Here is a 56,609-nt window from a genome sequence, read left to right as displayed (position 1 = left end):
TTGACTAAACAATAAGTTAGTAATTATTCATTTTTTTTATGAACATAATAATCAGGAAATTATTATTTTTATTTGCATATTATATTTTCTTGTATTATTGGCACCCATAAACTTTATGCTTAGCGCATCGCTTTTGCAACGCGTAGGTACTGAAGATTTGGACAGAGAGCCCAGTAGACCACAGACTGGGTAAGGCTGTTCACAGTTCTGCATAGTGTCCATGTCACTTCACAGGCTACAGTGCATTGGTAGGACACTAGGTCCCATTTTGTATTTTGTGATTTTTGTAAGTTTTGTAATTAAACTCTTATTTTGTCATGTATATTTGAAACCTATGTAATATAATTTTGTATTAATGTAAGTATTTGTAACTTTGTATTTATAAATAACATATGAGAATTTATTTATGATTTGAGCATGATGATGATGTGAAATGAATGGATGACAAATGGAGGAATTGTTAAGAAATTATTGTAAATTGATGTGATGCAAATGGAGTTTGGGAATGATTGAAAACGTATTGGAAGTGTTTTTTTTTTTCACAGGTTCCGAAGAACTCTTTTCTCCATTTTTAGTCGGCACTCTGCCGGATTTTCTGTAAAATTTTTGGAACCTCAAATTAATTCATAATTTCAATAAATAAATTAAATGACATAAATTTCACTTAGTGACTAATAAATGAATAAATAAATAAATCAAGAAAGAGTAAATTGTAATGAAATAAGATATGGTGCTCCAGCACACTGTGTGGCATATCTTGCTCGGCTACACTGTAGACGGGTAAGGGTGTCACAGGTATACCATAAATAGTGGGAGAACATTTCTCCTTTTTTCCAAATTAGCTCGTGTTTCGATTCTAAGAGATTATGTTAAGAAGAGAGGTCATATCAAAGTGACCCAATTAATTAAAAATTTGATGGGCGTTAGCACATATCCAATCTTTTGAGGTGAAAATGACAATAATGGTGTACCGAATGTTAAGTATGAAAGAATGATCAAAGAGGTGACAGGAGTTAAATCGAGCTAGTTACTAGGGCTTACAACCCTTTTGAACTATAAGCTGGAGGAAGTGCTATTTGCTAATGAGTTTCGATAGATGAAATTGTTGCTAATGGGAAAAGTTGAGGCTGAAGTTTGGGAAGCTATGGGCAGTATATATGATTATATTAAGGAGAATGAACAAGTGAAGTATCTTATTTGGAATTAAGGCATGGCACACATTTCCCACAGCCGTGTTAGTTTAGATGGAACTTATAGTTTCTGGGGCTCCTATCCATCCAGGATGAACAATTTTCTACTAAGGCTGGTAGGGAATGATAATGTTCTGATAGTTAAAGTTGGGAAAGGGGATATAAAAAGAATTTTCTATGGCTAATTCCAAGTGTTACATAATGTGAAGAATGTGCTGATAGGAGTCAATCGTAAGGTTAGAATTCTCCAAGTAATGGAACTAGTAATCAAGATAAGACTAAAAAATAAAAAGAAAGTTAAAGTTGATGATGGGATGGACATCCTTGAAGGAAAAGGTGTAAGGGTGAGATAGGACTAAGATTAAGGAATAAGTACAGCATGTTGAAAAGATATCAACGATAGTAGAAATAGGAAAAGAAAGTGGATAAGATCCAAAGAACAGGAAGAAAGCTCAATAGAGCTAGTTATAATGATGAGGATAAGAAGGAATAGGTATGATAGGAACACACTAAGAGATGTTTGAAACAAGTTATTATGAGATGATAGATTAAAGGAGTAGTAGAGCCTCGATCTGAGTGCCAATGTGTCAGAAGTAGGCCACATACTAAGAAGCTTTAGGAAGAAGTCTTGATATTTCCATTCCATAGAAGGAGTGGAAAACGATAAAGTTGTATTAATTAGGTTGTCAGGGAGTACAAATACATTTGCCCTATAAGAGAAGAGACCCAGTTCACTTTCCAATATTGATAAGTAGTATAGGGTACGCTTGACACTTGGATGGAGCTCTACATAGCTAGTTACATAAGATGGACAAGAGCTGGTCTAAGGACCTTAGTAATAACACAAAAGAGATTGAAAATTTGAAGTATCATGGGAGTGAGAAGATTAATAGGTATTGACCATTGAGGTCATAGGACAAGTAAAGGTTTCGAACGAGATGTATATGATAGGTGCTACAGGAAAGCATTTCATAGGATACTATAGGGTAAGGAACATAATTCATGTTTTTGGAAAACAGAGATTATTAAAACAAAGGAATGAGGACTAAAATCACCAAGAGACACGTTAGGGCATAATAAAAGTGAGGTAAGTGACAAAGTTGATTAAAGTTATCAGATATCAAGTCGAGAGTAGTGGAGTTATAATGAGTACTAGAGATGACAAAAAAAAAAAAGGGTAAACGAGTAGTCAGATGTAATGGTTTAGACTCAGAAGAAGGATGGTAGCTGACATACTACGACAGGGGCAGATAGACATAAAAATTTTTAACCATCCATGCAGATCCAAGGCTTAGATGTAAAATTTGTAATGGGTGACCGTGTTCTTGAAGGTTTCTCCTATGAAAAGGGTTATGAGATTTGGAGAGAAAAGACAAATTGACACTCCATTATATAGGACCTTTTAAGATCATGGACAGAGTGAGAGCAGTTGCCTATCAGTTAGAGTTGCTACCAAACCTTTCTCATGTCCATCCAGTATTCCACATTTTCATGCTTAGAAAGTATGTTCTCGATCATTCTCATGTGCTGCAAACTGACACAGTGAAGTTAAATGAGAATTTGATCTTTGAGGAGTAACTAATAGCCATAGTAGACTCTCAGATGAGACAACTTTGATCAAGGCAAATCCCTATGGTTAGTCCTGTGGAGGAGTTAATCTATGGAGGAATGCACTTGAAAGTTAGAGCGGGATATGCGCAGCAAGTACTCGTAAGTTTGATGTGCAATTATGTGTCATTGTTCTGCCTCGTGTAAAATTCGAGGACGAATTTTCTATAAGAGGGGAAGAATGTAACATCCCTAACTTTTAAATAATTATTATATATATATATATATATATATATATATATATATATATATATATATATATATATATATATATATATTCTAACCCTGGTATTGTGGACTCCGCGTATGTACTTTCATTTCGTGGAAATTCAATCGTCGCCTGGATCTGTAATTTCGGGCCGAGCAGATAAGTTACTGGAACCATTTTAGAACCAGGTCAAGATTATAGGCTACCCCACCGTTTTCAGACGTTCTGGACGCATTCTAGTTGTCAGATTTGGCATAGGTAAACTCAAACTTTACATTACTCAATTTTTGCCTTGTACTAGGTTAGAATAAAATTTATAAAATATTCGTGGATGATAAGAAAATTACGATTCCTATTACAATAGCCTTATAATATTGTTAAGGACTGCGAGACAGGTTTATAGAATTTTTAAAGTTAGTTTGGATAGTTTTTGAAAAATATTAGTATTGAAGTTTATAATTGAGTTATCTGATGTTGTGATTATTGCTTGGTTTGGAGGGCCCAGGAGGGGCCATATAATGATGATGAGATATGGGTAGAGTTTAGAAGTATTATTTGAACCATTTTGTAGGTTGGGTAAGTCATAAGTATAGGGAAGACTCTGCCGGATTTTCAGCACAACTTAGGGTGTCTTTGGTCTTTTCTAAACTTGTATTGAGTCAAATATATTAAATAATTATAATGAATTTGTCAGATAAGCCGGGATAGCCTTCCTCCTCCGCCTAGCCTCCGCAGTGATCTCGATTCAAGTTTGTGAGTAAAATATTAATTTTAATTATAATTTCGATATTATTATATATTCAAGCATGCCCATGCATCACTTATAAATATGTATCTATGTAGTTAAATACTAGGCACGTTTTATATTGCATTCATAATTGTTGAAGTGCCATGGATGTTGTTTGTGGTAATTTGGAGCAGTGTGTGTGGGTGGCGTGCGTGTGGTATGGTATTGGATATGGACAGGACGGGTAGACACGGCTTGAGAGACACTCGCTGGGACCCAGTCTTTCGGGATAGACATAGCTTGAGAGACACTCGTTGGGACCTCGCATTTGATTTATTAAGCGAAAGTCCGGCTTGAAAGACACTCGCTAGCAAAGGTTGGATTAAGAGGGCTGTATATGGGATCAGCTCCCATATTTGTATTGCTTGACAGTGTTGGGTGTGTGAGTGCTCCAAATTGCCTTTTTGCTGTTATGATATGAAAATTAGGACAATGTTGCATTTCACTCTATAAGGTGCATTAGCTTTAGATAGTTATAGAGATTATGATTAGAATTTGTATTTTACTCTCTGAGTTGAACGCTCACTCCTGTTCATTTATTTTTCCAGGTTACAGGAGGATTATTTGTTGTGGCTAACCTACTCTTCTTCTTCGCAAGTCCATTAATAGTATTTAATATATTTTTTATAATTGAGTTAAATTTTAGACTCCGCATGTGTTAGAAGCACTTATTTTTATTTTGGACCTGTATTATAGAAGTTATGTTAGACTTGTAAAATTATTAACTGTATACATGATGAGATTGGATGCAGAAGCTGAGCTCCTATTTGAGTTATGACATTTTGATTATATGGAGGGTGAGCTGAGCTCCCCAATTTATTATATATTGTGTTTAAAGGTCGGACGAGTAAAATACTTTCCGTTGAATGGTCTATTTTATGGTCGGATTCTGTCCAGTTGAATTCTTAAAATTGGGCCCAAATGGGCCTTAGAGTTGGGTTGAGTAATAGTTAGACTTACTACGGGCCTAGGGGGCTGTAGGCTGGCCCAGGTCCTAGTGCCGATCTGGCCCATAGGTTGGATTGTGACAGGTGATTTTCCCTTTATGATTTTCCCTTTATGATTTTATCTGCTCGTCCCTCCAAGTTTGCTCTTTGACAAATGAAAATAATAGCTCAACTGATCCTAATGATAAAAACCAAAAATTCTTCAGTTATTTTTGTATGTAAATCCCTTAGGTGACTTGTTTTCTGTCATCTTCTTCAGTTTCTGGTAAACTTGTCATCTCTTCTCAGACAATGCAGCATTCAGGACTCTTCAGTTCCTTCAACAAGATTGGTATGCAAAAGAATAGGTTCTCAAATTTTGAGATTCTTTATTAATTTATTTCTATTTCTACATTTATCATATTGAATCAATAACAACAATTTTCTTCTAATTAAAATCACTGAACTAAATTTAAAAAGTCATATTCTGGCATCCTGCTCATATTTGAAGCTGTTCAAACTTCAAATTTCTACCTCAAACTTAGCTCTTTGGTCTGAGATTTCTTGCTGTTGAAGTATGAAGAAAAGGGCTTGAACTCTTTGGTCTGAGATCACTAGAAGACACAGAACCAGGATTTCTAAGTTCTAGCAGTCGAAGGAAATGCAGCTGTAGATATGGTACAAAGACTGGCAAATCCAGGAGAACCATTCGCTAGAATATTTTGTGGTCTAACACAAGGCTTCAAGTGGATCAGATTGTGTGGGTTTTCTTTGGCCTCATCAGCGCTGATTCCTCTGGGTCTAAATCTATCATCTGAGAGTCTGAGCAAAAACCAGTAATGCAGGGACATACTTGTCGTTATTTTCTTTTTCATTTCCCTGCAGCTTCTGTAGCATCCTCTGTTCAGAATGATTATTTAGAGAAACCAGAGAACTACAAACTTACACAGGAGAAAGACCAGATGCATTTGATGAGAGCTCAGTTTTCCAACAATCAGAATCTCCCTCACCATTAAGCCACTCCTTGAGAAGTTACTAACTTGTTCGTGCACAGGATGGCTTTCCCCTCTCATAACTCAATTGTTAGTGCACATTTTGGCATTACACTTTTTTTAATTATTTATTATCAAAGATATTTTCAAATTAATTTTCACCTATTAAAATTAAATTTCCTTCTCGATGATTTTATTCACATACTTTTCCACGTCGATATATACACATACACACACGTATATGTGTAATAAACAAATATAACTTATAATTTAACCAAACAGAAGGAACTGAAAATACACAAGTTTACAAAATTAAGCAATATAAACAAGATCTCAAGCCATGCACCATACACACAAAACTACATAGAAGATCCAACACTTCTCACAACAATTGGGGTGGCAACAAATGCTTAAAGATTTTAGACTTTGTGAACAAATTAAGCTTTACTCACGGATTCTACTGTGAAGGGAGAAGACTGAAAGCATGATAAGCAGAACTAGAAGAACCGAAGCGAACAATGCTATTGCTATGGAGCTTCCTACATGTCTACAGAATTCATCATAAACATTGCAAACCTTCGTCCATCGTGTGTGGCTGTTCCCCTTCAACCCAATATATGCTACTCCACCGGCTGCACCGGTTGCTGCCGCTACTATTCCCAGAATCAACTGCACCATTATAACATCGTTCAAGTTCATGGTATCCATATCCCTGAATATATATATATCTTAAAGAACGCAACAGAGCAATAATCTCAAGTAATAGTATTAGATGATAATAAGAAGAAAAAAAAAAAAAAAAAAGATTACCACATCCCAAAATGCATAGTGAAGCAAGAATTTTGTTGCATAAATTGGCTTAGCGATGACCCCAAGGGATGCAAGCGCTGTGATGATACTGTACAAGCAAGCAACTGATAATGCTGCTACAAAGTATCTGCACAATGATTGAGCTACCATTAATAGAGGAATTATTGCATGAGACTTCAACACTTTTTATTTTGAACATTAATTTGAAATTGATTTAATATATTGTCAGAATAAACTTAAGCGATATGCTTTTTAATATAAAAAATTTAGAACGTATGAAATTTTTAAATGCAGAAGACAATGGCAATTAAATTTTAATTTCTAATCATCATAAATGTGGAAATCTTTTGGCCAAGCCCCTCTCATTTAAGCAAGGCCATTATCAGAGAAAGCTAGATTTTTCTTTTTTTTTATTTGGTATCTATTATAATTCGAATTTGAGACTTAGTGTGTTTGGTTTGGATATTTATTTTTAATTTTTGATTTAAAATATATTTTTTAATTTATGAGTCAAATTAAAATTAAGTAATTAATTGTTTAGTAAAATTACTTTAAAATAACTTTTAAGTAATTTAAATGTTTGATTAAAAAATACTTAAAAATAGGTTAATTTATTAAAATTATAAAAAATATATCTAATCAGGTATTGTAGTTATTAAAATAGGATAATATTGATATTTTAAAAAATTATTAAAATAATATAGTCTTTTATTTAATTAAAAAATTTCATAACTTTGTATATTAATTTAAACTATTTATTTTGACTAAATATATACACTATATCATCAATTATAAAAAAAAACATAAAGTCAAATATGGGATGGATTTTTTATTTTTTTATTTTTTTATTTTTTACTGATAAGGTTCTTTAAAAATGATTTTCAAAGTAGTTCTTCAAACATTAGTTAATAAAAATTCAAATTAAATAATTCGGCGTATTAATTAGGTTGTTCACCAATCATTTTCTTTTTTTTTTATAAAGAATTTCAGTATCCTGGCCATAAATAATTCTCAGAGGTCTTTATCAAAGTGCAGCAAAATTCCTCACATAAGAGAATGACATACATTTTATGTATAAAATATATAAAAGTTAATTTATTTGGTATTTTATTAATTTTTTTTATTTAATATTGCTTGTCCACAAAACTCTTCTACTTAAGTTCTATGCTACCTCATTTTTCACTAAAATTCAACCACATATCCTAATAATAATCCTTAAATCTCACCAATTACTATTAATTAATGATAATTTTGACAAGTTTTTAGTTGAAAAAATTCAAATTTTAATGGTGAATAAGTGAATACTAACATATGTTAATTAATTAAGAGATTGAAAACTTAATGTAGATTATTAACGCTAAACTTATACGAACTTTCATAAGAATCATTATTTCCTCTAGTTATTAATTGCATGCACACGTATATTAATTTACTCACATGAAGGCAGGTGAGTGATTAAATTTGGCCGCGATAGGAACTCTGACAGGCGCTCCCGGCACAAAAACTGGCTCTGTTTGCTTGGCAGTGGACATGACCACAACAGCAGTTAGGGTGGCTGCAAAAAGTAAAACCCTAAGACCAACATCAACGGCAAAGTAGTCGATGCCCTTAGGAGGAGGATGTGGCACCTCCGACTTGGTAGCGGCTTCTGGGTCGGGCTTATCTGTACCGGTGGACGCCATGAGCTAGGAGGCAGCAGACAAGCAAGCAGATATGGTTGGGATAGTGTTCGAGAGTGGTTTAATAGTCTATTTATATTGGATATGATTCACATCTAATTAAGCCAAAACAAAACTTGCAAGAAATAGAAATTTGCTTGGAGTTCCCTGCACGTCATATGGATTTGAATATTCTTTTTAGCAGAGAAAATGAGATTTGAAAATTTTAATATGAATTTATTAAATGAATGATATATTTTCAGAAAAAAAATCTTGCTGAAAATTTGAAAATTCTTCTACATAGAGCTGAGAACTAGATAAAAATAAATTAAGGGTTCCAAATTTGTTTGATTGTGAACAAGAAAGATTTTCCACCTAATTTGTAGCTTAATAATTGTGATCATGATTGTGGCAATTTGCCAGTATATATATATATATATATATATATATATATATATATATATATATATATATATATATATATATATATATATATATATATATATATATTTTGATAAAAGTTGTCGCTATTAATTTAATTAACATCTTTATATACAGTATGCTTGAGCACCAATTAAACTATGCTATCACATCCATGTGTATGGCTTGATTTCTGCCGTTGAATTTGCTCTCTGGAAGATATTTTACATAGACTTTATCAATCCCATTATCTTTCCAATATCTTTTATATTCCAATTCAATCATCTTCCTCCCTCTAGTATGAAGAGACGTGTAATAATTAGAGCTTCATTGGCTAGATTAATTAATTTAAATCTTTCCATATTTGTATGAATTATATTATCTATCGTGTTTGAACAATTTCATGTTTTATATTTAAAATGAATTATTAAAATTTTATTTTTTCATATATAACTATTTATTTCTTGAAAATTAAACTTTATTTTTTAATGAAATCTTAATTATTTGTTTCAAAATTAAATATTAAAATTGCATAAAAATATAAATCGTGTTTGAAAAGTATGAATTGCGATCAAAATAAAAAATAAATAGTTAAGTTGGGAATTCAAATTTTATCAATATTTTTTTTAATAGACAATTTGTAAATTTTGTTACAATCCCTGAAAAGAGGTTTGTGATATATTTTGGTCCCTGCGAGTCTCTCCTCACCTAATTTTTTTTTTTAATCTTAAAGTGCTTATTATTTAAAAATTAGTTTATTAATAATAAAATCATATTGAAAATAATAATTTCTTTTATTTCAATCAAAATTAAATAAATAAATAATATTTAATTATTTTTATTATTGAGATATTTTATTTTTTTATAAGATTACCCTATGAGCCATAGATCTTTCACTTAATATAAAATTTAAATTCGAAAGTTATTTGACAGGGCTAAGAAAAAGATTATGTATTTAGAAGGTGAAATACATAATCTACCTATAAATCAATTTATATATTCTATTAATATTAATTATTTAAAATTTTTTATATTATTTTTTATACGAGTGGATAATTTCATTTAAAAAAAATATAATACATTAAATTTATACTTATCTTTTTTATTTTATTTTTAATTAATAAAAAAAACCTACAATATATGGTTTTCCTAAAAATTTTGAAAGATTTCTACTATTCAATGATAGCATGAGTCCACAAGCTTATCCCATAAATATACACACGTCATAGTGAGGGGAGCTTATCCTACTATTGACTAACTATAGATACGAGACTAATTGAATATATTTAAAAAAAAAAAAAAGAAAAGGAAATAATTTTCATTCATACGGATAGGATAATTATAATAAAATTTTGTTTTTAAAAGTATAAAATTATGATAAAAATATTTTTTATATCAATTTAATCAATTCTAAAATTATATTATTATCTCTTTATCAAGAAAATTTTTCCATGGAAGTAATTTTTTTTTTCTATTGATTGGAGATCGCACAATTTTTAGTATTTTGAGAGTTCAAATTTATATGATATAATATATAAGTAAATGTTAAAAAATTTATGAATATTACAATCAATTTATTTCTCAACGATAAAAAAATTTTATAATAAAGAGAAAGAAAACTCTTATCTAAGATGACAAAAACTCTCAATAAAAAGAAGATAATAAAAAAAGAAATTTGTAAAAAAATAGAGAATAATGAAAAAAATCAAATAAAAATATCTTACTTTATTAAAAATAAAAAAGGAAATAGATTTACCATCCATATAAATGAACAATAGTAGCCTTAAAAAATTTTTAAATGAAAAAAAAAAAGGAGAAAGGAGGGCTATAATTTTGACCAAATTAATTGAAGGTAAAATCTATAATATATAGTTTATTAATTTCATTATCATCATTATTAAGGTCAAAATTTAAATTTGTATATAATAATTTTTTACATTATAAAAGAAATTAATTATGAATACAAATAGATTTTATTACAAATCTAATTTGTATGGATAGGAATCTCTGGCCTGGGTAATTTTTATAGCTTGTTGTTAAATTTTATTCTCTATTTAATTTCTATCTTTTAATCTTAATTTATTACTAAAAAATTTTTAAATTTTAATTTTGTTTTATGAAAAATTCCTATAATTCCACAAAAAATTTCTCTAACTTATAATAATAATAATTTTATATATTACAAAAATTCTCTAAATTAGATGTGACATTTATAAATATAGTTTTAATACTTTTTAATGGAGTATAAATTCTTTTCTTTTACAAGAAATGATATTAATAATTAATATTTTTTTATTATAAGAGTAAATGAGATAAAAAGATAATTTTATTATTTTTCTAATTTAAAAACCCACTATAACAATTAAAAAAAATTTATGAAATAAATTAACATTTAAATTTTTTTAATAATAAATTAAAATTAAAAAATAAAATATAAAATAAAATTTAGAAATGATCTATAAAATAGCGTCTCTGACCCTGCAAATTTATTATCGCCTAAATACTCGCAACTTTATGTGAAATGCCAGATAGACGAATAAGACGGCCAACCCCTTCCTTTTGCTAATTTAATTGACATTTGCGATTGGAGTGCACCAATTGGTCTAATTGCCAACGTGTCACTAAAAGTCAACTCTCGATTTCAATAAAAAAAAAATAAATATATATATATATATTATTTGAAAATAAAATGAATTAGATATTTTAATAATTAATAATTAATAATTAATTTATTGTTGATAATTTTAAAAATTATTATTTAAAAATAAACAATATTATAAAAATTTAAATTTCTTTTTGAAAGACATATTGTTAACATCAAAGACATAATTTATCCACTGTTTTTACTATTTTCACTAAATGTTTCACTGCCTTTTAACTTTCTTTAATATTGTATTTTCGAAAGAATATTTTAATTATGTTAAAATTAATAAATCGTAATTTTTATAGTAGTAATTAACATTTTAATTTAAAATAGTAAAATTATTATAAAATTTGTAAATTAAAATCTCACATTTTAATTTAAAATAGTAAAATTATTATAAAATTTGTAAATTAAAATCTCAATCAAAATTAAATTAATAAATTAAAAAAAAACTTAATTAAATCTAACCCAATTTATGAGGAGGCCAATTTCTTCGGTGCCAAGGATTGTTCATCAACAATGTAGACCTTAATAATAATAATAATAATAATAAATGCTGCCTTCTATGCCAACAACTTACACTATTGATTTGACTCTATATTAATGTAGTTGATAATAGTAATACTAATTTAATTTTCGTGTACTATACATATATATATATATATATATATAGAATTTTTTTTTTTTTTTACAAATTTTTCTTCACCATATTAATAAATTGCAATGAATCACAAAAGGTAAAAGAAAAGAACAAAGTTGTTTCAGTAATTCAAGAAAATAAGTACAAATTGGTCAATTTAAAATTAATTTAAATTTTAATTTTTTAAAAATTCTTTTTAATCGATAAATAATCGTTAATTATCAATTAATATTATACATTTATTAACTTTTATAATTATCTTTTTTTAATTTCTTATAGTGTTATATGAAAAGATTACATATTTATTTTCTTAAAATGTAATTTAAAAAATTAGAATTAATCATTTTTAAGAAAAATACTTTCTCAATCATTTTTCTAACTTTAACAATTATATTAAAATATAATATTTATATATATATATAATATAAATATATATTATTAATTTAATATTATAACTAAATAATAAAAATATTTATTTTTTATAAAAAAATAAATATTTTTTATATATAAATTATTTTTCCGAAATAGATGAAGTTTTAAATAGAAAAAAAAAAAAGCTTTGATACAGAGAAAAAACGTAGAAAGAGGGATTAATTAAGGACTCAACTGTCAACCTCTTTCCTTCTACTGGCTTCATTGATGAAGGGAACTGCCCAAAATATACTACAGTATAAAGAGGGTGCCACCCTGAAAGCCACATATAATTTAATACATGTGTAGAGGTATAAATTAAAAAAAAAAAAAAAAAAAAAAAAAAAAAAAAAAAAGCAGTGTAAAACAGGAACGTAAAGAAAAGAATCCCACAGAATGTTGTACGCTCCTACTTCGACTAATTAGAAAAAAACAAACAAGGTTATCACAGGCAGGGAGATTTTTACAGATCAAAGCAAAGAAAGGAGCCCCTGCCTCTTCTAGATAATCTCCGAGCCAGTTTCCTTTGAACAATCCAAAGGCACCAGAGGTCACTAATGGGCACATGACTTTACTTACTCCTCATGCACACTTAATTATCTTCTTTACTCATTTGCCATATTTGGCTTGTATTTCCCATATGCTCCAAATGATTTTAAACCAATCCATGGGAGACTAATATGGGAAAATTAAAGACTTAAGTTCATCCATTGTGCCCGAATACCCTAGAGAGTTTTAAATAATATTAAATTAAAACTTTAATATTTTTGTGATAGAAATTGCCGAGACATAAATCAGAATGGTCCTACATATCACATGCGTTCTTATAATAGAATAGGTGGCAAAAAATTTGATAGGTTTACGCATTTCTGCTCTTGGCAAGTGGCAAGTGCCTCAGAAAAATGGATGGCTTTTGTATTATTATCACGCAACATCAAACTTCAATGCCTTTCTCTCAACATCATTCACACTGCTCGCCTCCTTTGCTTTAAAAGTTTCAGAGTTTTGACGCAATTTATTATAGTCATAGCAAGAAAAATTTAATTACCTTTCACATTTTCTTGCTTGAACATTGTTCTTGCCTCTCTATTTAAGGCCACTCCTTTTCTCTCAACTCTCTATTCCTCCATCTCTTCCATACCCCTCTCTCTCTCTCTCTGTTCTCAAGACTTGGTTTTTTGGGTTTCTGTGATCATGGATAGCCAAAACTACGTCAGTCATGGAGGCATGGATGGTGTAAAGGACAAAGAGGCAAAGGAAGGAGGAGGGGGGACCAGTTTCTTTCTACTAAGAGTTATGGCTTTGCTTCTAACTTTAGTTGCTGCAATAGTTCTTGGGGTTGATAAGCAGAACAAAGTTATTCCAATTAAGATTGTGGATTCCTTGCCACCTTTAAATATTCCTGTTGTTGCTAAGTGGCATTATCTGTCTGCCTTTGTGTAAGTTAATTGCCTGCTCTTACCACTTTCTTCATGTTATGGTTTCTTCTTTTATATATATATTTAAAAAAAGAAAAGAATTTTGAAGAGCATACAAATTTTAATTATGTATCCAACAAGAAAATATGATATTAGGTTAAGAGCTTCTGTAGAATAATTATTTGGGTCTGATATGATCTCACATTGATATTAGCTTAGCAATGCTAAGTAATAATTTTGACGAGAGCTTAATAAGTTCCTAACTGCCCTCTTCTTACAAGCCTACCTTGGTGACTTCTTCTCAACCTATTGATTTGTGGTGTTCAATGATTTATATCTAATAACATTAGAGTCAGCCCCATCTTGCGAGTCTTCCGTAAAAGTTATGGCCAATGAAGTAGCAATAGAGTGGTCTAGTCTAGTTAGTTAGGTGACTTGTTTCTCACTTGATTTAACCTCAAAAAAAGTCTCCACAAATTAACAAAGATAAAGTTTTCTTTTTTTTTTTTTTAATTACTAACTATTTAATTAATTCTATTTTTATTCTGTTAAACTATGTAATTTTTTTATAAATTAACGAATTTTAATCGAATTAAATTGCTATTTAATCTAAATTAATTATTTAATCATTATATTTTGAAAAATATTATTATTTAATATATTTATTTTAGCGAAATTAATTAGTTAGTCTCTATATTTTGAAAAATATATTTCTAAATAAAAAATAAAAATTTTATTTTGTAGAGACTAAATTTAAATTTAATATTTTAAAATAAAGGGACTAAATATTTTTAAAAAATATATATATAAATTAATTAATTAGTTTTATTAAAATAAAATTAAATAATTTAATAGTGAGAGCAAAATATATGAATAAATATTGTATTTTTTAAATTATAGAGAATAAGTGATTAATTTTATTAAAAATACAGATATTAAATAATAATTTTTATTTATTTCTGTAATATTAAATGTTTTTAAAGAAGATGAGTTGGGGGACTGATGGCTTTTATTATACAATTAATTTTATAATATTTTATAATTTTAGTTATTATTATGTCATATTTTAATAGCAGAAAGTTGATTACCGATTAACCCTTATCAACTTTTACTAATAACATCTAGTTAAATTTAATTATATATTAATACAGAATTATTGATCACTTGCCAGGTTCTTTGTGGTATCAAATGCCATAGCATGCACATATGCAGCACTCTCTCTACTACTTTCATTTAACAGAAAGAAAAGTTTGGTGCTTGTTACCTTAATTCTTGACCTATTGATGGTGCCTTTGCTATTTTCCGGCATCGGAGCAACGGGAGCTATTGGACTTATGGGTTACGAAGGGAATTCACGGTTGAGATGGGGCAAAGCGTGCAACGTGTTTGGGAAATTCTGCGATCAAGTAGCAGTTGCCATTGTCCTCTCTTTGCTTGGTTCAATAGCTTTTATCTTGCTGGTTATGCTTGCTGCTCTTCGTCTTCATAACAAATCTAAATGAAATGGGCATTGTATTTGGATTTGACCCTTCAATAGAGGTCCTTTGTAATTTCTATCCATGTATCTGAAGCTTTTGTCTTTTTTTTTTTAACCTGAAATTGCAAGTTTATCATCAAAACTGTTATTGTGGGAGTTTGCAGCTGTAAATCGTACGCTTTGGTCCATAGCATAAGATCAACTACTTTCAGTGTCCTGTCACTTGCCAGGATTTAAATTGCAACTGCAAATCAGAAGGGCTATTTTGTCAATGCACTGTAATTGAGATTCCAATCTTTTCCACTTGCTTTTAAGATCGTAACGCCTCAAATTCAAATTTTTATTAAAATTAAATCTAAATAAAACAAACACATGAATCAACTTTAATGTGGTTGGACGATCATATAATGCGCCGAAAAAACTCATTTATTATTACATAGAGGATGGAAGGATGCTGTGCTAGGGCACTTAGGAATGACAAAGATTTAAATTTTTATGTATATTAAATTTTAATAGGATGAATTTAAATAATATATAATCAAATTTAGAATGAATTTAAATTTTACATGTTTAATATTTTTTATTTTAATTGTTTATATAAATATTTAATTAAATATAAAATATATATTTTTATAATAAAATTTAAATATTTTATTCAATTAATAAATTTTTAAATATAAATAATTAATAAAAAATAATTTTTTATGTAGATTATTAATTAAAATTTATAAAATTAAACTAATTCGTATATTTTCGAGTAATAATAATCGGGTTTGAAATTGATCCGGGTAGTTGAAAATAAATCTTAACTGTATTTGAGTAAGGTGATTTTCGCGAATACCTTTCTATCCGTTGCTATCTCTAAATACAACCCCACCATGGGATCGACAGAGAACCAAGATTTAATGAGAAAGTGAAGGAACAAATTAATCTTGAGATAGAAGACAGCCCAACCAGTTAATCAAATACAATCATTGAAAACACAATCATTAAGAATTCATAGCAAGCAAATAACATTCCTGTAGATTGCTGTATATGTAATGTTTACATAAAACCACCCAGAGAATTAGATAGCTGGATTTTAATTCTGTAAATTGAAGGAAGAATATTCAAATGCTATTGAATCATACTGTAATGGTACAGAATTCATTTTAATCAGCAATAATCATTGAAATTGCTTAAGCTGGAATTAAGTGTATCCCATATGTTTTATGGTCAGGATGCAAGCTCTCAATGCTCTTATATGCCTGGATATTTTCCCATAACCATAACTCAAGTCATTGAGGAAGAACAGGAGGTGCAATTGTGCGGGTGTTGTATGATTTGCAGTGCCTGCATTTCTGCCCAATTATGTGGAAGTATACTTCTGCTGTGTCATTGCAGTCATTACATAGGATCCAAACCTGCAAATGGCCCTTGCTTTTCAGACGTCCTTCAGTAAATATTACTTCAAAAGACTAATAATGCAGGTCTCAATTCAAACACAGGAGACAGATTGTTATTTACATGCTTAACTTTCATCTATTTTCTGCGTGAAGTTTTCCTTTTTTACTTTTTGCTAACTCATATGATGTGATATAAATTCAATATACCTAAAATCTTCACATGAAATCTTGGCAGCACATCGTATATTATATCCAATGAAACACAATAGTTCACTAGTGGACTCTTAGATCAGGACTGTAGCATTAATTAAAGCAATATATAGAGGGCAACAAGATAGTAGATTCATAAACTGGGTAAACAGATGTTAAGAAGGATGAAAATGTGTACCTTCTTGTAGCGGTAATCCTCAGGCATGATGGTTGCTTCTATCTAAGAATTATTGATAACAAATCAGTGTTCTGTTATCATTTAATGTTGGAAATGTCTTGTTCATGATCCAACCAACATAATAATTTTTACGAACGTGCAAAGTATTGAAAGGTTGACTGTGGCAAGCAACCAGGATTCAGTGAGCTTAAATTAATAAGCCTACCTCCTCATCTATTCTCTTCCACGTTTTAGACATGTCAATCACTGATTTGGAGCATATGGGACAACAGTATCTGGATAACGATGCCGATTCAAGTTAAAATCAAGTGCTGACTTGAGAATCACAAAAACAAAACTAAAGAACAACTTCCAGAGAGCTTACTTATCGCGCTTTATCATCTCGCAATAACATTCAAAATGCATTGTGTGCCCGCATTTCATTACTCTAGTGTCTTTTAGTGAGTCAAACAAGTACTGCAGAAGCACATTATGGGAATTGGGAGGTGTCCGAAGACTCATTATATTAACAAAAAAAATTCACTGCACAAAGTTTAAGCAGTCACATGACAGACCTCATAACATATGGGGCAGTGGTGGCGCATGGAGTTCTCCACACATGAATGATTACCACGCAGGCTAATTGAGTAGCAAGAATCTGCATATACATGAAACATCGACACTTGTCAGCACACAGAAGATTCTGGCAAAGGAACTAAAAGCATATCATGTGGGAATGGAATATATAGTTTTTTTTTTTTTTGATATCAAGAATCTATAGTTAAATAACTAAAAGCATAAGAAGAGCTCCAAATGCTTCCAAAAAGGAAGAAAACATAAAATCATATCGTAATTAATTGCAAGGTGGACATCAACAGCAAAGCGATGAGGTAGATAGTGCATACCACACTTCTTGCAGTGAAAATAATTTTCACAGCCACCAACTCTGTTTTGATCACAGGCAAAGAAATTAATTTCATGAATTCATTGGCAATAAAAATGGGAAGAGAATTAAAACAAATGAATCAAAATTATGCTCACTCACCTACAGATCCCACAATCATCACAATGGAACTGCCCTTTCTCTGTCTGCAGCATAGATTACCAAAAGCTAGCATCAGCTACTAATATCAACTAAAGATAAAAAAGTACCACACTCAAGTGATCCCAATATAAGAGAGATTCATAAGTATCTACCAGCAACATCATAAATATTAGAAACAGCAAAGTAGAAGTTTTCAATAAATCAATATTGATTATTCAAGTTCAGAAGGTAAGATTACATCATCGTCATAGAATTTGCAGACTCCACAGAAATATTCCCCCATATTGACGCCACAGTTAGTACAAACTTGAGCAACCTGGAATTCACGTGAATTTGATTTGAGATACCATAGAAAACTTAAAAAAAAAAAAAGGAAAAATCAGAACAATTAAGTTCTACATTACAAATCTAGAAGGATACACACCGGCTGCTCTGTGTCACAAACTGAACATATTACCTGAAACACAAATACAAACCCCATGGATCTCATCATTTCCGTTTCATAACCCAGTAATTTTAGGAAAGTTGATACGTATGTATACATATTCAAGAATAATTAAATACTGAGAGAGAGAGAGAGAGAGAGAGAGAGAGAGAGAGAGACAGACAGACAGACTTAGATTAACATACTTGCTTGACATCGAATCGATTGAGCTCATGCGGATCACAGGGGTTCTTCAACACGCTCTTGTGAATCAAAACAAAGGAAAGAGAACAAATCATCCATATCAGAACAAGGCTCACTCACAGATGTGTAAGGCAGAAAGACAATAAGTGCCAAGGAATATTGCCTGACGTGATCTAGTAATTAAGGGAAAGGAATAACAATTAACAAAAACCAAGACCAGCTTAAGCATCCATCCATAAATGTTTCGGAACAACAGATTAAGCAAAACATAAGAAACGGAGCTCAACATCCTCCAATTAAGAAGAACAAAGGAAAATAAAGATCACCCATATCAATACAAGGTATAAAGGAAAATCAATACAAGGTATTAAGGAAAAGGATTTTAGCTAAATGAAGAAAAGCAGAAGGGAAATCAAAGAGAAATTATACCGCGGCCTCGTTGTGACAATGGCGACAAGGAAAGACCTCGTTGCAGCATGGAGCTCGAATCTTGCACCTTCTCCTGTAATGCTCGCATCTATCAAAGAAAAGAAACATAAAGGAAAATATGAAACCAAACATTGAAGAAGGGAAAAAGAAAACAGAGGAAGCAGAAGATGAGACAGAAAACCAAAAGAAGGAAGAAAAAGAAACATTACCCATAGCCCATCTTCCCAAAATCAAGACGTCCATTAGATGGGATGATGCCTTCCATTAGTTCTGGAGAGAAATGGGTAATAGATAGATTTGCGGAGAGAGCGCAGAACAAGGAAGGTAAGGCCAAAAAGGCAGTTTCCTGATTTGGGAAGGGATTGGGCTTTCCTTCCTTCGCTTTGTCCCAATCCTCCACAGAAAGCAACCCATCATTAAAATACATTATCTTTATATAGAAATCAATTCCTTTTATGATAAAAAAAAAATCAATTCCTTTCTCATGAATTTTTATTTATTAAAGCGAATTCTCATGCATACATTACAGTGCTGCATAGTAATGCTTTGATTGGATTGAGGGAACGTTGAGAAGATAAAAGAAAAGAAGTTTGATTTTTTTTTCAATCTCTTATTTCAACATTAAATAAAAAGAAGAAAGAGAGAAATAAAAATGAATGAAAAGAAATTAAATTTTTTTCTTTTTTTGTTAATTAACTCACTCCATTTCACTTTAAATTGATAGAAAATAAAAAGAAATAAAGAGAAATTTATAATAATATATTAAAATATTTTTATATAATATAATAAACATAAAAAATTTTTCTCTAATTATAATAATTTATTTAAATAATAAAAAGTAAATTAATTTTTTTCTTATTTGATTTCTCTTCAAGTACAATTAACACTATGTTTGGATATTTTGAAGGGGAGGAAGGAAATGAGAAAGGGAAAATAATTTTTATTTTTCCTCTTTTATTTTCTTTTCTCATGTTTGAATAAATAAAAAATAAAAGAGGAATGAAAGGAAAATAAATTTATTTTTTCTTGTTTGGAAAGAGAATAAATGGAAAGAAAATAATATAAATTACCATTTTACCCTTTTTATACATTGTATTTTTACTATATACTAGTAAATTCATAAATAATAATAAAATCAAACTACTTAAATAATAACAATATCTCCCTCCTACTTTCTACTTTTACATGTAACATAGTTAGAGACAAGATTAACACAAATAATATAATAATAATAATAATAATAATTCTTTCCTAAATAAAAAATAACAGAATAGATTTTACAGATCACATAGTATAATTAATTTTCTTACAATACTTGGATGCTTGGCATTCGTACAGCCATAATTAGCGTTGCCTATTACTATTATTATTTCAAGCAAAATCTAATTCCAATATTGATGGTATGTCCTAGTAACCATTAAAATTAATATATATAAATCAAAATACTAACTAGCATTTATGCATAATATTACATATAAAATCAGTTCATATAACACTATATATCATTAGTCAAACAACATGCAGTCGATTAGCCTTCATCTTTATATCACTGTAATTCACAACCCTCGTCAACCATTCCAAACGCCATCACATGGAACATCAAAAAATGACCTTGTTGCTGATGTATTTTTTGAAAGGTAACAATAAGTTGTCATCACGAAATCCGGATGGACCCCATTAATTTCAACTCTATAAATAACTCCCCAGCTCACAGCATTCAACACCCCATGAATCTGGCAAGAAAATCATCAAATGACCATAATTTGGCAACATCCTACAATAAATTCCTACATATCTGGTCTATAATTTTATTTCCTATATGTAATCCAAATGCTTTCTTTTTTATTACCTTCAGTTAGTATTATCGACTGATTTTTTAGGAGGCATCTTGTTAATTTTAATTTCATTTTCTCGATCAACAAAAGATCAAAAACTGTGAAATTCCCCATGTTCAATTTCAGCAAGAAACAAGCATGAAACTTGGTGTGCTCAGGTTTCCCAAAATAATTAAACATAAAAAACTTTGATTTTTAAGGAAAATTTCTATTAATATAAATTTCCTTGTTTAAAAAAAAAATCATACAAGAAAACAGTAAATATAAAGGGCAGCGAGCTTTGAGGTGCTAAGGAAAAACATGCTTACCAAATGTATCGATTTTAAGTTGGCATAGATTGGAGAGAAAAATCCATCAACAAAATGAATAAACCACCATGTTATGTAGAAGGTGACAGAATGGAGAACAAGATTACATTGCAAAAAAAATGAAAGAAAAAATAAAATAAAATATATAATTAAGCAACATCTATTACGGCATTGAGCACAACAAGCAGGACAATATACAAATTCAATTATCAGCATTACATATTTTAGAGGAAGGAAAGGATATGCAAGGATATGTCATTGGCTCACTATGGTAAAAATCAGAAACAAAAATCAAGTTAATAATAATAATAATAATAATTAGAAAAAAGCCTACTTTAGCCCTCGTCTTCTCTCAAGAACAGAGATCTAATAGATGGAAATGGAAATGGGTTGTTGAGAAAAATCATCACAATGCTGCGGTCATCTTTACTGCACTTGTTAAAAACAGGTCCGTAGAAGAATTTGAAGCCAAATGTTAAGGCTTAAGTGAAAAAAAAAATTAATGGACATTCACCATTACAATATCAAACTGGGCTCCATATAGGAAAACAATACAGAGCTCCCATTAAATACCTATTTATCCTCCATTTGTAGAGCTACAAAAGCAAAACCCCTAAAAAATAAGATGAGGTATAATTGATAAAGAATTAAAGATTTGGTGTTTAGCAACCCTTTTTGATTTTCGATGTTTCAAATCTTCCTTTCGTCGTGAAGGAACAACCCAACAAAGATAAATCAATGCTTGAGGAAGGAGCTTCAATTATTTTTGCAGCTGTAGATGGGATTGAAAATTTTGGTAGATGGTTAGAGTTGGCCAATGAACCCTACCGTCTGTGAAAAACGAAAAAAAAAATGATGCAAAAGAGGACAATGAACTCAGAAAGATAATTATGTAATTTTACTAGTTAAAAGGCAGATTACACATTTGATTCTTTCTTTTCTCTCCAATTTGGAGAGAAAATTTTCTGATGAAAATAAATGCTATTTTTCTTTCCATCTTTATTTTCCTTTGTCTATCCAAACAAATAACAAAAATATCCAATCAATCCTATTTTCCCTCGGTTTATTTTCTTTTCCCTCCTCTTTTCACCTGTCCAAACAAGCTGTAAGTATCCAAATATAGGGTAAAATTAAATTTCTGGGATAACGGCATGAAATGGTGGGGCGGCCGTGGTTGTCAGTGAGTGGTGACTTGGCTGGAGGAGCCGTAATCTTGGGGAATTGGAAATCGCAACATCAGCAAAGCCAAATGTAGAAAAACTATAGCTTTTTGGGCATTTCCACAAACAGTTAGTCATTGAATTGCTGGAAAATTATAAAATAGTCTCAATAAAATTAATTTATGTTTTCTTAAATACCCTTAGAGAGATGGAAAAAGTATATAATAAGGGAAAAAAAATAAAAATTTGAATTTTTAAATTCATAAAATTTAACACCATAAAATTTAACCCAATACAATGCCTAAAAATAAACCATTTATCCCAATGTGTCCTTCTGAGCCTCCAAAGCACAACAGAAAAACTGTTCACGACACCAAATTCCACCTCATGCAGGGTGCCTCTGCCTCCCTTTTGCAAACCAGAATTAACAAAAAAGCACACAGGCAAGAATCTGTCTCCCTTGATAAGAAATGGGAGTGAATTCTGCTTTCTCCAACTAATCTTTTTCCTTTTCAAGATTCGTAGAAATGGGTTGTGGAGAATCAAAACATGCTGTTGCCACAGGAAACACCATAACTCGTAAGAAATCTGAAGCAGGAAGCAGCAGGAAAAGCAAAGATATAAAAACTGTTAACGAAACAACACAGAAAGAAGAAATCCAAAATGTGAAAAAATGCTTAGGAGCTGTTGCGGAAGTGAAGGACATAACTGATGAGGACAAAGAATCGAAAGAAGAAGCACAAGAAATGAACAAGGAACATGGTTTTGCTTTCGAAGACCAAGAACCAGGGAGATTGATTTCAAAAGAGTCGCCAAATCGATTCTTTTCGTCGAGGAAAGATGAGGATATTGAGGGGTTTGCATTTGAGGGAAGGTCTGAAAAGTCTGAATATTTCTCTCCACGCCTTGTATACGAAAAGGAGAGCTTGTTCAGTGATTGTGCTAAATTTGTGGAAGAGACATTGGTTTAAGAAACAGAAAATGGTTTGTAAACTTACAAAACCCTCAAAAATTTCTTCAGCCACACATATATTGCAGTTACAAAGGAGATAGCTTTTTTCTTTTTCTTGCTGGTTACAATATAGCAATTTCTTGCAGCGTATTCTGAACTTGCATCAGTTTATACATGTACACAGGAGAGACTGCAATTGTGAAGGAAGAGCATGTGGGAAAGGAAGAGAAGTTGGCAGTTCCACCAAGCAAGGATCTAAAGGAAACCTGAAGGAAATATTAGTACTTCCACTAGTTATTGGCATTTCATTCAGGGGGGTTTGGAATCTACAATGGGGTTAATAGCATGAGCAATAAAAGAATGAAAGCTATGTTCCATATAAATAAGAGTTCCATTCAACTTGGGAATACGTCAATGCTATGTTTAGATTGAGGGTTTGGCTCTATAGATTTGGTTTTTAGGTCAAATACGTTCTTCCGATATTAATTTATAAACGCTTAAAAATTACCTGCCTTCATCTCATTATTTTAAATTCATCTTACTACAATCAGTTCCATGACGATGTCCAACTTTCAGACACATTCATGGATATGTCCAATTCTAATAATATATATATATAATTTTTTAAGTCAGTAACTCCATTTTCTTAATTAATCATGATTAATTAGATGAGTCTTGTATTATTTTTTTGTTTAGCATTTACGCTTAATTTAATTCATCAAATAAAACATTGCTTCCTTTAATTTGCTTGATTTCTTTAATTTTTAGATATAGAATTACTTTTTGTTAAAATTTAAAATATATCTAATTATATATATATATATATATATATATATATATATATATATATATATATATATATATATATATATATAACTTTTTTTTAAAAATTTATGAAATAAAAAATTTCAAATTAAGATTTGAAAATCTTTTTATTAGCTAAATAAAATAATTTAAAAAAATTATTTTTTAGTCACTGTATTTTAATAAAATTAACTGTTTAGTATCATTATTTTAAAAAAGTATACTAGTTAACCTCTTATTTTTGGCATGTTAAATTTTTTAATCATTTTGTCAATTTTTTTGATAGTTAACAAATTTTAATACCAATCAAATTATTATTTAGTCTCTCTATATTAATTAGTTAATCCCTATATTTTAAAAAATATAATAGCTGGTCCTTATAATTTGGCTTCATTAACTCTCTAGTCCATTCGATTATCTTTTCTTTTATATCAAAACTTTACTCTCTCCCCTTTATTTCTCTCTCATCCTCTCTCATTTTTCTTTTGGTATGTTTCTTCTTTTCTATATCCACTTTTTTCCTCCTCATCCTCTAATTATTTAGGAAAACTATTTCACGATAAATAAAACACAAAAATAATACTCAGGGAATTAAATGAAAAAACTTGAATAATTTTAAAAAAAGTAGTCTCTATATAACAAAATTTTCATTTTTATCTAAGAATATATTTTTTAAAATATTGTGTATTTCAAATATGGAGACAAACTAATCATTTCACTAAAATAAATAGACTAAATAATTTTTTTAAAATATAAAGACTAATTAATTAGTTTCTTTAAAATATATGAATTAAATAGTAATTTTATTGATATTAAAAATTTAAAATTCATTGATTAATAAAAAATTTGACAAATGAACTAAAGAGTTTAACAACAGCAAAATATAGAAACTAAATGATATATTTTTAAAATATATGTCTAAGAAATTAATTTCATTACAATATAAAAATTAAATAATAATTTTTTCAAAATTTTTAAATTTATAAATTTTAAATCTAACATTTAAAATATAAATTTCAAATTTAAATCCCATCATTCAAACATAACCAAGATTATTTAAAAATTATTAATATGCTAACTGAGATGAGAGAATGCAATTTTAAAATCATTGAAAAGAAAAACTGAAAGTTGATAAAATGACGAGACAACAGGATAGTCCTGGAAAACGCTCCAGTGGCTTGAATAAAAAACTGATGCGTAGTGTCATATCATCAGTAGAGCAAGTCTTATATGCTCCGATGGCTTGAATAAAAACTGATAAATAGAATGCATACATCCAATCAGTCAATGAATGTTATTTTAACTAAAAAATAATAAATTCCATATATAAATTCATGATTGTAGCTTTTATTAGTTAAGTATATAAATACTATAGCGTAGGCAAGAATTTTACAAAGTATGTCAGATAAATTAATTTGAGAATCCACCTCATCACTTGCATGTCTAGAAGAGAGTACCAATGAAATGACCACTTCAACAATTTACAGATTTCAGAACTTACAACACTATATGTGGAATACCTCGTTACAGTTGGTTTAAACAATATGGTAACTGTATTCATATTAACAAGGCTGACAATGTACAAAAGTCATTTTCTATGTACACATTTTCTCCCTTCACATAACAACATGCATTCTCCATCCAAACCTCCAAGGAAAGGTTGTACCAAGCAGAGAATGAAGATTAGCTTGGTTGGGGAGAAAATCAAGGTGCTAAATCTTGCCCTGATCCAAATAATATTCTAAACATGGTTGCCTCCACCATAAGCCTCCGTTTTCAGTTTAAGAATAGGCGAGGCAGGATCTCTGGACAATACAAAATTTCCTTTGAGATCCATTTTTCCATATTCTTTTACGCGAGAATCCATCACAATACCACAAGATCTCCATGTCTCTGCCATTAACTCCACACCATAATAAATTATATGATCCGAAATGCTGGTCCCACTTACTGACCTGCAAAAATAACAGAAAGTAATCTATTAGTCCCAGAACCACACAAATAAAAAGTCTTGAGAAGCCTCATTTTCTTAGTAATCAGGAAAATTCAAATGTACATTTCCAACAATTTCTTAATGGATCTTACTTGAATGACATGTGAAATTTCAACCTAGTTAAATATTTCAGTTCATCACACTTAACACATAAAAGGAAAGACTCACCTGCTGCAGGTAGGATCCTCGCCAGTAACATCACAGACCTTCTCTACTGTGTAGACCAGACTTCCCAATCCAACGTTATAAAGCCAAACCTGCAACAAAAGGAAGGATATTGCAATTTCATAAGAAGGATACTGCAATTTCATAAGTTAAAAAAAAAAAACATAAAAAAGGCTTCCATGCACGTTCAAGTCCTCAGGAAATGATTCCCAAATATATTCCACACGAGAATGTGGCAGTAGGTGTGGCCGGATGAAGTATGTTGTGCCTATGTATTATAACTGTCTGATCCAAAACTCAGGACATGAAGACATGGCTAGATGATGGCATATTGGTATGTCTTTGTCATTGATCATTCATCTAAGCATGAAAACATTACCTCTCTTGGGAAGTGATGGTATGTCTTCTGAGGGAAGTAACTATAGTATGGAGGCAAATGAGGCACAATATCATGGTCATTTGTCACTCGGATTGTATTTGGCACACATTGGCTATAGTAAGATGCAAAAGCTGCATTGCCAATTCGAGGCTGTCCAAATGTCATAACCATCACATTTTTGGCTTTATGGTTAACCTGAGAGTAAACAAATATTCATTCAATACAACTTCTATGCATTGATAATCAAGCTTGCAAAATAAGCGACAAAAGTAAGTAATGGAAGAAAAGCCATGAACTAGAGATAGTATGATTTCAACTAGATTAAGAAAAGGATAATTATGATTACAGTTAGATCAAGTCCACAAAAGGCAGCAATAGCCCCTCCCATTGAATGCCCTGTCACCATGATGTCAAGATCTCCATAATACTCCTTTGCTCTTTTGACTGCATTTAGAATTCCAGGGCGTAATGTGGTGTTATGGTAAGCATTATAAAATCCATGATGCACCTGAAACAATGCAACGGAGTAAAGATTGCAATTATTAACCAAAAGAACATAACTTATTGTCAAAAGAGAAAAAAAATCTGCAATACACACCATTGCATCAGGCATGCCAGGATAATTTAGATCAAGCTGTTTCCAGAATAAGTCTTCAATCCAATTCTGTATGCTGAAGAAATGTAATTAATCCATTAGGAAACAATCAACAAGGGAATTATACAAAATAAGATAATCTCCACATAATTGTTCTAATTTTAAAAGAGGGTAGACTAAATCTATTGTCCCTTTCAGCTTTATTTGTCTACACTGATAAAATTAGAGAATCATATAAGACACAAGAAAAGGCATGAAATGATGATAATCAGATATCAAGACTTGCATTTGGTTGCTAGATACTTGCAATTTTGAGGACAATCTCCACAAAATTATTCTAATTTTAAAAGAGGGCAGACTAAATCTATTGTCCCTTTCAGCTTTATTTGTCGACACTGATAAAATTAGAGAATCATATGAGACACAAGAAAAGGCATGAAATGATGATAATCAGATATCAAGACTTGCATTTGGTTGCTATATACTTGCAATTTTGAGGACAAAACAGGTGTAGCTAAGATTACAAAACCATAAAATTCAATGCAACATTAACCAGTCAATTAGGAGGTTTTTTCTAAAATTTACGCACATGCAAACATTAGGTTTGCATGTGTGTAACACTTGTGTGAGTGAAGAAGTGCAAAAATATTTTGGATGTTTATTATGCTACTTGAGAATAATATTTTGACATGTCTTCTTCTTATTCCCAACCCCCCCGGGGCAAAAAAAAAAGTCAATTATCTATGTTCCCTGTGTCTTTTTTTTTTTTATTATTTTTTAATTTACCATGAGCAATCCCCCTTTTCAGGTAGCTTAATAACCTAGGTCAAAGATACCGTAAGCATAATTAAATGAATGAAATATTCATACCTGTGTTCCTGAGTTCCTCGAAATGCAATAACAACAGCATTAAGATTCTTTGCCACACCAACAAATGCCTATCAGAGATAGCCATAAAGAAATCGGTAAATGGGAAGAGAGAGGGGGGAGGGGGGGTAACCTAATAGAAGACTAAGGTAGTGTTTACTCTCTTAATTAACAAAAGGAAAAATGCCAGGAGAAAATGTACCTGTAAGCAGTGCTGAATGTCAACAATCAGCTCAATAATCTCAAATCCCTGTTCCCATTCAAATGCATATTAGGACCAGTTAATTAGAATGAAAGCTTAATTGAACAGGAAAATCCACAACCTATATGATATTAATCAAATTACCTCAGTCAAATCATCACATCTTGAGCATGTCCAAGTAAACAGTTCTGTCAAATCTGACATATAAACCTGCAAGTTCAAAGCTTATTTCAGCCACCAAGTAAGTTTTGTGGAAACTTTCCGTGGTATGAAAATTGATAACACATTGCAATTACACAAGAACTAAGAGGCCATGACCCAATTCATGGTTTTGATTCGGTGCTCAAAGGAACTTACAGCAGACGCATATTCCACCAATATTGTTGCAAGAGTGTGATTGTAAATGGGGAAATGATCTATGTGCTTGTGCTTGTGCTTGACCTTAAGTTCTGCAACACAGAACAAAACCTTCTAAGATTTCATTTCAAAACTTCACACTAGCAATTTAAGTTCAACCATCCACAATCCCATTATGCTTCAAGTGAAGTACATATCATCAACTATCCATACACTCAGGCAAATATTACATACAATCATCACGTAAAAGAGAGGGCAAAAAAATACTTAACACATCTTGTTTTCCTAAAACAGGACACAGCAAGCAAGTCCCACCTATTTAGCAATAAAATCCTATTTAGTCTCTGGACTTTTTTTTTTTTTGCCTAGGACCCAAGATATAAATGGTACTCATCTATTAAATGCATGTGTCCCGTATGTTTGTGTCTTGAGTGCATAGTGTCTAGGTTAGAATTTCCCTAGATCTCTAACATCACCAAGCTCTTCATAAAGTTTCTCCAGCCCGTTTGGAGGAAAGAGGGGAACAAGCCGCTGCTTTTTCCAATTTTCAAGATGTGAATACAAACATCATGCGTCATGCCAAAAATAGGCGTACATATTCAAAACCACATTTAACATGTTCCTTCCATCAAAAAGCCATCATAGAAAAAAGCTATCAATCATCTGCTTATGGGTAAAAATTAGAAGAAACCGTCCGATCAGAAAATGTTACCACCTAAAATGAAAAAGCCATTAATTCAAAATGACACTAATAAGCCCACAAATTGAATTTAAATAATAATTTTCCAAGCAGCTTTCTTTTATATTTCGTGAGCTAAACCTTGTGCAATTATCTCATAGAAATAAATTAAGAGGATAACCAATTGACACAATTGAAACATTACCTCTCCCAGAACAAAAAGCAAATAACAAAACAACAAAAATTGCCAATATCAAACGCCTTCTGTGTTCCATAATCTGCATTATCAAACAATTATAATCGATAAATTACTCAAATTAAAATGCAATTCCTAATCTAACAACTTATACATAAAAAAAAAAAAAGAAATATGACCTGGATATCCCGCTAATGCAGGCACGGCAATCTGGGAGCAGCGATATGATGCAGTTTTATGTCGTCCTCCGGCGACCGTGCAGAGCTATATGCGCCGGTCTCTTTCGAGTCCTCTCAAGATAAGTAGAAAGAGTACATGATGGATTAATTGATGCGGTTAAATAGAAGATGGAAATAAATACAATGATTGAGAAAGGAAAAGCTTTACTAGCTTTAGTTAATTACCAAAATTACCCTCCTTGGTTGCTGTGTATATGGGTTTGTTTTCTGAGGGTATTGTGGTAAAAGTGGGTTTTTGATTGGTTGTTTGGTAATTTAAGATGGGATTCTGATTAGGTGGGTCGCGTGTATCATTTTACGGGCGCGTTCCTTTCTTTATTTTTGTCTCATTTTCATTTATTATTATTCGGATATTCCCTCCGTTTCAACGATAACGTTTTGAATTTTTGCACCGAAGGTTGCTCTTTCTTTCGATATAAATATTTAATTAATTATATATATTTTTTAATATAAATATTTAATTAATTAATTTTTATGTGAAAAAAAATTTTAAATGAGTACTATATTTTTAATTATTAAATTAAATTATATTAAATAATATTATATATTAAAATTAAATAAAAATATCTCAATTTTATTTATATATTAGATATTAAAATTTAATGAAATATAAAAATAATTTCTTCAGTTAAACCAATATTACTTAATAAATTATATTAATTTAACTTAAATTTAAAAATTAGGACACACAGCATAGAAAAAGTTATAAAAATAATGATTAAATTATAGCCCTATAAATTTCAGACATCAAATTATAAATATCAAATTTAATTTGAAGCATATATTCTTTTTTTTAATTAATCCAATTATTATATTTATTATCAATTTAACCATAAAAAAATTATTTATTTAATTAAGTAGATGTTGAAATTTATGTATAGATTTAAATATAATAAATAATTACTTAAAATATTATAATTAAACCTCCATTATTATATATTAAAAATTAAAATAACAGCAAAATTATTAATAAAATACAAAAAATTAAAGAAAAATATTTGCAAAGTATGGGTAGAATATTTTGCATCATTTATTTTATTTTTTGAAAATTTGTCAATATGTCATCCTTCATTCCAATGGCGTCGTATGCAGCACGGCACGTCAACGGCTTCCCCAAACTAACGGTTACATGTTAGTCAAATTTGGATAGGCAGCTACGGGATGAAGGAAATTTTGTTATTGACTAGTTTTGAGTAGCACGCGCAAGGCATGTGCTTATATTCATGTGTTTTGAGCCATTTATTCCCATAAAAAAAATTATATATCTCATGATTTATACATGTGTTTTTTGGTAGGTAATATTTTAAAATAAATAAAATTAATAAAATTTAAATTACAACTTTTTGTATTAAAAAATAAATATTGCATTTTTATTTTATTAATCTAATGATATACATATATTAATTTTACATTTTTAGTTGCTTTAAAATTTATTAAAGAGGATTTAAATTTGATATAATTTGTTTTAACCATAATAATATTAAATTAATAAAATAATTTTTTAAAAATCATTTAAAAATGCTAATATTTTTTAAAAGGCACCTTTTTTAGTTTGAAACTCAATATCAAACTGTACTTTTTTTAAAGAAATATCAAATGGTTTTAAATATATTTAAATATTTAAAATGACATTTGATAATTTTAATTATAAGAATATTAAGCCTTTTTTATTTTACAAAAAATAATTTATATATGTAAAAAATTTTTTATAAAGTTATTTTATAAGAAAATATTTTTACTCGTGTAAAAATTTTTATTATTTAATTATGATGTTAAATTAATGATTTCTATCTATATAACACACACACTTTTAAAAAAATAAAATTATTTTCTTTAAAAATTATTTAATTTTTTCATTTAATTGTGAAATTCATTAATTCATTTCTTTGAATACCCCAAATGATACAATAATTTATTGTGTTTTACTATTTTTTATACTTTTAAAATTGTCTCCTTTACTTCACAAATTTTTCCTATATAATTTTAATCTAAGATTCTAAATGCATTAGAATTTGATAGTGTATACGTATAGAGATATAAATAAATTTTGTATTAATGAAAATATAATGAATTGAATAATAATTAATAGATTATCTATATAATTATTATAGTAAATTCTATTATTACTTGGTTTAAAATAAAATAAATACTATTTTGTTATGAGAAATAACATGATTAAACAAAACTTTACAATTCATCTTATTAAATTTTTATAAAATGATACTTTTTTATCGTAAAATAGTAAATCATGGAAATTTATTAACTTAACGGAAAAAATAAAACTTTTTACATAAAATAACATATATAATATTTTTTAATAATATTAAGAAATATTATAAATAAAATTAAATAAGATATTGTCGCAACCCAACCAATGGATCGGATCGGCACTAGGACCTGGGCAAGTCTAAAGCCTCCGGACCCGTAGTAAGCCTGATTAATTCTAAGGCTCATTTAAGCCCAAATTCAAGAATTCAATCGGACAGAGTCCGACCATAATATGGACCATACAACGGGAGTTATTAACTCGTCCGACCTGTAAACACAATATATATATAACAATTTGGGGAGCTCAGCTCACCCTCCACATACTTATCAAGTCATAAATCAAATGGGAGCTCAGCTCCCTTATCCAATTCAATCACACTCACACATACATACATTTAATGTTCCTACAATTTCAACATAATATTATATTACAGTCCCAAATTGATTAAAATACTCCTAACATATGTGGAGTCTAAAATTTGACTAAATTGTACAAAATATATTAGATATTACTAATTGACCTGCGAAAAAGAGGAGCAGGTTAGTCACAACAAGTAATTCTCCTGTAGCCTGGAAAAATAAGTTGAATAGGAGTGAGCGTTCGACTCAGAGAGTAAAATACTAATTTTAACTACAATTTCTATAACTACCTAAAACTAATGCATCCTAAAGAGTAGAATGCAATACCATTAAAATTTTTATACACATCACGTCATAACAACAAAAAGGTAATTTGGAGCACTCACACACCTAACAATGTTCAAACAGTACATATATGAGAGCTGATCTCATATACAGCTCTCTTGATTCAACCTCTGCCAGCGAGTGTCTCTCAAGCCAGACTTTCGCTTAATAAACCAAATGAGGGGGCTAGCGAGTGTCTCTCAAGCCATGCCTACCCTGACTTATCCATAAAGGACCAAGTCCCAGCTAGTGTCTATCCGTCCCATCCATATCCAATACCACACACTATACGTACGCCAACGCACGCACACTGCTCCAAATTACCATAAACAACAACCATGACACTTCATCAATTAAGAATGCAATATAAAACGTGTCTAGTATTTAACTACATTGATATATATTTATAAGTGATGCATGAGCATGCTTGAACATATAATAATATTGAAATTATAATTAAAATTAATATTTTACTCACATACTTGACTTGAGGTCACTGTGGCGGCTAGGCGGAAGAGGAAGACTATCCCCACTCACCTGACAATTTTATTGCAATTATTTAATATATTTGACTCAATAAAAGCTTAAAAAGGACCAAAGACACCCTAAGTCATGCTGAAAATCCGACAGAATCTCCCATATACTTAGGACCTACCCAACCTACAAAATGGCTCAAAATGCACTTCTATATCCATAATTCACACATCCACAACTCAATCACATCACATGGCTCTTCCTGGGCCCACCCAAACAGTCAACAACCACAATTTAGAAAATTACAATTTAATCTCTATAACTAACCCTTTTGCAAAAACTATCCAAATGAGCTCTAAAAGTTCTAAAACTTTGCTCCGCAGTCCTTAGTAATATTATTAAGCTAATGCAAAAGAAATTATAATTTTTTAATCTACCACAAATATTCTATAGATTTTTAATCGAAATTAGGCCTATATAATTAAGAAAAATGGGGGTTCGGGTTTACCTATGCCAATTTCGACCCTGCGAACGCGTCCGGAACATCTGAAAATGATGGGGTGACCTATAATCTAGATCCAATTCTGAAACTTTTTCGGTAGCCTACCTGCCAGGCCCGAAATTGCAGACCCGAGTAATTGTTAAATTTTCGCTAATAGAAAGTACCTACGCAAAGGCCACAATACTAGGGGTTAGACTAAAATATTTATATTTATATATAAAATAATTATTTGAAAATTAGGGGTGTTATATTCTCCCCCCTTATAGAAAATTCATCTTCTAATTTTACACAACACAGAATAAAAGAATTACAATATTACACAGTGGACAAGTACGGGTACTTGTTGCGTATGTCCTGCTCTGAATATTATTAAGCTAATGCAAAAGAAATTATAATTTTCTAATCTACCATGAATATTCTATAGATTTTTAATAGAAATCAGGCCTATATAATTAAAAAAAAAAAGGGGGTTCAGGTTAACTTATACCAATTTCGACCCCGCAAACGGGTCCGGAATATCTGAAAACGGTGGGATGGCCTATAAACTCAATCCAATTCTGAAACTTTTTCGATAGCTTGTCTGCCCGACCCGAAATTGCAGAACTGAGCAACTATTGAATTTCCGCGAATAGAAGGTACCTACACGAAGCCCACAATACTAGGGGTTAGACTAAAATATTTATATTTATATATAAAATAATTATTTGAAAATTAGGGGTGTTACATTCTCCCCCCCTTATAGAAAATTCGTCCTCGAATTTTACACAACATATAATAAAGAATTAAAATATTACACAGTAGATAAGCACAGGTACTTGTTGCACATGTCTTGTTAGTAGTATGCCCTAGAGCATATCATTTAGTATGTATCTTGTATATATTTTTATTAATAAAAGGCATTTCCACTTTTCCGTTTACATAATATATTTATGTGTAATAGAAAAGGTCCATTGATATTTTGTTAGAAATATTATTCTTAAGTTGTTAAGAATATGAGTGACAATATTTCTAGCACAAAGTATCATAAATAGGTTCACAATCGAGGATACTTCATAATAAGGACATGACTTATCCAGAAAGATTGTATTCATGTTTGTTCCCAAGTTATTTATATGAGATATAAATAAGATGGAATGGTGAGTCTCATGCCATATGACAAACATGATAGGCACTTATAAATGATAAGTAGGCCGAACCAGTGACACTTATGACACATGGATTTTACTCTTGTCAATGTTTTGTCATAAATCATATCAGTGCATATAATCTTTAGACCTGAGATAGCACAGTTATCTTGTATATAGGTAGTTTGAGTTTGATACTGCTTTCATACTTGTACTGTGTATGGGTATATGGGCATGTGTTGGCTCCTACTAGTTATATATGGAGGTAGATGTTGATCAAGATGGAATCTGTTCCTCTAAGTAAATAGAGATAAAATCCTATGTTCATTTAATTGTTCTTGATGTTTCAAGTTCCTGGCCAGAACAGATAGATTTATTCAGAAAAGAGTTTCTGATGAGAAAATCTTTTAATCAAGAACTGGAATTAAAAGAGAACATAATATTCATAGCAAATGGAGTTTGACATAAACCATGACTCGGCTTGAGTTGGGATTTTGTAACAGAGATTCTAGTGCATGGTAACATATGATTATAGGTTCATTTAAGGTAAACCTTATTACTAATTGGGTGGCCATGGCATGCTATGCTAGGTGTTAACCATGGTCTATGAGGTTCATAAAATGATTTAGAGAAATCATTTATGGTAAGAAAGAGTTCTGATGATATTAAGAGTTGATATCATGTCTCATTGCCAATTAGTGATGAGCCTAGTAAGTCACACACATACACAAGTTATCACCTATTTAAATATGATTTAATTAATTAATTAAAGAGTTTAATTGATTAATTAAATAGGTTTGGTTTGCAATTAAATTGCAAAGTCCCTAGCATGACTTGAAACCAAATCTAGATTATTGGATGTGTAGTATAAATTAAATTTATATTTAAAGTGTTTAAATATGAATTTAATTAATGAAAAATTAATTAATAGAGATTAATTAATTAATTTATATTTGATATAAATTAATTAGAAGAAGAAAAATAATTATTTTGGGTTGAGAACTCAAAATTAAGACACAGGGGCATTTTGGTCATTTTGCAGTGTGACACGTGGCACCATGAGATGGTGACACATGGGATTACACATAAGCTTGCCAAATGTTTTTTAATCATGTAAGATGATTAAAATCAAGATTAAATATAGGTTTGACACTTGGCACAATGTGATTGGGTCACTTAAACCTAGAGCTAATTAAAGGGTGACATGTGGCAAGGGTTTAATGTGTTAACCTAGCTATTTAAGTGTTGTTATGAGAAAATAAAACACAACCAGCAGCCACACTCCTTTGTCACGCCACTTTGAGGGTTTTTATCTCTTCTTCTTCATCTCTTATCAATTCAAAGAGATTAGCCATCAATCTCTTGAATTAAGAGCACTAGAAATTGTTTCTAGTGTCCTGTTTACATCTTTAATCTCTTAAAAGGTAGAACTTGATTTTCTAATTAATAGAAAAAGCTTTAGAAGCTATTCATGGGCTGCCATAGGTGTTCTTAGTGTGGACAAGCTAGAGGCACAATACCTGGTGTCCTGAAGACGAATCTCAAAGGCGCAGACACGCTGCAGTGCATCAAGAGGTTAGTGTAATCGTTCTTGATTTAATCTAGGGTTCTAAAATTAATCTGATTAATTTTAAAATCTTAAATGGCAAATACAGATCCAAAAACATATTAAAAGAGTTTTAATATGTTGTTTATCATTGAAATCAAATAGATAAAAATAAATCTTGCATGATGCATGTGACCCTAGGTGAAAATTTTTGAATTCAATGGTATAAACTTGTGTTTTTCACGCTTCCGTTCTTTCATGTCTTGCTCTGACTCCCAGGTACACTCTTCTACCGATTGGCTCCTCCACAAAACCTTAACCATAGGGATCTATTTTGACCTTAGCTACCTCATCAAAAAGTCCACTTTGGCTATTGGCTGCTCCTCGAAGGTTAGGTTTTCCTGCAACTCCATTGTATCGGGTTGTAACACGTGGGAAGGATCAGGTGTGTACTTCCTAAGCATGGAAATGTGAAACATTAGGTGGACGTGAGAAAAGCTTGGTGGTAACTCCAATTGATAGGCCTCGACTCCAACTCTATTAGTAATCTCAAAAGGCCCTATGTATTGGGATTCGAGCTTACCCTTTTTTCCAAATCTCATAACCCCCTTCATTGGAGAGACCTTTAGGAATACATAATCGCTCATTGTAAACTCTAAATCCTTTTGCCTAGGATCTGCATAGCTCTTTTGTCTATTGTAGTGTCCTAACTATCATCATCATTTCATAGCGAATCTTGTACCTCAAACCACTCCTCAATCTTTTTTTTTTTTGACATCTACAGTACGCACTATACCTCCACTGCGCTTGACTTGATATCTCATAACTTCAATTAGCTTTGGTGTTTACCTCTCCTTCGTTGTGTCCTAACGTATCTCTTAGTGAATTCAGTCCCCATTCCTCTGTTTCAATAATCTCTACTTCCCAAATATATAACTTACGTTCCTTGTCCTATAGTATCTTATGAGATGCCTTTCTGTAGCACCTGTCATAGACATCTCCTTCAAAATTTCTACTTGTTATGTGGCCTCAATGGTCAATACTTATGAATCTTCTATCCCATGATAATTTGAATTTCTAATCTCCTTTGTGCCATTACTAAGGTCCTTAGACCAACTCCTATCCATCTTATGCAACTAGTCATGTAGAGTTCCATTGAAATGCTAAGTGCCTCTACACCATCTATGCTTATTCTACACTCTGATATGGTATCCTACAGCACTAGCCTTTGTTCCCCTTTATTACCAATCTCTATGGTGTAAGGATGTGACTCATATTGTCTGTTTTACAATGTCTCATGAAACACCCTTTTAAAACAACTACCTTTGAATGCACCTTACCTAAGATCATTGCTAATTCTGTTGGCCATTAAAGCTTTAGCTAGATCCTCCCATACTAAAAACGTTTTTACCTTCCTAATTCCATGATACTGCAAGCTTCTAACTTACTTTGTGTCACCAAAGAGTTCTTTGTAACAATTCCTACCTATCTTAGGTAATTTATTGTGTAGAGTTCCACCCAGTCAACACTACTTATCATAGCTTACTCATTTCCTGAAAAAATAGTTTCTTGACTTCTGCTTAAAACTTCTTACTATCTGACTTGCTTCTTGACACATTAGTACTTAAATCGATGCTTCATTATTCTTTTATCTTACCATTTCACCATAATTTATTTTAAACATCCTTTAGTGTGTCCCTAGTGTACTTATTCCTTCTTATCCTCATCATTGTAACCAACTCTACTGAGCTTTTCACCTATCCTTTGGATCTTATCCACTTTTCTATTTTTATTTTTATTTTTATTTTTGTGCTAGTGTTGATATCTTTCCAACTTATTGTACTTATTATTTAACCTTTGTCCTCTCTCACCCTTATGTCTTTCCTTCAAGGATATCCATCCCAACATCTACTTTGACTTTCTTTTTATCTCTTAGTCCTATCTTGATTACTAGTTCCATTACTTTTGGAATTCTAGCTTTACTATTGGCTCCTACCAGCACATCCTTCACATCATGTAACACTTGTAATTGATCATAGAAAATTCTTCTCGTATCTCCTTTCCCAACTTGACTATCAGAACATTACTGTTCCTTATCACCCTTAGTAGGAACTCGCTCATCCTAGTTAGATAGGAGCCTCAGAAACTATAAGTTCCATCTAAACTAATATGGCTGTGGGAAATGTGTGCTATGCCTTAATTCTAGTCAAGATACTTCATGTGTTCATTCTCCTTAATATAACCATATATACTGCCCACAGCTTTCCAAACTTCAACCTTAAAGTTACCCATCAGTAACAATTTCATCCACTAAAACTTATTCACAACTAGCTTTTCCTCTAGCTTATAGTTCAAAAGGGTTGTGAGCCCTGATGACTAACCCGACTTAATTTCGGTCACTACTCTAATCGTCCTTTCATACATAACATCAAGTACACGCTTACCGTCATTTTCTTTTTAAGAAGAACGTGTTCATATTGGTGCCTATCAGGTTTTTAAATACGAGGCCATCACAATATTATTTCCTTTGCTTATGTAGACTTCTAGAGCCAAAGGTGCGATCTAAACTTGAAGAGAAGGAGAAATCTCCTCTTACTGACATCAACACACCATTCATGTCTCTTGGTCTTCTCCTTGAAATTTCATCATCTTTATATAATATATCAATTACAGCAATCCTTCTATTGTACCACCGATTTGCCTAATATATCATCATAAAATTTTCTATCTCCACTTGTACTCCATTTCTATCTTTTTTATGCCTAACTTAACTCTTTGCATCCCTATATTTTACTGTATTCAATAAGATACCTCTTACTAATAAACTCTTCTAAAATGGATTCCAATCATGCTTACTGTCATAACTCTTATCCTTGTACTTCTCAGTAACTTGTGACTGTCACTCATACATATCTCTTTATGCTTTATCTCCTTCTGTAGTTCTGTCACTCATTTTCATTCATGTTTCCTTATAAAGTGACCCTATTGGCCATACTAAAAATGCTTACCTAATCCTTGATCGCAGACCCCATGATTACTATCTCACCATCTCTACTCAGGTCCTGAGCGTATGTGCCCTTTTCCACCATCCTTTTTGTTTGTCATGCCTATTTACTTTTATTTAACTTACTACTTATTAATTCACTCATTTGTCTGATAGGATAGTTCAAGACACCATTGCACATCCTATAACTTTTACTTGCTCTGGTTACATTCCTCAACTAATTTTCCTCATACTGTTAGAAGTCTAAATGGACTGATCCCATTGGTACCTACTCCATCTTGGAAACAGGAATAGATAGAGTTTGATCCATATCCTACAACTCTGAACCCCATGTTTTGGCTCCTGACATTGCCCGAACCATGACCTACCCTAAGTCCTACACTTTTGGATTCTACATCTTGACAACTATCCTCACTCATGTACCCTCGTTCTAGGTTTTCTAATATTGCCTTTTAGTTTATCCTATTTACCTTGCTCATAATGGCACTTTATATACCTTATATCACATTTTGATCTTCCTGACCTTGTCCTATTTTTGGCTATTCGGTTTGCTCTTTAATTCATCTCTTTTATCTTACCCAAAGTAGAACTTGACTATTTTATTCTTTAGTGCTACTCTCTTTCTTGATCTGACTATCATGTCAGGAACTTATATCCCTTCACTATCTCTATCAAGTTATCAACACCTTGATGTTACTCAAAATTGGTGTTCTAACCACTCTGGCTGGTTCTTCCACTGTCATTCGAATTTCTCTCCAGTTGCATTTAAAACCAACTATCCAAATTTTCATTTCTATATTTCCTTTTATCTACTGATATTTTATGACTTATTTTCGCTGACTTGCAGTCATTGTCCTTTTCTTTGTTTAACTCTAAACTACCCTCTAATACCTCAAGGAGGGAATCTACAGGATTCTTTTTTTTTTCCTTACTACTCCAAAGCTCTGCATCCATCATTATCTGATCTCTTATGATCCTTACAACGAAAATTGTACTCTCCCTAAGGGGATACCGGAGCCACTATTTCATATCACACTGTAGTCCCATTTAGGACATCATTCCATAGATCGTTATATTAGTGGTACTCTTCTGTCTCTCCTTACAAAACATTACCATACTCTACAATATAACTGACTACAAGAGAGGTACTACCTCAACCCTATTACCACAACTATATAAAGTTGTCTGCTCTCTTTTTATATTGTCAACCTTCCTAAAATGTCATTTCACAGGATACAAATATTATTCATAACCTCCAATCTCCTTTAGGGAGTACAGTGGTACTTATGTTCCAATGTCACACGAAGGAGGTGCTATCTTCATTAAACTTTAGGCAATACGTCCACTGTAATGCTAACACTGCCAACCATCTCATACCGGAGACGAGATGATCCCACCAAGTAGGTGTCACTATTACACTGTAATCATACTAAAAACCTCTAGTCTTGTGCCACTTATGCTTTAACTCTGCACTCAAAGTAGGATAACTGAGTTACTGACTCTAGTTATCATCCAACTGTGACCTTTGATGTTCAATCTCTAGGGTCTTAAACCCTAACTAGGATTTTTCCTAACCTCTCTACAGAAATAAAACTCTGTCTTGACATAACTGTACCAAAACAGAGGTTATTTATAAACACCCTAATCATGGTGCACCACAGGGAAGCACACAGCTCTACACAATAATCCCATGTCGATACTATAATCTACAGCTTACAGCACAGACATCGAGAATATTGCATAGTTATTACTGTACGTCCCAACAGACTAGATTTCTCACTCTTTTATCTATCCTGACTCCATTGATACCATGAACTTACTTTGATTGGCTATTCACTAATGACTGCCTACAACGATATCCACACTCCCATTTAGGGTAGCAATACTGCTAAAAATCACCTTTAGGTCCTCGTGCCTTGCACTAGATGGGTACACCACTTGGACTCATACTAATAGAAACATAGTATTTCTTGGAGTATGTATTTCTATGGCAGATCTCAACACGTCTGCTAAATTTATTTCACATCACTATGTACTTCACAAAACCGAGGTGCTAAATTGAAGTACTCTTATACTACCTGAGGAATAACGCAGAATCTAGAAGTAAGAAATTATAGAAGAAGATGAAACAGAATCCTATACTCCGCATGTGACAAACTTTAGGTATAAACTTTCCCATGAACCTAAAGCCTAAGCTCTGATACCACATTTATCATGACCCAACCTATGGGCTGAATCGGCACTAGGACTTGGGTCAGCCTAAAGCCCCCGAGGCCCATAGTAAGCCTGACTAATCCCTAACCCAATCCTAAGGCCCATTTAAGCCCAATTTCAAGAATTCAATCGGACAGAGTTTGGCCATAATATAGATCATACAACAGGGAGTTTTTGACTCGTCTGAAATGTAAACACAATATATATAACAATTTAGGGAGCTCAGCTCACCTTTCACATACTCATCAGGTCATAAATCAAAAGGGAGCTCAGCTCCCTCATCCAATCCAATCACACTCACACATACATGCATTTAATGTTCTTACAATTTCAACATAATATTATATTATAGTCCCAAATTGATTAAAATACTCTTAACACATGCGGAATCTAAAATTTGGCTAAATTGTATAAAATACATGAGATATTACTAATTGACCTGTGAAGAAGAGGAGCAGGTTAGTCACAATAAGTAATTCTCCTGTAGCCTGGAAAAATAAGTTGAACATGAATGAGCGTTCGACTCAGAGAGTAAAATACCAATTTTAACTACAATTTCTATAGCTACCTAAAACTAATGCATCCTAAAAAGTGGAATGCAACACCATTGAAATTTTCATACACATCACGTCATAACAACAAAAAGGCAATTTGGAGCACTCACACTCCTAACAATGTTCAAACAATACATATATGGGAGCTGATTCCCTATAAAGCTCTCTTGATCTAACCTCTGCCAGTGAGTGTCACTCAAGCCGGAATTTCGCTTAATAAACCAAATGCAGGGGCCAGCGAGTGTCTCTCAAGCCGTGCCTACCCCGACTTATCCATAAAGGACTGGGTCCCAGCAAGTGTTTTTCAAGCCGCGTCTACTCGTCCTATCCATATCCAATACCATACACCACACACATGCCAATGCACACACACTGCTCCAAATTACCAAAAATAATAACCATGGCTCTTCATCAATTAAGAATGCAATATAAAACATGCCTAGTATTTAACTACATAGATACATATTTATAAGTGATACATGAGTATACTTGAATAGATAATAATATTGAAATTATAATTAAAATTAATATTTTACTCACAGACTTGACTCGAGGTCATTGTGGCAATTGGGTGGAAGAGGAAGGCTGTCCTGGCTCACCTGATAATTTCATTACAATGATTTAATATATTTGACTCAATAAAAGCTTAAAAATGACCAAAGACATCCTAAGTCATGCCGAAAATTCGGCAGAATCTTCGCTATACCTATGACCTACCCAACTTGTAAAATGGCTCAAAATGTACTTCTATATCTACAATTCACACATCAACAACTCAATCACATCACGTGGCCCCCCTGGGCCCATCCAAACAGTCAACAACCACAATTTAAAAAATTATAATTTAATCCCTATAACTAACCCATTTGCAAAAACTGCGCAAATGAGCTCTAAAAATTCTAAAACTTTGCTCCGCGGTCCTTAGCAATATTAATAAGCTAATGCAAAAGAAATTATAATTTTCTAATCTACTACGAATATTCTATAGATTTTTAATCGAAATCAGGCTTATATAATTAAGAAAAATAAGGGTTCGGGTTTACCAATGCCAATTGTGACCCCGCAAATGCGTTTGGAACGTCTGAAAATGGTGGTGAGGCTTATAATCTCTATCCAATTCTGAAACTTTTTCGACAGCCTGCCTGTCTGGCTCGAAATTGCAAACCCGAGCAACTATTGAATTTGTGCGAATAGAAGGTACCTATGCGAAGCCCACAATACTAGGGGTTAGACTAAAATATTTATATTTATATATAAAATAATTACTTAAAAATTAGAGGTGTTACAGATATGCTTATTTAGCATTTCACATTTAATATTTATTATTTTAATTAAAATTTAAGATATTGTAAAAAATATAATAATTTAAGATATTGAATAAATTTTATTTTTTTCATTAAGTTAATAAAATTTTCTGTAACCGACTATCTTTCGCAAAAAAAAAAAATTACAAGAACCTAATGAGATAAATTATAAAATTTTGTTAAATTATATTGTATAAAAAATCCTAAAATAATATGAATTGAACAAGTATGATTGATGATGGTTTTACTAAAAAGTAAGGCAAATAATATATTATATAAATGCAATGAATCTAATAGAGGGTGAGATGTATTACCTAAGACTACTATTAAGCTATATAAAATGCTCGAAATTATTTGACGACCTGTTAATAATAGAAGGTGTCTAATGCTTAATATTAAAAAAAAAAAGAAATATAATTTCTGCAAAAACAACGATATGATAACATGTTTAGAAATAAGCATTTTTCTCTAAGATATTACTATTACACACAAAAATTGAAGATACACATTCTATTTTAGAAAAAAAGAAATTATAAGTTCTTTTATACTCTACGATGACAATAAATAATATTTAAAGACAAACAATACCAAATATTAATGTATGTATGTCATAGGATATCTTTTTCCATTGATAGTTGTATGTAAGAGTATCGATGTCAACTACAAAAGTCTTTATTAAGTCAAATAAGATAATAAAAAAAAGAGCATATACAAAGAACGCCATTTACAAAAATTTATATTCAAAATATTTGGCACTTATATTAAAATAATAATAATTAGTATAATAATTTTAATATTGTAGTCAACCTGTATTCTGAAGTCAATTGATTTACTATAACAATATCGTAAAAAAAAAATAGAAAATATTATAAAGTTAAATGTGACATTATATAATTTTATCTTATTAATTATATTATATTAATTATCCTCTCTAATTTTTGAAAATGTAAAAAGATTATAATATTGTATAATATATAAAAAATTAATAAAAATTATATATAAAAAAATTTTAAAATAAATATATTTAACAAGTACAAATAAGGTATAATGTATAGCGCATGTTAAAAAAAAAAGTTAGTAAAATTAAATGTAGTTATCTCTATCTTTATTGGAAAAATAATAAATTTCACAACATAATTTAACATTTTACTATTTTTTATATTTTTAAAGGTATAAAATATTAATAAGCTCACTCATGAATATTATATTTAATAAATTTTAATTTTGTGAAAAATATAATTTAAAAACTATTTTAATTATTTTAAAATTTTTACAATTAAAATACATTAAATATAATTTTAATATTTTTAATAAATATAAATAATTCATAACATCCATTAAAATCCAACACTATTTGTGTTAGTAGTTGTTTTATATAGCATACATAACTTCAATACTTGATTTTATTATATATATGAAATATATTTAATATTGCCGTTAAGTTATAAAAAAATATTTTTTGAGAATATTATAAATTAATTAAAAATTAAATTAATATTAAAATAATTTAAAATATATATATTTTTTTATAATATTTTTAATTAAAACCGCCGAAGCCCTTGACTAACCGATCTCCGTGTAGCAGGAAATCACAATTCCTTTGTAATAAAATGTGGGAAAATTGAGTTCACTCCGGGCCCGACCAGACTCGACTCAAAAGCCACAAAACCCAACTTTCTCTATAGTACTAAACATCCCCTCCGCTCCTTCATTTCATCTTTATTCGAAAGTCGCTTCCAAATTCCAATTTGAACTCGCTTTGCTTCTCTCTATAGGGAAAACGAAACCCTCGATCTGAGGGAAAGGCAAGCAACCATGGCGAGACTAGGAGTTATACTAAAATATTTATATTTATATATAAAATAATTATTTAAAAATTAGGGGTGTTACAGATATGTTTATTTAGCATTTCACATTTAATATTTATTATTTTAATTAAAATATAAGATATTGTAAAAAAATATAATAATTTAAGATATTGAATAAATTTCATTTTTTTCATTAAGTTAATAAAATTTTCTGTAATCGACTATCTTTCGCAAAAAAAAAAAATTTACAAGAACCTAGAGAGATAAATTATAAAATTTTGTTAAAATATATTGTATAAAAAACCCTAAAATAATTTCAATTGAACAAGTATGATTGATGATGGTTTTACTAAAAAGTAAGGCAAATAATACATTATATAAATGCAATGAATCTAATAGAGAGTGAGATGTATTACCTAATACTACTATTGAGCTATATAAAATGTTCGAAATTATTTGACGACCTATTAATAATACAAGGTGTCTAATGCTCAATAATAAAAAAAAAAAAGAAATATAATTTTTGCAAAAATAACGATATGATAACATGTTTAAAAATAAGTATTTTTATCTAAGATATTACTATTACACACAAAAATTGAAGGTACACATTTTATTTCAGAAAAAAGTAATTACAAGTTCTTTTATACTTTACAATAACAATAAATAATGTTTAAAGACAAACAATACCAAATATCAATGTATGTATGTCATAGGATATTTTTTTCCATTGATAGTTGTATGTAAGAATATCGATGTCAACTACAAAAGTCTTTATTAAGTCAAATAAGATAAAAAAAAAAAGAGCATATACAAAAAACGCCATTTACAAAAATTTATATTTAAATATATTCAAAATATTTGGCACTTATATTAAAATAATAATAATTAGTATAATAATTTTAATATTGTAGTCAACTTGTATTCTAAAATCAATTGATTTACTATAACAATATCGTAAAAAAAATTAGAAAATATTATAAAGTTAAATGTGACATTATATTTGTAACACCCTAAGTAAATCCCACATCGGCAAAACACGGAAGAGATGCTAGTTTATAAGTTGGCGGTTCGTAACCCCTAGTCACGCGTTTTAAAACCGTGAGAGCTTCTGCTCAGAGCGGACAATATCACTAGTGGGCCGAGCCAATACATTTGTAACCTCACTGAGGTTTGCCCCACCATCGCCCAAGGTTGCACGCGAACCTGGCTCTGATACCACAAATGTATTGGCCCGGCCCGCTAGTGATATTGTCCGCTCTGGGCTGAAGCCCTCACGGTTTTAAAATGCGTCACTAGGGGTTACGAACCGCCAACTTATAAACTCAGCATCTCTCCCGTGTTTTGCCAATGTGGGATTTGCCTAGGGTGTTACAATATTATTTTATCTTATTATTTATATCATATTAATTATTTTCTCTAATTTTTGATAATGTAAAAAGTTTATAATATTGTATAATATATAAAAAATTAATGAAAATTATATATATAAAAATTTTAAAATAAATATGTTTAACAAGTACAAATAAGGTATAATGTATAGCGCATGTTAAATAAAAAAGTTAGTAAAATTAAATGTAGTTATCTCTATCTTTATTGGAAAAATAATAAATTTCACAACATATTTTAACATTTTACTATTTTTTATATTTTTAAAGGTATAAAATATTAATAAGCTCACTCATGAATATTATATTTAATAAATTTTAATTTTGTGAAAAATATAATTTAAAAACTATTTTAATTATTTAAAATTTTTACAATTAAAATATATTAAATATAATTTTAATATTTTTAATAAATATAAATAATTCATAACATCCCTTAAAATCAAACACTATTTGTGTTAGTAGTTGTTTTATATAGCATACATAACTTCAATACTTGATTTTATTATATATATGAAATATATTTAATATTGCCGTTGAGTTATAAAAAAAATATTTTTTGAGAATATTATAAATTAATTAAAAATTAAATTAATATTAAAATAATTTAAAAATATATATATTTTTATAATATTTTTAATTAAAACCGCTGAAGCCCTTGACTAACCGATCTCCATGTAGCAGGAAATCACAATTCCTTTATAATCAAAAGCGGGAAAATCGAGTTCACTTCGGGCCCGACCAGACTCGACTCAAAAGCCACAAAACCCAACTTTCTCTATAGTACTAAACATTCCCTCCGCTCTTTCATTTCATCTTTATTCGAAAGTCGCTTCCAAATTCCAATTTGAACTCGCTCTGCTTCTCTCTATAGGGAAAACGAAACCCTCGATCTGAGGGAAAGGCAAGCAACCATGGCGAGACTAGGGATTAGACTATAATATTTATATTTATATATAAAATAATTATTTAAAAATTAGGGGTGTTACAGATAATATTTATATGCTTATTTATTATTTCACATTTAATATTTATTATTTTAATTAAAATTTAAGATATTGTAAAAAAACATAATAATTTAAGATATTGAATAAATTTTATTTTTTTCATTAAGTTAATAAAATTTTCTGTAACCGACTATCTTTCGCAAAAAAAAAAAATTACAAGAACCTAATGAGATAAATTATAAAATTTTGTTAAATTATATTGTATAAAAAATCCTAAAATAATATGAATTGAACAAGTATGATTGATGATGAGTTTACTATAAAGTAAGGCAAATAATACATTATATAAATGCAATAAATCTAATAAAGAGTGAGATGTATTACCTAAGACTACTATTGAGCTATATAAAATGTTCGAAATTATTTGACGACCTATTAATACTAGAAGGTGTCTAATGCTCAATATTAAAAAAAAAAAGAAACATAATTTTTGCAAAAATAACGATATGATAACATGTTTAGAAATAAGTATTTTTATCTAAGATATTACTATTACACACAAAAATTGAAGATACACATTCTATTTCAGAAAAAAGTAATTACAATTCTTTTATACTTTACAATGACAATAAATAATGTTTAAAGACAAACAATACCAAATATCAATATATGTATGTCATAGGATATTTTTTTTCCATTGATAGTTGTATGTAAGAATATTGATGTCAACTACAAAAGTCTTTATTAAGTCAAATAAATAATAAAAAAAGAGCATATACAAAGAACGCCATTTACAAAAATTTATATTTAAATATATTCAAAATATTTGGCACTTATATTAAAATAATAATAATTAGTATAATAATTTTAATATTGTAGTCAACCTGTATTCTGAAATCAATTGATTTACTATAACAATATCGTAAAAAAAATTAGAAAATATTGTAAAGTTAAACGTGACATTATATTAATTTATCTTATTATTTATATTATATAAATTATCCTCTCTAATTTTTGATAATGTAAAAAGTTTATAATATTGTATAATATATAAAAAATTTGATAAAAATTATATAAATAAAAATTTTAAAATAAATGTGTTTAACAAGTACAAACAAGGTATAATATATAGCGCATGTTAAATAAAAAGTTAGTAAAATTAAATTTAGTTATCTCTATCTTTATTGAAAAAATAATAAATTTCACAACATAATTTAACATTTTACTATTTTTTATATTTTAAAGGTATAAAATATTAATAAGCTCACTCATGAATATTATATTTAATAAATTTTAATTTTGCAGAAAATATAATTTAAAAACTATTTTAATTATTTTAAAATGTTTACAATTAAAACATGTTAAATATAATTTTAATATATTTAATAAATATAAATAATTCATAACATCCTATAAAATCTAACACTATTTGTGTTAGTAGTTGTTTTATATAGGATACATAACTTCAATACTTGATTTTATTATATATATGAAATATATTTAATATTGCGGTTAAGTTATAAAAAAATATTTTTTGAGAATATTATAAACTAATTAAAAATTAAATTAATATTAAAATAGTTTAAAAAATATATATTTTTTATAATTTTTTTAATTAAAACCGCCGAAGCCCTTAACTAACCGATCTCCGTTTAGCAAGAAATCACAATTACTTTGTAATAAAAAGCAGGAAAATCGAGTTCACTCCGTGCCCGACCAGATTCGACTCAAAAGCCACAAAGCCCAACTTTCTCTATAGTACTAAACATCCCCTCCGCTCTTTCATTTCATCTTTATTCGAAAGTCACTTCCAAATTTCAATTTGAACTCGCTTCTCTCTATAGGGAAAACAAAACCCTCGATCTGAGGGAAAGGCAAGCAACCATGGCGAAACTAGGGGTTAGACTAAAATATTTATATTTATATATAAAATAATTATTTAAAAATTAGGGGTGTTACAAATATGCTTATTTATTATTTCATATTTAATATTTATTATTTTAATTAAAATTTAAGATATTGTAAAAAATATAATAATTTAAGATATTGAATAAATTTTATTTTTTTCATTAAGTTAATAAAATTTTCTCTAACCGACTATCTTTCACAAAAAAAAAAAGAACCTAATTAGATAAATTCTAAAATTTTGTTAAATTATATTGTATAAAAAATCCTAAAATAATATGAATTGAGCAAGTATGATTGATGATGGTTTTACTAAAAAGTAAGGCAAATAATACATTATATAAATGCAATGAATCTAATAGAAGGTGAGATGTATTACCTAAGACTACTATTGAGCTATATAAAATGCTCGAAATTACTTGACGACCTATTAATAATAGAAGGTGTCTAATGCTCAATATTAAAAAAAAAAAAGAAATATAATTTTTGCAAAAATAATGATATGAAAACAAGTTTAGAAATAAATATTTTTATCTAAGATATTACTATTACACACAAAAATTGAAGATACACATTCTATTTCAGAAAAAAGTAATTACAAGTTATTTTATACTTTACAATGACAATAAATAAAGTTTAAAGACAAACAATACCAAATATTAATATATGTATGTCATAGGATATTTTTTTTCTATTGATAGTTGTATGTAAGAATATCGATGTCAACTACAAAAATCTTTATTAAGTCAAATAAAATAATAAAAAAAGAAGAGTATATACAAAGAACGCCTTTTACAAAAATTTATATTTAAATATATTCAAAATATTTGGCACTTATATTAAAATAATAATAATTAGTATAATAATTTTAATATTGTAGTCAACCTGTATTTTGAAATCAATTGATTTACTATAACAATATCGTATAAAAAAATTAGAAAATATTATAAAGTTTAATGTGACATTATATTATTTTATCTTATTATTTATATTATATTAATTATCCTCTCTAATTTTTTATAATGTAAAAAGTTTATAATATTGTATAATATATAAAAAATTAATAAAAATTATATATATAAAAATTTTAAAATAAATATATTTAACAAGTATAAATAAGATATAATGTATAACGCATGTTAAAAAAAAAGTTAGTAAAATTAAATGTAGTTATCTCTATCTTTATTGGAAAAATAATAAATTTCACAACATAATTTAACATTTTACTATTTTTTATATTTTAAAGGTATAAAATATTAATAAGCTCACTCATGAATATTATATTTAATAAATTTTAATTTTGTGAAAAATAAGATTTAAAACTATTTTAATTATTTTAAAATTTTTACAATTAAAATATATTAAATATAATTTTAATATTTTTAATAAATATAAATAACTCATAACATCAATTAAAATCCAACACTACACTATTTGTGTTGGTAGTTGTTTTATATAGCATACATAACTTCAATACCTGGTTTTATTATATATATGAAATATATTTAATATTGCGGTTAAGTTATAAAATTTTTTTTTGAGAATATTATAAATTAATTAAAAATTGAATTAATATTAAAATAGTTTAAAAAATATATATTTTTTATAATATTTTTAATTAAAACCGCTGTAGCCCTTGACTAACCGATTTTCGTGTAGCAGGAAATCACAATTCCTTTGTAATAAAAAGCGGGAAAATCTAGTTCACTCCCTGCTCGACCAGATTCGACTCAAAAGCCACAAAACCCAACTTTCTCCATAGTACTAAAATCCCCTCCGCCCTTTCATTTCATCTTTATTCGAAAAAGTCGCTTCCAAATTCCAATTTGAACTCACTCTGCTTGTCTCTATAGGGAAAATGAAACCTTCGATCTGAGGGAAAGGCAAGCAACCATGGCGAGAATAAGAGTTAGACTAAAATATTTATATTTATACATAAATAATTATTTAAAAATTATGGGTGTTACATATATGTTTATTTAGCATTTCACATTTAATATTTATTATTTTAATTAAAATTTAAGATATTGTAAAAAAATATAATAATTTAAGATATTGAATAAATTTTATTTTTTTCATTAAGTTAATAAAATTTTCTGTAACCGACTATCTTTCGCAAAAAAAAAATTTACAAGAACCTAATGAGATAAATTATAAAATTTTGTTAAAATATATTGTATAAAAACCCCTAAAATAATTTCAATTGAACAAAGTATGATTGATGATGGTTTTACTAAAAAGTAAGGCAAATAATACATTATATAAATGCAATGAATCTAATAGAGAGTGAGATGTATTACCTAAGACTACTATTGAGCTATATAAAATGTTCGAAATTATTTAACGATCTATTAATAATAGAAGGTGTCTAATGCTCAATAATAAAAAAAAAAGAAATATAATTTTTGCAAAAATAATGATATGATAACATGTTTAGAAATAAGTATTTTTATCTATGATATTACTATTACACACAAAAATTGAAGATACACATTCTATTTCAGAAAAAAGTAATTACAAGTTCTTTTATACTTCACAATGACAATAAATAATGTTTAAAGACAAACAATACCAAATATCAATGTATATATGTCATAGGATATTTTTTTCCATTGATAGTTGTATGTAAGAATATCGATGTCAACTACAAAAGTCTTTATTAAGTCAAATAAGATAATAATAAAAAAAAGAGCATATACAAAGAACGCCATTTACAAAAATTTATATTTAAATATATTCAAAATATTTGGCACTTATATTAAAATAATAATAATTAGTATAATAATTTTAATATTGTAGTCAACTTGTACTCTGAAGTCAATTGATTTACTATAACAATATCGTAAAAAAAATTAGAAAATATTATAAAGTTAAATGTGACATTATATTTGTAACACCCTAAGCAAATCCCACATTGGCAAAACATGGGAGAGATGCTGGTTTATAAGTTGGCGGTTCGTAACCCCTAGTGACGTGTTTTAAAATCGTGAGGGCTTCGGCCCAGAGCGGACAATATCACTAGTGGGCCGGGCCAATATATTTGTGACATCACTGAGGTTTGCCCCACCATCGCCCAAGGTTGCACGCGAACCTGGCTCTGATACCACAAATGTATTGGCCCAGCTCGCTAGTGATATTGTCCGCTCTGGGCCGAAGCCCTCACGGTTTTAAAACGCGTCACTAGGGGTTACGAACCGCCAACTTATAAACCCAACATCTTTCCCGTGTTTTGCCGACGTGGGATTTGCCTAGGGTATTGCAATATTATTTTATCTTATTATTTATGTCATATTAATTATTCTCTCTAATTTTTTATAATGTAAAAAGTTTATAATATTGTATAATATATAAAAAATTAATAAAAATTATATATATATAAAAATTTTAAAATAAATATGTTTAACAAGTACAAATAAGGTATAATTTATAGCGCATGTTAAAAAAAAAGTTAGTAAAATTAAATGTAGTTATCTCTATCTTTATTGGAAAAATAATAAATTTCACAACATAATTTAACATTTTACTATTTTTTTATATTTTAAAGGTATAAAATATTAATAAGCTCACTCATGAATATTATATTTAATAAATTTTAATTTTGTGAAAAATATAATTTAAAAACTATTTTAATTATTTTAAAATTTTTACAATTAAAATATTTTAAATATAATTTTAATATATTTAATAAATATAAATAATTCATAACATCCATTAAAATCCAACACTACACTATTTGTGTTAGTAGTTGTTTTATATAGCATACATAACTTCAATACTTGATTTTATTATATATATGAAATATATTTAATATTGCCGTTAAGTTATAAAAAAATATTTTTTGAGAATATTATAAATTAATTAAAAATTAAATTAATATTAAATAGTTTAAAAAATATATATATTTTTACAATATTTTTAATTAAAACCGCCGAAGTCCTTGACTAACCGATCTCCGTGTAGTAGAAAATCACAATTCCTTTGTAATAAAAAGTGGGAAAATCGAGTTCACTACGGGCCCGACCAGACTCGACTCAAAAGCCACAAAGTCCAACTTTTTCTATAGTACCAAACATCCCCTCCGCTCTTTAATTTCATATTTATTCGAAAGTCGCTTCCAAATTTCAAATTGAACTCGCTCTGCTTCTCTCTATAGGAAAACGAAACCCTCGATCTAAGGGAAAGGCAAGCAACCATGGCGAGACTAGGAGTTAGACTAAAATATTTATATTTATATATAAAGTAATTATTTAAAAATTAGGGGTGTTACATATATGCTTATTTAGCATTTCACATTTAATATTTATTATTTTAATTAAAATTTAAGATATTGTAAAAAATATAATAATTTAAGATATTGAATAAATTTTATTTTTTTCATTAAGTTGATAAAATTTTCTTTAACCGACTATCTTTTGCAAAAAAAAAAATTTACAAGAACCGAATGAGATAAATTATAAAATTTTGTTAAATTATATTGTATAAAAAATCCTAAAATAATATGAATTGAACAAGTATGATTGATGATGGTTTTACTAAAAAGTAAGGCAAATAATACATTATATAAATGCAATGAATATAATAGAGAGTGAGATGTATTATCTAAGACTACTATTGAGCTATATAAAATGTTCGAAATTATTTGATGACCTATTAATAATAGAAGGTGTCTAATGCTCAATATTAAAAAAAAAGAAATATAATTTTTGCAAAAATAATGATACGATAATATGTTTAGAAATAAGTATTTTTATCTAAGATATTACTATTACACACAAAAATTGAAGATACACATTCTATTTCAGAAAAAAGTAATTACAAGTTCTTTTATACTTTACAATGACAATAAATAATGTTTAAAGACAAACAATACCAAACATCAATGTATATATATCATAGGATATTTTTTTCCATTGACAATTGTATGTAAGAATATCGATGTCAACTACAAAAGGTTTTATTAAGTCAAATAAGATAATAAAAAAAAGAGCATATACAAAGAACGCCATTTACAAAAATTTATATTTAAATATATTCAAAATATTTGGAATTTATATTAAAATAATAATAATTAGTATAATAATTTTAATATTGTAGTCAACTTGTATTCTGAAGTCAAGTGATTTACTATAACAATATCGTAAAAAAATTAAAAAATATTATAAAGTTAAATGTGACATTATATTATTTTATTTTATTATTTATGTTATATTAATTATCCTCTCTAATTTTTGATAATGTAAAAAGGTTATAATATTGTATAATATATAAAAAATTAATAAAAATTATATATATAAAAATTTTAAAATAAATATGTTTAACAAGTGCAAATAAGGTATAATGTATAGCGCATGTTAAAAAAAAGTTAGTAAAATTAAATGTAGTTATCTCTATCTTTATTGGAAAAATAATAAATTTCACAACATAATTTAACATTTTACTATTTTTTATATTTTAAAGGTATAAAATATTAATAAGCTCACTCATGAATATTATATTTAATAAATTTTAATTTTATGAAAAATATAATTAAAAAATTATTTTAATTATTTTAAAATTTTTATAATTGAAATATATTAAATATAATTTTAATATTTTTAATAAATATAAATAATTCATAACATCCATTAAAATTTAACACTATTTGTGTTGGTAGTTGTTTTATATAGCATACATAACTTCAATACTTGGTTTTATTATATATATAAATATATTTAATATTATCGTTAAGTTATAAAAAAATATTTTTTGAGAATATTATAAATTAATTTAAAAATTAAATTAATATTAAAATATTTTAAAAAATATATTTTTTATAATATTTTAATTAAAACCACCGAAGCCCTTAAATAACAGATGTCCGTATAGTAGAAAATCACAATTCTTTTATAATAAAATGTGAAAAAATCATCAAGTGTAGTTTGGGACCGACCCAAACTTGACTCAAAATCCCAAAAGCCCAAAGCCCAACTTTCTCTTTGTTACTATACATCCCCTTCGCTTTTTCGTTTTATCTTTATTCAAAAGTAGCTTCCAACTTCCAATTTGAACTCGCGCTTATCTCTAGAGAAAAAACGAAACCCTCGATCTGAGGGAAAGGCAAGCAACCATGGCCAGACTCTCGAATCAACAGGAATCCTCTGACGACGCTTTATCCAGTGGCTCCAATTCGTCCGACGAGGAGCAAATCAACGAGCAGATCAACGAGGCGGAGGACGAGGAGGAACTTGAAGCCCAATTTGAACTACAAAAACTACAAAGCCCAATTTGAACTAGCTCTGCCTCTCTCCTATCTATAGGGAAAACGAAACCCTCGATCTGAGGGAAAGGCAATCAACCATGGCCAGACTCTCGAATCAACAGGAATCCTCGGACGACGCTTTATCCAGTGGCTCCAATTCGTCCGACGAGGAGCAAATCAACGAGCAGATCAACGAGGCGGAGGACGAGGAGGAACTTGAAGCCGTGGCTCGCACTGCTGATTCCGATGATGATGAAGCCGCCGATGGTACTGGAGACGATGTCAACGGTGATACTGACGATGTGGAGGAGGTATTGTTTAGATTATGATGGCTATTAGTAGTTCTCTTTGTTTCCTGTGATATTGTTTTATGGAAATGTTCTGGTTTTGGTCTGTGAAGAAGGCTTGATGGTGTAGGGATGGGCTCTGTTTTTATTTGTTAATTCATTTTTAGAGGATGGGAGTTGCGCTTAAAGGAAGCAGAAATAGTTGAATCAGTCTTGAAAAATGTGGAGGTGTTTTGAGTGTTAGGCTTATTTTTCTCTTCTGCTGCCACCCCCACCAAAAGAAGAAGGAGGAAATTAAATATATGACGCAATGAAGATGCACAGACGTGTTTCATGCCACCCAAAAAATTGAGAAATAGTAGATTGCTGGAGAAATTAAACTAGAGGGAATAACATTGTAGAACTTTAATGTTTCAATGCGTCATGTTTCTTCTTCACACATCTAAGTTCGTTTTATATTTTTTTCATTAAGTTAATAAAATTTTCTGTAACTGATTATCCTTTGCAACAAAAAAAAATTTAGGAGAACCTAATGAGATAAATTATAAAATTTTGTTAAATTATATTGTATAAAAAATCCTAAAATAA

The 56,609-nt window shown here is 29.4% G+C and overlaps 4 protein-coding genes across 8 annotated transcripts; 1 reads left to right on the top strand and 3 right to left on the bottom strand.

Annotated features, from left to right (window-relative positions):
- Positions 1-5,074: 5,074 nt before the first annotated feature.
- Positions 5,075-8,315, bottom strand: LOC110631944 (CASP-like protein 1D1). 5 transcript variants are annotated; one of them, XR_009148102.1, is made up of 4 exons: positions 7,959-8,286; positions 6,522-6,648; positions 6,164-6,423; positions 5,075-5,619 (listed from the first exon to the last, which is right to left on the bottom strand). XR_009148102.1 is itself a non-coding variant. In XM_058145000.1 (4 exons), exons 1-4 carry the CDS (start codon positions 8,201-8,203, stop codon positions 5,591-5,593), a joined length of 618 nt encoding a protein of 205 aa, XP_058000983.1. In that variant the 5' UTR covers positions 8,204-8,279; the 3' UTR covers positions 5,075-5,590. The 5 variants fall into 5 exon arrangements, 3 of the variants coding, with proteins under 3 accessions (XP_058000983.1, XP_058000984.1, XP_058000985.1); XR_009148103.1 differs by having other exon boundaries at positions 5,075-5,607; XM_058145000.1 differs by having other exon boundaries at positions 6,164-6,380; positions 7,959-8,279.
- A 4,994-nt stretch (positions 8,316-13,309) lies between these two features.
- Positions 13,310-15,483, top strand: LOC110651167 (CASP-like protein 1E1). The gene is made up of 2 exons (XM_021806416.2): positions 13,310-13,733; positions 14,884-15,483. Exons 1-2 carry the CDS (start codon positions 13,489-13,491, stop codon positions 15,212-15,214), a joined length of 576 nt encoding a protein of 191 aa, XP_021662108.1. The 5' UTR covers positions 13,310-13,488; the 3' UTR covers positions 15,215-15,483.
- Positions 15,484-16,191: 708 nt separating this feature from the next.
- LOC110651166 (E3 ubiquitin-protein ligase MIEL1) lies at positions 16,192-19,485 on the bottom strand. The gene is made up of 12 exons (XM_021806415.2): positions 19,253-19,485; positions 19,044-19,131; positions 18,617-18,673; positions 18,411-18,443; positions 18,225-18,302; positions 17,987-18,030; positions 17,847-17,887; positions 17,517-17,599; positions 17,327-17,418; positions 17,168-17,237; positions 16,963-17,004; positions 16,192-16,592 (listed from the first exon to the last, which is right to left on the bottom strand). The coding sequence occupies exons 1-12, from the start codon at positions 19,468-19,470 to the stop codon at positions 16,467-16,469; spliced, it is 972 nt and encodes a 323-aa protein (XP_021662107.1). The 5' UTR covers positions 19,471-19,485; the 3' UTR covers positions 16,192-16,466.
- A 6,071-nt stretch (positions 19,486-25,556) lies between these two features.
- LOC110651168 (lipase) lies at positions 25,557-29,876 on the bottom strand. Its single transcript, XM_021806418.2, has 11 exons — positions 29,715-29,876; positions 29,545-29,617; positions 28,661-28,752; positions 28,448-28,513; positions 28,304-28,351; positions 28,105-28,172; positions 27,238-27,310; positions 26,986-27,147; positions 26,640-26,834; positions 26,264-26,352; positions 25,557-26,057 (listed from the first exon to the last, which is right to left on the bottom strand). The coding sequence occupies exons 2-11, from the start codon at positions 29,612-29,614 to the stop codon at positions 25,844-25,846; spliced, it is 1,077 nt and encodes a 358-aa protein (XP_021662110.2). The 5' UTR covers positions 29,615-29,617; positions 29,715-29,876; the 3' UTR covers positions 25,557-25,843.
- Between the last annotated feature and the right edge of the window lie 26,733 nt (positions 29,877-56,609).

Source organism: Hevea brasiliensis, chromosome 4 (genome assembly GCF_030052815.1).
Source record: "Hevea brasiliensis isolate MT/VB/25A 57/8 chromosome 4, ASM3005281v1, whole genome shotgun sequence".
Lineage (NCBI taxonomy): Eukaryota > Viridiplantae > Streptophyta > Magnoliopsida > Malpighiales > Euphorbiaceae > Hevea > Hevea brasiliensis.
This window is presented reverse-complemented; position numbering and strand designations above follow the sequence as displayed.

Bases quoted from the DNA above. Each gene is read 5' to 3' on its own strand.
- LOC110651166 (XM_021806415.2), bottom strand. From the start codon at position 19,470: ATGTATTTTAATGATGGGTTGCTTTCTGTGGAGGATTGGGACAAAGCG. The intron at 18,444-18,616 runs GTATGTTAATCT...TTTGTGTTTCAG, and splicing joins ATCGATTCGATGTCAAGCAA to GTAATATGTTCAGTTTGTGA. The intron at 16,593-16,962 runs GTACACATTTTC...GGCCATTTGCAG, and splicing joins AGGATTACCGCTACAAGAAG to GTTTGGATCCTATGTAATGA.
- LOC110651168 (XM_021806418.2), bottom strand. From the start codon at position 29,614: ATGGAACACAGAAGGCGTTTGATATTGGCAATTTTTGTTGTTTTGTTA. The intron at 28,753-29,544 runs GTAATGTTTCAA...TCTGTGTTGCAG, and splicing joins TGCTTTTTGTTCTGGGAGAG to AACTTAAGGTCAAGCACAAG. The intron at 27,148-27,237 runs GTGTGTATTGCA...GCATTGTTTCAG, and splicing joins CTGGCATGCCTGATGCAATG to GTGCATCATGGATTTTATAA.
- LOC110651167 (XM_021806416.2), top strand. From the start codon at position 13,489: ATGGATAGCCAAAACTACGTCAGTCATGGAGGCATGGATGGTGTAAAG. The intron at 13,734-14,883 runs GTAAGTTAATTG...ATCACTTGCCAG, and splicing joins CATTATCTGTCTGCCTTTGT to GTTCTTTGTGGTATCAAATG.
- LOC110631944 (XM_058145000.1), bottom strand. From the start codon at position 8,203: ATGGCGTCCACCGGTACAGATAAGCCCGACCCAGAAGCCGCTACCAAG. The intron at 6,649-7,958 runs GTGAGTAAATTA...ATCATTGTGCAG, and splicing joins AATCACTCACCTGCCTTCAT to ATACTTTGTAGCAGCATTAT. The intron at 5,620-6,163 runs GTGAGTAAAGCT...CATTCTGAACAG, and splicing joins CTCCCTTCACAGTAGAATCC to AGGATGCTACAGAAGCTGCA.